General features: G+C 51.6%; 1 protein-coding gene and 2 long non-coding RNA genes across 3 annotated transcripts; 2 read left to right on the top strand and 1 right to left on the bottom strand.

Moving 5' to 3' along the window:
* Positions 1-10,738: 10,738 nt before the first annotated feature.
* Positions 10,739-12,641, bottom strand: LOC116407019. The gene is made up of 3 exons (XR_004219993.1): positions 12,558-12,641; positions 11,920-12,003; positions 10,739-10,926 (listed from the first exon to the last, which is right to left on the bottom strand). It is a non-coding gene; the product is annotated as an uncharacterized LOC116407019 (long non-coding RNA).
* On the top strand, positions 11,332-12,011 carry LOC116407042. The gene is made up of 2 exons (XR_004220016.1): positions 11,332-11,799; positions 11,929-12,011. It is a non-coding gene; the product is annotated as an uncharacterized LOC116407042 (long non-coding RNA).
* An 8,770-nt stretch (positions 12,642-21,411) lies between the features above and the next one.
* On the top strand, positions 21,412-53,009 carry LOC101730860 (coiled-coil domain-containing protein 77; the record flags this gene model as incomplete). Its single annotated transcript, XM_031891084.1, is given in 11 exon segments — positions 21,412-21,441; positions 26,055-26,118; positions 26,722-26,938; positions 47,945-48,017; positions 48,183-48,271; positions 48,538-48,686; positions 48,803-49,052; positions 49,133-49,258; positions 51,356-51,508; positions 52,903-52,972; positions 52,975-53,009. Coding segments are annotated over 10 exon segments (1,200 nt in total), but the record flags the coding sequence as incomplete, so codon positions are not given.
* Between the last annotated feature and the right edge of the window lie 18,174 nt (positions 53,010-71,183).

Raw genomic sequence — 71,183 nt, 5'->3', positions numbered from 1 at the left:
ACAGACAGTCACTATTTATTGGGCTGGGGGGGCTGTTTGTGCCTCTGGGTACTGGGAATGCCAGGGGGGCTGTAAGGTGCCACAGACAGTCACTATTTATTGGGCTGGGGGGGGCTGTTTGTGCCTCTGGGTACTGGGAATGCCAGGGGGGCTGTAAGGTGCCACAGACAGTCACTATTTATTGGGCTGGGGGGGCTGTTTGTGCCTCTGGGTACTGGGAATGCCAGGGGGGCTGTAAGGTGCCACAGACAGTCACTATTTATTGGGCTGGGGGGGCTGTTTGTGCCTCTGGGTACTGGGAATGCCAGGGGGGCTGTAAGGTGCCACAGACAGTCACTATTTATTGGGCTGGGGGGGCTGTTTGTGCCTCTGGGTACTGGGAATGCCAGGGGGGCTGTAAGGTGCCACAGACAGTCACTATTTATTGGGCTGGGGGGGCTGTTTGTGCCTCTGGGTACTGGGAATGCCAGGGGGGCTGTAAGGTGCCACAGACAGTCACTATTTATTGGGCTGGGGGGGCTGTTTGTGCCTCTGGGTACTGGGAATGCCAGGGGGGCTGTAAGGTGCCACAGACAGTCACTATTTATTGGGCTGGGGGGGCTGTTTTTGCCTCTGGGTACTGGGAATGCCAGGGGGGCTGTAAGGTGCCACAGACAGTCACTATTTATTGGGCTGGGGGGGCTGTTTGTGCCTCTGGGTACTGGGAATGCAGGGGGGCTGTAAGATGCCACAGACAGTCACTATTTATGGGCTGGGGGGGCTGTTTGTGCTCTGGGTACTGGGAATGCCAGGGGGGCTGTAAGGTGCCACAGACAGTCACTATTTATTGGGCTGGGGGGGCTGTTTGTGCCTCTGGGTACTGGGAATGCCAGGGGGGGCTGTAAGGTGCCACAGACAGTCACTATTATTGGGCTGGGGGGCTGTTTGGTGCCTCTGAGTACTGGGAATGCCAGGGGGGCTGTAAGGTGCCTACAGACAGTTACTAGTTATTGGGCTGGGGGGCTGTTTGTGCCTCTGGGTACTGGGAATGCCAGGGGGGCTGTAAGGAGAAGAGAAAAAGACAGACAAACATAGTGACAGTTACACATAACTATAAACCCAGTGAGAATGAGGAATGAAATGGATATTCCGGGAGTTTTATCAGGAGTCAGAACCAGCAGTGCAGATAGAAAAAATGAATATTTTGTGCCTATTCTCATACACCTTATAGTAGTGCTTGTAGAACTATTTTTATCTGTATTAAAAAAAGATAAAGATGAGAACGGAAGACAAAGAGTTCAGGATGAGAGATGAGATGGATGTGCTTTTTTCCTCTACCTAAGAGGCTTTTTTGGGTACAGGGACCCCCTTATCTCATAATAATGAACCCCCTACTGTTAACGATAAGGATATTAGCAGTCACTGAGGGGTTCTGTGCCCATATAAAGGCACAAGGCTGCAGGCTGAGTTATACAGGGAACTCTGAGTATCACTCATGTATTATAAGGGATAATGTACCCCCTACTGTAAATGATAAGGATATTAGCAGTCACTGAGGGGTTCTGTGACCATATAAAGGCACAAGGCTGCAGGCTGAGTTATACAGGGAACTCTGAGTATCACTCATGTATTATAAGGGATAATGTACCCCCTACTGTAAATGATAAGGATATTAGCAGTCACTGAGGGGTTCTGTGCCATATAAAGGCACAAGGCTGCAGGCTGAGTTATACAGGGAACTCTGAGTATCACTCATGTATTATAAGGGATAATGTACCCCCTACTTTAAATGATAAGGATATTAGCAGTCACTGAGGGGTTCTGTGCCATATAAAGGCACAAGGCTGCAGGCTGAGTTATACAGGGAACTCTGAGTATCACTCATGTATTATAAGGATAATGTACCCCCTACTGTAAATGATAAGGATATTAGAAGTCACTGAGGGTTCTGTGCCCATATAAAGGCACAAGGCTGCAGGCTGAGTTATACAGGGAACTCTGAGTATCACTCATGTATTATAAGGGATAATGTACCCCCTACTGTAAATGATAAGGATATTAGCAGTCACTGAGGGGTTCTGTGCCCATATAAAGGCACAAGGCTGCAGGCTGAGTTATACAGGGAACTCTGAGTATCACTCATGTATTATAAGGGATAATGTACCCCCTACTGTAAATGATAAGGATATTAGAAGTTACTGAGGGGTTCTGTGCCCATATAAAGGCACAAGGCTGCAGGCTGATTAATACAGGGAACTCTGAGTATCACTCATGTATTATAAGGATAATGTACCCCCTACTGTAAATGATAAGGATATTAGAGTTACTGAGGGGTTCTGTGCCCATATAAAGGCACAAGGCTGCAGGCTGAGTTATACAGGGAACTCTGAGTATCACTCATGTATTATAAGGGATAATGTACCCCCTACTGTAAATGATAAGGATATTAGCAGTCACTGAGGGGTTCTGTGCCCATGTAAAGGCACAAGGCTGCAGGCTGAGTTATACAGGGAACTCTGAGTATCACTCATGTATTATAAGGGATAATGTACCCCCTACTGTAAATGATAAGGATATTAGCAGACACTGAGGGGTTCTGTGCCCATGTAAAGGCACAAGGCTGCAGGCTGAGTTATACAGGGTGTGGTTTTAAAAGGGGGAATGGTCAAAACTGGCTTCCATTATCGGCCCTCCACCATGTATGTATATCTTTATTTATAAAGCGCTACTTATGTACGCAGCGCTGTACAGTAGAATACATTAATACAAACAGGTTGTTTATAAGATAATAGATAAATACAAAGTATAATAATACATACAGATAAATACAGCAGAAATAAGTTAAGAGTCGAGGACACAAGAGGAAGGAGGTCCCTGACCCGTAGAGCTTACAATCTATATAGGCCAGAAAAATTCCAGTCCTCGGTACCACAGAAGTTGGACAGCACTGAGTTACTGAGAGCTGTGCAGGTAATACAAAATAAGAATACACAGGAAGTGCAACCCCATCCCTCCCATCTTTGCTTCACCACTAACAGCAGTGAGGATTGGATACACTGGGAGCTGAAGTCTGAACTTCCTCCCGGTCCATCCAATCCCCACACGGCTTGTCCGGGACTTAAACTTTGATGAAAAACCCAGCAGGACAGAGAGCTGTGCAGGGGAAAGAAGATGCAGGGATTCCTGTCAGAGGGAACATGTATGTAAGGGGGGAAGGGAGGGGGGAGTGAGGGGCACAGAGAAGGGAAAACAGGAGAGACTGGCACCTTTAGTGGGTACATGGAGGGGCATATGCCATATGTCCCCCCCCCCACCAAGTAAAAACACCTGCTCCTGCCTTTGTGGCTCCCCAAGTCACCCTGGGGGCAATAGACTGACACAGGCCTGTGAGGGGCAATGCAGCCGCCACGCTGCCAGGCTCTTACTAACGGGGAGGCCATGTTGGGGCTAGTTGCTGGGGGGCAGATAAAGCCCCTCTCCTACTGCTGTTACTGCCAGGGCTCTTACGGAACTCACTGATGCACCAACGCAGGGAACCTATGTGCCCCCCTAACCCTGCCTGTGATCTGCATCCTGTGCCCTCACTACTACTCAGTATGGGGGGGCTTAATGTTATCTCCCCCCCCAACCCCCATCTGCCATTTTACCCATACCCGCACATACTCATACCCCACATACCCCCCAAGGCATGGAGTTACATTGGCTTTAAATTTAGAATGAGATTAAAAAAATAGCAAATAATTCCCCTTTGCCATTTAACATTTTATTCTTGAACCAACAAAAAAGCACCAATAAGGCCTAATAGGAGCTAAGCAGGGTTTCTCCTACTTGGGTGCTATTCTCCTGCCTACCACAAGGTGGGGCTACTGAGAACATTGGGCAGCACGAAAGATTTCTGAGCCCTTTCTGAACTCTATCATGCTGAGATCTTCAGGCAAACCTTAAGGCAGCCTTCAGGAGACCTGATTTTTTGAAGGGTAATAGGATCTGGGGTTTCAAAGATCATTTTCTTTCATTGTATTTAATTAATTTGGCGATAAGGTTCTCGCTGCTTCTCACAGTGTGTATTTAATGTATTTTGTGAGAAGTTAATGAAGTTCTTATTGCCCATTTTCCAGGGATCGTACCGGCAAGTGTGGAGTTAATGGAGCAGTACATCAGGGTAGGGGCCCATTTCTGGCCAGACTATAGGGGTGCGGGCACATACCATGAGCAGGAGAGGAGGAGGATCAGAGAGGAGCTGCAGCAGGTGAGTATGGAGAGGAATTCATCTAGATTAACCCTTAGCAGTGTGTTTGCTCCCTGCTGTGTCTCATAAGCCCCCTCTGCCTCTGTCCCCTACCAACTCCCTGGTAAGGGTTATGGCACACTAGGCATTATACATGGTGTTGGCACTGCGTATATACTGGCTGTGTTACCTGTGGGCATTATACATGGTGTTGGCACTGCGTATATACTGGCTGTGTGCCCTGTGGGCATTATACATGGTGTTGGCACTGCGTATATACTGGCTGTGTGCCCTGTGGGCATTATACATGGTTTTTACACTGCGTATATACTGGCTGTGTGCCCTGTGGGCATTATACATGGTGTTGGCACTGCGTATATACTGGCTGTGTGCCCTGTGGGCATTATACATGGTATTGGCACTGCGTATATACTGGCTGTGTGCCCTGTGGGCATTATACATGGTGTTTACACTGCGTATATACTGGCTCTGTGCCCTGTGGGCATTATACATGGTGTTGGCACTGCGTATATACTGGCTGTGTGCCCTGTGGGCATTATACATGGTGTTGGCACTGTGTATATACTGGCTGTGTGCCCTGTGGGCATTATACATGGTGTTGGCACTGCGTATATACTGGCTATGTACCCTGTGGGCATTATACATGGTGTTGGCATTAGAGTTCAGTAGGAATACTTATATAGCAGGTAGGGTGCCCTCATATCTGTATCTATGACTCCCTGTATCTTTCAGCCCCATCAGGTACATATTAACCAATTATGTCCCTCAGCAGAACCCACTCAACTCCCTGCAGAGATCTTAACCCATTTAATTTTTCAACTAAAGCTCTCTGTCAGCAACACCGCCCAGTTTTACCCCAACCTGCCATTTTTATCAGCCCCCCCAGCAGTATTAATTACCCCGTTACACAATTGGTCACCTTAAGCAGAATGAGGCATAGGAGACCCCCCAATATTCACCATAGGGATTCAAGAAAAACACAGAGACATGTTTATGGGGAAACCTGTTGGTGGGCACAGGATTTATTTAGATGTAGATAAGTGGGGGTTGGGCATTCCTAAAAGCCAGTGATCCAGAGGAAGGCAAAAAATCCCTGGCACTGGGCCAATTTGTACCGAGGGTAAAAATTCCTTCCTGACCCCTAGAAACGGCAGTCGGGTTTACTCCCTGGATCAGGGCTTTATATGTTATGGCGGGGGCTTTCGTTGAAGGGGCGGGCGGGTGGATTAAATGGAAGGGGCGGGCGGGCGGGTGGGCGGGTGGATTAAATGGAAGGGGCGGGTGGGCGGGTGGATTAAATGGAAGGGGCGGGTGGATTAAATGGAAGGGGGCGGGTGGATTAATGGAAGGGGCGGGTGGGCGGGTGGATTAAATGGAAGGGGCGGGTGGGCGGGTGGATTAAATGGAAGGGGCGGGTGGATTAAATGGAAGGGGCGGGCGGGCGGGTGGATTAAATGGAAGGGGCGGGCGGGCGGGTGGATTAAATGGAAGGGGCGGGCGGGCGGGTGGATTTAATGGAAGGGGCGGCGGGCGGGTGGATTTAATGGATTAAATGGAAGGGGCGGGCGGGCGGGTGGATTAAATGGAAGGGACTAAATCCCCCGCCCCCTTCCACTAAATCCCCGCCGCCCGGCCCTACTAAATCCCCGCCGCCCGCCCCTTCCACTAAATCCCCGCCCTCCCGCCCCTTCCACTAAATCCCCCGCCCTCCCGCCCCTTCCACTAAATCCCCCGCCCTCCGCCCCTTCCACTAAATCCCCGCCGCCCTTCCACTAAATCCCCCCACTAAATCCCCGCCACTAAATCCCCGCCTTCCACTAAATCCCCCGCCCTCCGCCCCTTCCACTAAATCCCCGCCCGCCCCTTCCACTAAATCCCCCGCCCGCCCGCCCCTTCCACTAAATCCCCCGCCGCCCGCCCCTTCCACTAAATCCCCCGCCGCCCGCCCTTCCACTAAATCCCCGCCCGCCGCCCCTTCCACTAAATCCCCCGCCCGCCCGCCCCTTCCACTAAATCCCCCGCCCGCCCGCCCCTTCCACTAAATCCCCCGCCCGCCGCCCTTCCACTAAATCCCCGCCCTTCCACTAAATCCCCCGCCCGCCCTTCCACTAAATCCCCCGCCCGCCCGCCCCTTCCACTAAATCCCCCGCCCGCCCGCCCCTTCCACTAAATCCCCCGCCCGCCCGCCCTTCCACTAAATCCCCCGCCCTCCACTAAATCCCCCGCCCGCCCGCCCCTTCCACTAAATCCCCCGCCCGCCGCCCCTTCCACTAAAATCCCCCGCCCCCGCCCTTCCACTAAATCCCGCCCGCCCTTCCACTAAATCCCCCGCCCTCCCGCCCCTTCCACTAAATCCCCGCCCTCCCGCCCCTTCCACTAAATCCCCCGCCCCCCTTCCACTAAATCCCTAAATCCCCCGCCCTCCCGCCCCTTCCACTAAATCCCCCGCCCTCCCGCCCCTTCCACTAAATCCCCCGCCCTCCCGCCCCTTCCACGAAATCCCCGCCCTCCCGCCCCTTCCACTAAATCCCCGCCCGCCCGCCCCTTCCACTAAATCCCCCGCCCGCCCGCCCCTTCCACTAAATCCCCCGATTAAATCCACCCGCCCGACTAAATCCCCCGCCCGTGGGCGGGTGGATTTAATGGAAGGGGCGGGCGGGCGGGTGGATTTAATGGGGGCGGGCGGTGGATTTAATGGAAGGGGCGGGCGGGTGGATTTAATGGAAGGGGCGGGCGGGCGGGTTTAATGGAAGGGGCGGGCGGGCGGGCGGGTGGATTTAGTGGAAGGGGCGGGAGGGCGGGTGGATTTAGTGGAAGGGGCGGGAGGGCGGGTGGATTCAGTGGAAGGGGCGGGAGGGCGGGTGGATTCAGTGGAAGGGGCGGAGGGCGGGTGGATTCAGTGGAAGGGCGGGAGGGCGGGTGGATTCAGTGGAAGGGGCGGGAGGGCGGGTGGATTCAGTGGAAGGGGCGGGAGGGCGGGTGGATTCAGTGGAAGGGGGGGAGGGCGGGTGGATTCAGTGGAAGGGGGGGAGGGCGGGTGGATTCAGTGGAAGGGGGGGAGGGCGGGTGGATTCAGTGGAAGGGGCGGGAGGGCGGGTGGATTCAGTGGAAGGGGCGGGAGGGCGGGTGGATTCAGTGGAAGGGGCGGGAGGGCGGGTGGATTCAGTGGAAGGGGCGGGAGGGCGGGTGGATTCAGTGGAAGGGGCGGGAGGGCGGGTGGATTCAGTGGAAGGGGGGGAGGGCGGGTGGATTCAGTGGAAGGGGGGGGAGGGCGGGTGGATTCAGTGGAAGGGGGGGAGGGCGGGTGGATTCAGTGGAAGGGGGGGAGGGCGGGTGGATTCAGTGGAAGGGCGGGAGGGCGGGTGGATTCAGTGGAAGGGGCGGGAGGGCGGGTGGATTCAGTGGAAGGGGCGGGAGGGCGGGTGGATTCAGTGGAAGGGGCGGGAGGGCGGGTGGATTCAGTGGAAGGGGCGGGAGGGCGGGTGGATTCAGTGGAAGGGGCGGGAGGGCGGTGGATTCAGTGGAAGGGGCGGGCGGGCGGGTGGATTCAGTGGAAGGGGCGGGCGGGCGGTGGATTCAGTGGAAGGGGCGGGCGGGCGGGTGGATTCAGTGGAAGGGGCGGGCGGGCGGGTGGATTCAGTGGAAGGGGCGGGCGGCGGGTGGATTCAGTGGAAGGGGCGGGCGGGCGGGTGGATTCAGTGGAAGGGGCGGGCGGGCGGGTGGATTCAGTGGAAGGGGCGGGCGGGCGGGGCGGATTCAGTGGAAGGGGCGGGCGGGCGGGTGGATTCAGTGGAAGGGGCGGGCGGGCGGGTGGATCAGTGGAAGGGGCGGGCGGGGTGGATTCAGTGGAAGGGGCGGGCGGGCGGCTGGATTTAGTGGAAGGGCGGGCGGGCGGGTGGATTTAGTGGAAGGGGCGGGGGATTTAGTGGAACGGGCGGGCGGGGGATTTAGTGGAAGGGGCGGCGGCGGGGGATTTAGTGGAAGGGGCGGGCGGGATTTAGGGAAGGGGCGGCGGGGATTTAGTGGAAGGGGCGGGCGGGGGATTTAGTGAAGGGGGCGGGCGGGGGATTTAGTGGAAGGGGCGGCGGCGGCGGGGGATTTAGTGGAAGGGGCGGGCGGGGATTTAGTGGAAGGGGCGGGCGGGCGGGCGGGGGGATTTAGTGGAAGGGGCGGGCCGGCGGGGATTTAGTGGAAGGGGCGGGCGGGCGGGGGATTTAGTGGAAGGGGCGGGCGGGCGGGGGATTTAGTGGAAGGGGCGGCGGGCGGGGGATTTAGTGGAAGGGGCGGGCGGGCGGGCGGGGGATTTAGTGGAAGGGGCGGGCGGGCGGCGGGGATTTAGTGGAAGGGGCGGGCGGGCGGGCGGGGGATTTAGTGGAAGGGGCGGGCGGGCGGGCGGGGGATTTAGTGGAAGGGGCGGGCGGGCGGGGGATTTAGTGGAAGGGGCGGGCGGGCGGGCGGGGATTTAGTGGAAGGGCGGCGGGCGGGCGGGGGATTTAGTGGAAGGGGCGGGCGGGCGGGCGGGGGATTTAGTGGAAGGGGGCGGGCGGGCGGGGGATTTAGTGGAAGGGGCGGGGGGCGGGGGATTTAGTGGAAGGGGCGGGCGGGCGGGGGATTTAGTGGAAGGGGCGGGCGGGCGGGGGATTTAGTGGAAGGGGCGGGCGGGCGGGGGATTTAGTGGAAGGGGCGGGCGGGCGGGGGATTTAGTGGAAGGGGCGGGGGTTAGGGCGGGCGGGGGATTTAGTGGAAGGGGCGGGCGGGCGGGGATTTAGTGGAAGGGGCGGGAGGGCGGGGGATTTAGTGGAAGGGGCGGGGGGCGGGGATTTAGTGGAAGGGGCGGGAGGGCGGGGATTTAGTGGAAGGGGCGGGAGGGCGGGGGATTTAGTGGAAGGGGCGGGAGGGCGGGGGATTTAGTGGAAGGGGCGGGAGGGCGGGGGATTTAGTGGAAGGGGCGGGAGGGCGGGGGATTTAGTGGAAGGGGCGGGAGGGCGGGGGATTTAGCGGAAGGGCGGGAGGGCGGGGGATTTAGTGGAAGGGCGGGCGGGCGGGGATTAGCGGAAGGGGCGGCGGGCGGGGGATTTAGCGGAAGGGGCGGGCGGGCGGGGGATTTAGCGGAAGGGGCGGGCGGGCGGGGGATTTAGCGGAAGGGGCGGGAGGGCGGGGGATTTAGCGGAAGGGGCGGGCGGGCGGGGATTTAGCGGAAGGGGCGGGCGGGCGGGGGATTTAGCGGAAGGGGCGGGCGGGCGGGGGATTTAGCGGAAGGGGCGGGCGGGCGGGGGATTTAGCGGAAGGGGCGGGCGGGCGGGGGATTTAGCGGAAGGGGCGGGCGGGCGGGGGATTTAGCGGAAGTGGTGGTAGAGTGGGGGATTTAGCGGAAGTGGTGGTAGAGCGGGGGCCTGGAAGTAAGGGATGGTAGGGCGGGGGCTTGGAACTAAGGGATGGTAGGGCGGGGGCTTGGAACTAAGGGGTGGGAGGGCGGGGCTTGTGTGGAAGGAAGGGGTGGGAGGGAGGGGACTGGTGTCGAGCAGGGCAACGGAAGGTAGATGTTGGCAGGATACTGCCCTGAACAGTCTTCCAGTCGAGCGCTGAAAAAATAGAGAAACATTTAGAAATTGTTTAAATAAGATAAAACTACAGACAAATACTTTAGATATAAAATGCTGGGGCTACAGAATATCCGCTACCTGTAATGGTACCTTTCATTCTTGTATTGCTTACCTGGCGCCAGTTGTTGCCCAGTGGGAAAACCCATTTGGTAAGGGGGATATGTAAGCCAGCGCTACAGCAGCCGTTTGTGCCTCACCCCCCATTGGCCACCAGGGAATCAGCAGTGATATCTGTAGGGCAGATCGTTACTAACAGGAATGTGAAATGGCCACAGAGGCCAGCACATGATACAGTTGGGCTCATTTATCAACACTGGGCAAAACTGCACCTGGGCAGTAACCCATAGCAACCATATAGCTATTACCTTTGTTCAGTCAGATACAGGTAGAACTATGAAAACAAACATCTGATTGGCCACAGTTTATTACCTACCCAGTGCAGAGTGTTGGTAGTTACAACCAAATCTCCTCCTCCTCCACCTCCACCATGAGGGTGGGGCTTAATTGGAAGAAAGGGGTGGGAGGGAGGGGGCTTGGAACAAAGCGGGGGGCGGGTGGGGGCTTGTGTGGAACGAAGGGGTGGGAGAGTGGGGGCCTGGAACTAAGGGGTGGGAGGGCGGGGCTTGATTGGAAGGAAGGGGTGGGAGGGAGGGGGCTTGGAACAAAGCGGGGGGCGGGTGGGGGCTTGTGTGGAACGAAGGGGTGGGAGAGTGGGGACCTGGAACTAAGGGGTGGGAGGGTGGGGCTTGATTGGAAGGAAGGGGTGGGAGGGAGGGGGCTTGGAACAAAGCGGGGGGCGGGTGGGGGCTTGTGTGGAACGAAGGGGTGGGAGAGTGGGGGCCTGGAACTAAGGGGTGGGAGGGCGGGGCTTGATTGGTAGGAAGGGGTGGGGAGGGAGGGGCTTGGAACAAAGCGGGGGGCGGGTGGGGGCTTGTGTGGAACGAAGTTGTGGGAGAGTGGGGGCCTGGAACTAAGTTGTGGGAGGGCGGGGCTTGAGTCGAAGGAAGGGATGGGAGGGAGGGGACTGGTGTCGAGGAGGGCAACGGAAGGTAGATGTTGGCAGGGTACTGCCCTGAACAGTCTTCCAGTCGAGCGCTGAAAAAATAGAGAAACATTTTAAAAATTATTTAAATAAGGTAAAAACTTGACAAATACTTGTTCTTTAGATATAAAATGCTGGGGCTACAGAATATCCGCTACCTGTAATGGTACCTTTCATTCTTGTATTGGTTACCTGGCGCCAGTTGTTGCCCAGTGGGAAAACCCATTTGGTAAGGGGGATATGTAAGCCAGCGCTACAGAAGCCGTTTGTGCCTCACCCCCCATTGGCCACCAGGGAATCAGCAGTGATATCTGTAGGGCAGATCGTTACTCACAGGAATGTGAAATGGCCACAGAGGCCAGCACATGATACAGTTGGGCTCATTTATCAACACTGGGCAAAACTATACCTGGGCAGTAACCCATAGCAACCATATAGCTATTACCTTTGTTCAGTCAGCTACAGGTAGAACCATGAAAGCAAAAATCTTATTGGCCACCGTGGATTACTGCCCCAGTGCAGAGTGTTGGTAGTTGGTCGGAGCGCCCACTCGCTCTCTGTTGGAGATTTCAGGCTGGCAGGTGTTAGTGCCAGATTCCTGTCATATCTCCTATTTGTTGTTATATGAACCCAACCCTCGACCTTAAAGTAGAACTGCAACACCCAAATGTATATGTTTGTGCCCATAAATAAGGGGAGACAGCAGAGCTTGGGGGCAGGGTTGATGCTTGTTATGTTTTGCAGTGTCCTTTCTTTTATACCCCTCATTGCTCTGATTGCAGGACTATGTATAGTGAAGCCTTCCTGCATCTTGGCTTTAGTCTGCATGTTCTAGAAGGGCAATGAGAGATGTGGAAGGTCTGAGAGGCTTTAACGGAGGCACAAAGTGGTGACCAACTGCCCCACTGAGCACTTGTGACATTCAGGTAAGGGTGGAATGGGGCCTACATAAGAGTTTCCATGATGTGGTGGGATTGGGGGCTGCTCGGAGGTTTAAAATGGTCTAATGATATATTGAGAGAAAAAATATTAAATTCAGCTCAAACCTCCTCAAGGTCCTCCTCCTCGCTCAGTTGCTCGTCTGAGCTCACTTCCTGGCCGGTGTCGTGGCCAGTTTGGAATGGTGACTCCTGGGAAATATAAATACAGTTTTGCAACATTAGTAAGTACAGAGCCCCAGTGGCTCCCTGCTCCCTTATTTGCACATTTGATTGGTGGATTCTCGGCCTGTGCATAAACTCAGGCTGAATATCTTCCCCCCTGTACCCCAAAAAGCTTATTGCCGTGCCTGCACCTGGAGCCATTGTGTTGGCTGGAGCTATACTCAGGAGTTTCCCACCAAAATCCACTCTGTTTGCCTGAACCCAAGGCAGCGCAATGGCTCGGGGCGCCGGCACATCAAGAAGCATTTAGGGACATGGGGTCGGATTCCCAGCCCGTGTTTATCCGCAGGCCGAGAATCTACACATGTGGCGGCAGCCTATGAGTTAAATTGTGTGAGTGGATGTAATCATAGCAACCAATCATTTTTTCATTTTCTAATTTATACGAGATAGAAGACCGCTAAGTAACAGATACTGACTGTTAGGTAAATATAATTATTATCCTTTACAGATATTATTCATGAACCCTGTAGCGCCAATAAAAACACATTGGGACCCCTGCAAACTTTTTGCCCCCGTACCTCACAGGTGGTAAAGGGAGGGTCTCCGTGTTCTTCCAAGGGTTCCTGGTTAAGAAAGAAAACCTCAGATCAGCAGAGAAGATGATAAAAATTAATATTTTTCATTCATGTGTTATTTTCTGCTTACCTGTGAGTGGCAGGGGCCGGTGCCGGGGCTCTCCTGCCCAATCACTTCTTCCTCCTGTTTAAAACCGAAAAAAAGATTGTAAAAAAAATTCTCATGGCTCAAAGTAAAGCAAAGTTTGGGAAAGTCTTATTTGATATAAATATATGAGAAATAGAAGGTGTATGTTGCTGTGTAACACAGGGCATAATAAGGAGGTGGGACAGACTCACCAACGCTGAAGTAGGCGGTGCCTAACAAATTGCCTCCCCCAAAGTGAATCTAAAATATCTTTCTTTATTGTGACCCTATTATTTTTCCTTACCTGACAGATCTCCGTGTCAGGGATTCCTGGAGTCTCCTGATTAAAAAAAGGTAAGAGAAAGATGTTCCACATTGTAATAAAGAAGCTAATATACAGTCTTGTATAAAATATAGGGTGATTTTTTTTTGCCCCTACTCTCCCCTTTATTTTGCTTACCCGGCAGTTCTCTATCGCCGGCTCCATTTGCGGCTGTGGGATCTCCTCCTAAGAGAAATAAAGTTACCCGATCAACTTACTATAACTTGTATATACTTGTAGTTTAGTATCTAAAAAAGACCTTGTACAAAACAAATTCACTAAACTTCCAAAAAGCAAACCATTTCATGTATGTTTATTTTTTACTACTTGGCAGGTGTTTTTGCCGGGGATTTCTGGTTGTTTCTGGTAAAGAGATAAAAGTCAAGAAGTGAAAATCAATGATATGTAATATTCAGGGACTGGTGTTTTATTATTGAATTATTTGCTACTCATGTGGCAAACGACGTTGCCAGATCCAAACCATGGTACCAGCTTAAACCTGGCGCACCTTTTGGCAGTCAAAAAAAGTCATATAAAGTTTTATACGTTAAAAAAAAACGAATTTTTAGAGAAAATACTCCAAATTATCTTAAATGTTTCAAGACAAAAAAAACAAACGTTAAAAAATTACAAGCATGTCTCAGAAAACCTTAGTACAGGTATTGGACCCTTATCCGGAAACCCATTATCCGTAAAGTTCCAAATTACGGAAAGCCCATCTCCCATAGACTCCATTTTAATCAAATAATTCATATTTAAAAATGATTTTCTTTTTCTCTGTAAAAATAAAACAGTACCTGTACTTGATCCCAACTAAGATATAATTACCCCTTATTGGGGGCAGAACAGCCCTATTGGGTTTATTTAATGGTTAAATGATTCCCTTTTCTCTGTAATAATAAAACAGTACCTGTACTTGATCCCAACTAAGATATAATTATTCCTTATTGGAGGCAAAACTATTCCTATTGGGTTTATTTCCTGTTTAAATAATGTTTTTAGTCGACTTTCGGTATGAGATCCGAAATTACGGAAAGACCCCTTATCCAGAAAACCCCAGGTCCCGAGCATTCTGGATAATGGGTCCCATACCTGTAAATGGGCCCCTATGTACATAGTGCAGCCTCATCAAGGTTATTGCGCATAGAAATCTATAGGCAAGGAAATAACACGGCTTTGATAACACAAGTAGGTAGGAAAATGGTGTTTAGGAAATGATGTTGCCCAGTTCTTACCATGACAGATTCCGGGGTGGAATGATCTGCCCGCTTTCGTTTCCTCTGTAATGAAGAAAAAAAGTTTTATCAGAGAAAATAAAAGCACAAATAGGAAAACTATAATGCAATAAATGGAGGAGTGAGTATTCAGTGACACATGAGGGATTTGGTGCAAACACAAGTATGACACTGTGTATCCCCTACACTAAAGCGGAATCATACAATGTGTGTGTGTCATTGTGAAACAGCACTAGTGATAGTTAGGGGCACAATTAGGCTTTCCACCTTTTGTTATGTCTAATACCGGCCAGGGTGGGGGCATGTTTGCTAGGGGGCGGCACCCAGGATACGGGGCATGATGCAAATAGGGGCGGAGTAATGATGGGTTGGCTGGGGCCCGAGGACTAATTATTATAAATGTACAAGTACAAGTACATTGCCGGTACATTTGCTGGCGAGATCCTGTAGAAGTCAATGGGTAGTGTCATAGTGAAACATTCCAACTATTCGAGCTTTGCGATCGCAGTTAGTGAGTTTAGTCGAAGTGGAAAAAAATTGCAAAAACGACACAAATATGAAATATGCCCCTTAGTCTGAGCTGCGGGCAGTCTATCAGGTCATGTGATTAGGTGTTCCCTTTCCATTTGCCCCTCCATGAAGTTTCCCACAGAATGAAATATGTCCTGTTACAGCAGAAAGAGATGAAGCCCTTACCTTGCCGAAGCAAGAGAAACAGCACTTCAGCCGCTTCAACATGTTGTTTCTGTGAAGACAAAATGAAAAACATCACTTTAGCATTTCCCAATACAGGTATAGGATCCCTTATCCGGAAACCCGTTATCCAGAAAGTTCCGAATTACGGAAAGTCCATCTCCCATAGACTTATTTATAAGCAAATAATTCTAATTTTTAAAAATGATTTCCTTTTTATCTGTACAGGTATCGGACCCCATATCTGGAAACCCATTATCCAAAAGCTCTGAATTACGGAAAGTCCTTCTCCCATAGACTCTATTTTAGTCAAATAATTCAGAATTTTAAAATTGCTTTTCTCTTTAATAATTAAACAGTACCTGTACTTGATCCCAACTAAGATATAATTACCCCTTATTGGGGGCAGAACAGCCCTATTGGGTTTATTTAATGGTTAAATGATTCCCTTTTCTCTGTAATAATAAAACAGTACCTGTACTTGATCCCAACTAAGATATAATTACCCCTTATTGTGGCAGAACAGCCCTATTGGGTTTATTTAATGGTTAAATGATTCCCTTTTCTCTGTAATAATAAAACAGTACCTGTACTTGATCCCAACTAAGATATAATTACCCCTTATTGTGGCAGAACAGCCCTATTGGGTTTATTTAATGGTTAAATGATTCCCTTTTCTCTGTAATAATAAAACAGTACCTGTACTTGATCCCAACTAAGATATAATTACCCCTTATTGGGGCAGAACAGCCCTATTGGGTTTATTTAATGGTTAAATGATTCCCTTTTCTCTGTAATAATAAAACAGTACCTGTACTTGATCCCAACTAAGATATAATTACCCCTTATTGGGGCAGAACAGCCCTATTGGGTTTATTTAATGGTTAAATGATTCCCTTTTCTCTGTAATAATAAAACAGTACCTGTACTTGATCCCATCCAATATATAATTACCCCTTATTGGAGGCAAAACAAGCCTATTGGGTTTATTCAATATTTAAATGATGTTTAGCAGACTTATGGTATGTAGATCCAAATTACAGAAGGATCCCTTATCCGGAATACCCCAGGTCCCGAGCATTCTGGATAACAGGTCCCATACCTGTACTGTGTTCTATGTACAGTTGATTTTTTGATGCGGGGGAGACTTGCTGTAGGAGAAATCATAAACTGGATTTGCTACATTACCTCTCAAAGAAGCTCCAGAGATGGGAAAAAAAAGATGGAATGGGGGGGGGGGCGGCCGGCCGGCCCGGGGCCGGAGAACCCTAAGGGGCCCCCCTCAATAGGCTCTGGCTCTCCTCAAGGCTCAACTATGGGTGGAAAAGGTGAACTGATGAGGAGAAACCAGAAAAAAAATCTCTGTCCAAAAAGCAGGATAAACGCTGAATCTCAAAGGCGCTAACTAGTCGCTCACTGCAGCAATCTGTATAGAGACGGGAATAAAAAGGGCAAGTCAGCTTGACGGATAATGCATTTACCCTTTTAAGGTGCAACATTGGGTCAGGGGCCCCATTCAAAGTGTTCCCCCCAAATCTCACGCTTACTGACACTCAGTATTCTGTAATAGGGAAACGTATTGGTATTTATTGCCTTACATTCAGTTACACATTAAGGCTGGTACATAAGGGCAGGGCAGATACCCGGGGGCAGAGGGGCAAAACTCTTAGCAGCCTGTCAGTACTGCCCAACCCTGGGTCTGTGTCTCCCAACCAGCGCTGGGAGTAAAGGCGCCTGCGAAGCCCATTTTAGGGGACAATTCTCCAAATTCACTAAAATCGTTGACAGGAGCAACATCCCCTAGTCTGGGGGGGGGAGTCACCCAACTATTGCCCCTCCTTTTTAGCTAAAATAAGGGTTTTTAGGCAAAAAATCTATCAGAGGAGATGCACGCTTACCTCTCACCGCAATGGCAACCAACGGACTGTACCAACTGTCACTTTCCTAGAGTGAAGGCAGCTCTCATCACATTGACATCACATTGACATCACATTGACATCACAATTTCTTTGCTCCACTGTGTAAATAGTGGAGCAAAGGTGATGCACGCTTACCTCTCACTACCATGGCAACCATGGACTGTACCAACTGTCACTTTCATTACAGTAATGATGCATCTTTGTTATTTGATTATGACAAGAAGCTTGAAATTTGATACTTGAACCTTTCCTAGTGGGAAGGCAGCTCTCATCCCAGTGACATCACATGACAGGCGCTGCTGTTAAAGGGGAAGTGTACCCTTTTGATGAGTGAGGTTTATATGGGCTTTGTTTGCCCTTAGATGGGCAGTACATACATAGCTTATTGTGTACCCAGAACATTGCCTTGTACGTGTGGCCCCTGCCATGTACCCTATTGCCCCCCACAGCCTAGCCTAACTGACTTGCAGGTGTATTGGGTGCATGTGCATGTCTCTTACATGTGACTGTGGCTCACGAGTAAGAAAGGTTGGGGCTCCTTTCTGATAGTTGTACACCGCTGCTATTTCCCTGAACATGTGCGATTCTTTCAGAGATAAATGAATGATCCTTTCCAGTTTTACTCCGCTTCTCCTGTGTGTATTCCCTGATCCCCTCCCTGGTCTCAGTGGGCAGTAGTATTAGGACTGGATCACTGAGGACCTGGAATTAGAGAAATATATATTTTCTGGATGGTTTTATGGCAGCGATGGATTGGACAATGTTTAATGAGTTTTAATTTGTTTTCATTTAAAATCAAAATAAAGACTATGGAAGCACCTTCCGGTATACTAGGGCACATTATAATGAAATCTGGCCCCGGCTATACAACTCTGCCTTTGGTTTACATACTAACAAATGTACATGTATCTGGCTGTACCAGGCAGAACACCTGCACCTCTGACCTTGTGTCTTATATAAGGTATGGGGTGCGGTATCTGCAGTTTTACATTAGTGTAATATAGCCAATGGCACCCAGCACATACATTTTAGAGGGTGCAGTGGGAGTCAATTGCTAGTGTGGAGCACCCATGTTTTCACCTTATCCCATGGCAGAAGTGCCCCTGTATAAGGAACAGAACCAGTGGCTAAATCAGGGGTGGGCAAACTGCGGCCCGCGGGCCACATCCGTCCCGTTGGTCTTTTTAATGTGGCCCGTTGGTCTTTTTAATCTTGCCTGCCGACTCTCGCGCGAGACTTGGACTAACGCTGGCCCAGCCCGTCTGTCACCCCCGGCCCATCTTTTGGCCCCTTAGCCAAAAAGTTTGCCCACCCCTGGTCTAAATGTTCTAGGGAGTAGAAATGCTGTGTATTTAGCAGCCAAAGCTAGCCATGTATGGGCTGACATAGGCTGTCAAATTGGCCCCTACATATAAGGTCAAGATCTACTTGGCCTCTTTATGGGGCCAAAGCAAAGGCCTGCCCAGTCAGGAATATATATTGTGGGAATCAGCAAGATATACATCCATGATGGGAAAGGTGCAAATCACTTGGTGCAAAAAAATTAAATAAAAACAAATTCAACAGTAAAGTTATTGCCATCATTCAAACATTAGCTTTGATGATTAGATAAAAAGGAAGATGAAGGAACCTGATTGGTTGCTCATTTTTTTAGTATGGAGTGATTCGGATCCTGTTAGGCTGACCCAGAAATCAAAAATATCAATTCCTGAGACCAGTCATTGCCAGAGTAGCCATTTACAGACTGTATGTAGAGGGAAAGTCTGGTAAATCTTACATCAATAATGATAATAAACAATTATAATACATATATTGCGTGAAGATAAAGTCATTATGACACAATTCGTTTTTGAATCTAACACAACCTGAGAGAATTGTAGTTTAAACACATGTGGGTAGCGCCGTCAAGCTGTAATAGAAAAAACTACAATTCCCAGAAGACACCTGGCGGGAGGGCCGGCTGACTCAAGTATCGCCCTAGCTGATTGGATGCTTCAATGGTTCTGTATTGACCTGGGTGCGTGATTAGTTAAGCTTGCGGAGGCGGGTTGTTTGGATGGTGCAGTTGAGAGGAAGGCATCTGGCGGTAGGGGACCCGCGTAGTACCTTGTACCAGAGCTCGTAAGGTGGGGTACAGGTACGTACAGTGTGACATCTGGGGGGCAGGGGTTATATACATTTATGCACAGCTATAGCGCCATTGGATAGGTCTGTATGCTAAATAATAAGCCATACCCCGCACTTGACCCCCTAACCAATCGTAGCTCTTATTTGGCACCCCCAGAGCTTTTATTGTGCTTTTTTTGTTCCCCACTTTATGTGGCTCATGGATTTAAAGGTTGGGGACCCCTGATATAGAGAGTAATATTCTGAAACAATTTTCAATTGGTCTTCAATTTTTATTAATTATTTAAGTTTCTGTTCAGCAGCTTTCCAGCTTGGAGTTTCAGAAGTTACTTGGTTGCTAGGATCCAAATTACCTTAGCAACCAGTGTGTGGTTTGAATGAAAGACTGATATGGTCAGGGGCCCATTCAAAGTGTTCCCCCCAAATCTCACGCTTACTGACACTCAGTATTCTGTAATAGGGAAACGTATTGGTATTTATTGCCTTACATTCAGTTACACATTAAGCGTGGTACAATAAGGGCAGGGCAGATACCCGGGGGCAGAGGGGCAAAACTCTTAGCAGCCTGTCAGTACTGCCCAACCCTGGGTCTGTGTCTCCCAACCAGCGCTGGGAGTAAAGGCGCCTGCAAGCCCATTTTAGGGGAAATTCTCCAAATTCACTAAAATCGTTGACAGGAGCAACATCCCCTAGTCTGGGGGGGAGTCACCCAACTATTGCCCCTCTTTTTAGCTAAAATAAGGGTTTAGGCACAAAAATCTATCAGAGGAGATGCACGCTTACCTCTCACGCGAATGGCAACCAACGGACTGTACCAAACTAGTAAGAAAAGTAAGTGAAAAATGTGCTCGTTGTAATAAAGAAGCTAATATACAGTCTTGTATAAAATATAGGGTGATTTTCATTTGCCCCAACTCTCCTCCCCTCTTACGCTTACCCGGCAGTTCTCTATCGCCGGCTTCAAGTCTGGCTCTTTTTTCTCCTCCTAAGAGAAATAAAGTTACCTGATCAGTTTACTATAACTCTGTAGTTTAGTATCTAAAAAAGACCCGGTACAATACAAATTCACTAAACTTCCAAAAACCAAACCATTTCATGTATATTTTTTACTACTTACTTGGCAGGTGTTTTTGCCAGGGATTTCTGGTTGTTCCTGGTAAAGAGATAAAAGTCAAGTTATCAAATTAACTGAGCTTTTTAGAAAGAAGTTAAAATCAGTTATATGTAATATTCAGGGACTGGTGTTTTATTATTGAATTATTTATTACTCATGTGGCAAACGGCGTTGCCAGATCCAAACCATGGTACCAGCTTAAACCTGGCGCACTTTTTGCCAGTCAAAAAAAGTCATATAAAGTTTTATACGTTTATGGTTTTTAAAAGAAAATCTCGAATTTTCAGAGAAAGTACTCTAAATTATCTTAAATTTTTCGAGACAAAATAAAAACAAAACGTAAATAATTGCAAGCTTTTCTCAGGAAACCTTAGTACAGGTATTCAACCCCTTATCCGGAAACTCATTATCCAGACATTTCCGAATTACGGAAAGGCCATCTCCCATAGACACCATTTTAATTGAATAATTCACATTTTTAAAATCATTTCCTTTTTCTCTGTAATAATACCTGTACTTGATCCCAACTAAGATATAATTACCCCTTATTGGGGCAGAACAGCCCTATTGGGTTTATTTAATGGTTAAATGATTCCCTTTTCTCTGTAATAATAAAACAGTACCTGTACTTGATCCCAACTAAGATATAATTACCCCTTATTGGGGCAGAACAGCCCTATTGGGTTTATTTAATGGTTAAATGATTCCCTTTTCTCTGTTAATAATAAAACAGTACCTGTACTTGATCCCAACTAAGATATAATTATCCCTTATTGGAGGCAAAACTATTCTATTGGGTTTATTTCCTGTTTAAATAATGTTTTAGCCGACTTTAGGTATGAGATCCGAATTACGGAAAGACCCCTTATCCAGAAAACCCTAGGTCCTGAGCATTCTGGATAATGGGGTCCCTAACCTGTAAATGGGCCCCTGTGTACATAGTGTAGCCTCATCAAGGTTATTGCTGCCATAGAAATCTATAGGCAAGGAAATAACACGGCTTGATAACACAAGTAGGTAGGAAAATGGTGTTTAGGAAATGATGTTGCCCAGTTCTTACCATGGCAGATTCTGGGGTGGATCATCTGCCCGCTTTCGTTTCCTCTGTAATGAAGAAAAAAGTTTTATCAGAGAAAATAAAAGCACAAATAGAAAACTATAATGCAATAAATGGAGGAGTGAGTATTCAGTGACACATGAAGTTTCCCACAGAATGAAATATGTCCTGTTACAGCAGAAAGAGATGAAGCCCTTACCTGCCGAAGCAAGAGAAACAGCACTTCAGCCGCTTGAACATGTTGTTTCTATGAAGACAAAATGAAAACATCACTTTAGCATTTCCCAATACAGGTATGATTTCCTTTTTTATCTGTACAGGTATCGGACCCCATATCCGGAATCCATTATCCATAAAGTTCTGAATTACGGAAACTCTTCTCCCATAGACTCTATTTAGTCAAATAATTCAGAATTTTTAAAACTGATTTCCCTTTTCTCTGTTAATAATAAAAACAGTACTTTACTTGGTCCCAACTAAGATATAATTACCCCTTATTGGGGCAGAACAGCCCTATTGGGTTTATTTAATGGTTAAATGATTCCCTTTTCTCTGTAATAATAAACAGTACCTTTACTTGATCCCAACTAAGATATAATTACCCCTTATTGGGGCAGAACAGCCCTATTGGGTTTATTCAATATTTAAATGATTTTTAGCAGACTTATGGTATGGAGATCCAAATTACAGAAGGATCCCTTATCCGGACTACCCCATGTCCCGAGCATTCTGGATAACAGGTCCTATACCTGTACTGTGTTCTATTTACAGTTCATTTTTGATGGGGGGGAGACTTGCTGTAGGAGAAATCATAAACTGGATTTGCTACATTACCTCTCATATGATGCTCCAGAGATGGTAAAAAACAGATGGAACGGGGGGGGCCGGCCGGCCGGCCCAGGGCCGGGGAACCCTAAGGGGCCCCCTCAATAGGTTCTGGCTCTCCTCTAGGCTCGTTCACTAAGGTGGAAAATGTGAATTGAGGAGAAGCCAGAAAAAAAAAACTATCCAAAAAAACTGGATAAGCACCGAGCGCAAGTCGCCAAGAGTCGCTCACTGCAGCAATCTGTATAGAGACGGGAATAAAAGGGCAAGTCAGCTTCACGGATAATGCATTTACCCTTTTAAGGTGCAACATTGGGTCAGGGGCCCCATTCAAAGTGTTCCCCCCAAATCTCACGCTTACTGACACTCAGTATTCTGTAATAGGGAAACGTATTGGTATTTATTGCCTTACATTCAGTTACACATTAAGGCTGGTACATAAGGGCAGGGCAGATACCCGGGGGCAGAGGGGCAAAACTCTTAGCAGCCTGTCAGTACTGCCCAACCCTGGGTCTGTGTCTCCCAACCAGCGCTGGGAGTAAAGGCGCCTGCAAAGCCCATTTTAGGGGAAAATTCTCCAAATTCACTAAAATCGTTGACAGGAGCAACATCCCCTAGTCTGGGGGGGGGAGTCACCCAACTATTGCCCCTCCTTTTTAGCTAAAATAAGGGTTTTTAGGCAAAAAATCTATCAGAGGAGATGCACGCTTACCTCTCACCGCAATGGCAACCAACGGACTGTACCAACTGTCACTTTCCTAGAGTGAAGGCAGCTCCCATCACATTGACATCACATTGACATCACATTGACATCACAATTTCTTTGCTCCACTGTGTAAATAGTGGAGCAAAGGTGATGCACGCTTACCTCTCACTACCATGGCAACCATGGACTGTACCAACTGTCACTTTCATTACAGTAATGATGCATCTTTGTTATTTGATTATGACAAGAAGCTTGAAATTTGATACTTGAACCTTTCCTAGTGGGAAGGCAGCTCTCATCCCAGTGACATCACATGACAGGCGCTGCTGTTAAAGGGGAAGTGTACCCTTTTGACGAGTGAGGTTTATATGGGCTTTGTTTGCCCTTAGATGGGCAGTACATACATAGCTTATTGTGTACCCAGAGCATTGCCTTGTACGTGTGGCCCCTGCCATGTACCCTATTGCCCCCCACAGCCTAGCCTAACTGACTTGCAGGTGTATTGGGTGCATGTGCATGTCTCTTTACATGTGACTGTGGCTCACGAGTAAGAAAGGTTGGGGCTCCTTTCTGATAGTTGTACACCGCTGCTATTTCCTGAACATGTGCGATTCTTTCAGAGATAAATGAATGATCCTTTCCAGTTTTACTCCGCTTCTCCTGTGTGTATTCCCTGATCCCCTCCCTGGTCTCAGTGGGCAGTAGTATTAGGACTGGATCACTGAGGACCTGGAATTAGAGAAATATATATTTTCTGGATGGTTTTATGGCAGCGATGGATTGGACAATGTTTAATGAGTTTTAATTTGTTTTCATTTAAAATCAAATAAAGACTATGGAAGCACCTTCCCAGTATACTAGGGGCACATTATAATGAAATCTGGCCCTGGCTATACAAATCTGCCTTTGGTTTACATACTAACAAATGTACATGTATCTGGCTGTACCAGGCAGAACACCTGCACCTCTGACCTTGTGCCTTATATAAGGTATGGGGTGCGTATCTGCATTTTACATTAGTGTAATATAGCCAATGGCACCCCAGCACATACATTTTAGAGGGTGCAGTGGGAGTCAAATTGCTAGTTTGGAGCACCCAATGTTTTCACCTTATCCCATGGCAGAAGTGCCCCTGTATAAGGAACAGAACCAGTGGCTAAATCAGGGGTGGGCAAACTGCGGCCCGCGGGCCACATCCGTCCCGTTGGTCTTTTTAATGTGGCCCGTTGGTCTTTTTAATCTTGCCTGCCGACTCTCGCGCGAGACTTGGACTAACGCTGGCCCAGCCCGTCTGTCAACCCCCCGGCCCATCTTTTGGCCCCTTAGCCAAAAAGTTTGCCCACCCCTGGTCTAAATGTTCTAGGGAGTAGAAATGCTGTGTATTTAGCAGCCAAAGCTAGCCATGTATGGGCTGACATAGGCTGTCAAATTGGCCCCTACATATAAGGTCAAGATCTACTTGGCCTCTTTATGGGGCCAAAGCAAAGGCCTGCCCAGTCAGGAATATATATTGTGGGAATCAGCAAGATATACATCCATGATGGGAAAGGTGCAAATCACTTGGTGCAAAAAAATTAAATAAAAACAAATTCAACAGTAAAGTTATTGCCATCATTCAAACATTAGCTTTGATGATTAGATAAAAAGGAAGATGAAGGAACCTGATTGGTTGCTCATTTTTTTAGTATGGAGTGATTCGGATCCTGTTAGGCTGACCCAGAAATCAAAAATATCAATTCCTGAGACCAGTCATTGCCAGAGTAGCCATTTACAGACTGTATGTAGAGGGAAAGTCTGGTAAATCTTACATCAATAATGATAATAAACAATTATAATACATATATTGCGTGAAGATAAAGTCATTATGACACAATTCGTTTTTGAATCTAACACAACCTGAGAGAATTGTAGTTTAAACACATGTGGGTAGCGCCGTCAAGCTGTAATAGAAAAAACTACAATTCCCAGAAGACACCTGGCGGGAGGGCCGGCTGACTCAAGTATCGCCCTAGCTGATTGGATGCTTCAATGGTTCTGTATTGACCTGGGTGCGTGATTAGTTAAGCTTGCGGAGGCGGGTTGTTTGGATGGTGCAGTTGAGAGGAAGGCATCTGGCGGTAGGGGACCCGCGTAGTACCTTGTACCAGAGCTCGTAAGGTGGGGTACAGGTACGTACAGTGTGACATCTGGGGGGCAGGGGTTATATACATTTATGCACAGCTATAGCGCCATTGGATAGGTCTGTATGCTAAATAATAAGCCATACCCCGCACTTGACCCCCTAACCAATCGTAGCTCTTATTTGGCACCCCCAGAGCTTTTATTGTGCTTTTTTTGTTCCCCACTTTATGTGGCTCATGGATTTAAAGGTTGGGGACCCCTGATATAGAGAGTAATATTCTGAAACAATTTTCAATTGGTCTTCAATTTTTATTAATTATTTAAGTTTCTGTTCAGCAGCTTTCCAGCTTGGAGTTTCAGAAGTTACTTGGTTGCTAGGATCCAAATTACCTTAGCAACCAGTGTGTGGTTTGAATGAAAGACTGATATATGAATAGGAGAGGGGCTGAATGGAAAGATACGTAATATAAAGTATAAATAACAAATAAACTGTAGCCTCACAGAGCAATAGTTACAGCTGTTGAGAGGCCATTACAAATTATCAAGCAGAAAATGAGGCTGGCCTGTCCTATAAACTGATGCTACAGGTCTGATTATTACATTCTGTTTCTAATTGCACTGGTTTCAGAACTGCAATGTTATGTGAATCCGAATGAATTACTAATCAGCTTTATACTGTTGCATTTATATTCTATATATACAGTATATTGTCCGTTGGTCCCTAAGCTCCGTAACTGAGAGCGGCACAGAGCAAGTGCAGGGAATCGGCAGAAAAGAAAATGGGGGGCAGCTGGGGGCATCTTTGAAGGCCACAAAAGGGCTGTGGTTGCCTTGGGCCGGTACAGAAGCCCAAAACATAACCCAAAATATTTCTAGCCTATTGCTTTAGTTAAGCTTTAGTTCTCCTTGAGCATCCCATAAGCCATGATAGGTCCCTTATATGTATCCATGGCAAATAAAAAATCCTATATAGACACCCCCTGAAGCTGCTGCCCTCAGCACTGGCCCCCGGGGGGTTATACAGAAAATACCCTTTGTATTCACTGATTTCCCAGCAAGAGAGTTAGGCTACCCACCTATTGTCCAGCTTTAACCCTATAGCTGCCCATACCAGTCTACAGTATGTTTGGTTAGGGAATGTTAGGCCAATTTTGACCATGCTGGCCAACCATCTGTACGTTTATAGCAATTCACTTACCACCTTTATCTTGTTCCTATCAATGAATCTCTGTGTGTCTTCACTTTTTTCTGTAGCTGTGAATTGAAAAAGGCTGGAAAATATGGACTTTTCACCCCACCGTGGCATGCATGAAGGAAGGTAAGTCAAAATCCAATTTATTTCAGAAGAAACAAATATATATATATAACACTGTAAGGTCCGCACTCCCATGAACAGTCCACATTCACAATTCACAAACGGGTGCTGCACTTAGTTTTATCCAATATCCATTCCCAATGATTTTGCGCACTCATAATCATTGGGAATGTAATATATATATATATATATGTCATGGGTAACATATTTTTGACAGAGAAATTAGTACCCTGGATCGTTTGTACGGGTATAGGATCAATTATCCAGAAATTTGTTATCCAGAAAGCTCCGAATTATAGGAAGGCCGTCTCGCATAGACCCCTCTGTAGTAATAAAAACAGTAACTTGTAATTGGTTCTTACTAAGATATAATAAATCCTATATAAACAATCCTTTTAGGTTTATGTAATGTTTAAATTATTTTTTAATAGATTTGTAGTATAGAGAACCAAGTTACAGAAAGACCCCTAATCTGGAAAACCCCAGGTCCAGAGCATTCTGGATAACAGGTCCCATACCTGTAATAGGCTGCTCTCAATGCAAAATTGTGATCCTAAAGTTGGAGCTGCTTGTATGATTTTATCTATATGGTTTTGTTATTTACAGGTCTCCTTCCCTTCAAGATACCACCATGAGCTCCAGCCACACCCAGAAGAACCGAGGGGACTCCACTCCGCTGCCTCCAATCAACGAGCGCCTGGCTTTCCTGCGGCCGCCCAGAGAGCTGTTAGAGTATTACCGCAAGAAGATCGCTGAGTTTGATGAGGAACACGAGGATCTGGTAAAGCAACTGGAGCAATACAAAGCTACCTTTGAGGAGCAGGTCAGTATGCGCCCTTGCTAAGAGCAATACTGCTGATAACTATTATTATCCTTTATATAGCGCTGGTGTATTCGACTACACTGTACAGAGATCACTAAGTACATTGTTTCATCAGTCCCAGTGGAGCTTACAATTCACATTCACTGTGGTCACTTTTACCAGGAGTTTACAGAACCCTGTATGTTTTTGCAGTGTGGGAGGAACCTGGGGTTCCTAGAGGATACCCACGCAAGCATATAGTGCCCTGGCTGGAATTGAACCTAGGAGCTCAGTTCTGCAAGGCAGCATTGTATGTTTTCCTGCAAATGGTTTGTGTCATTCTCCAGTTTCTTTAAGCCATATGCCTGCTAACTAGGTACCGAGGTACCTAATTTTACCTAAGAAAACTGGAAAAAATGTATTGACTCGAGTATAAGCCGGGGGTTACTTTTTGAGCACATTTTGGGGGCTGAAAAACTCTGCTTATACTCGAGTATATACGGTAACTATAAACCCAGTGAGATTGAGGAATGAATGGATATTGGGGAGTTGTATCACTAGTCAGAACCAGCAGTGCAGAGAAGGGAAAGGGACAGACAGACACTGTGACAGTTACACATAACTATAAACCCAGTGAGAATGAGGAATGAATGGATATTGGGGAGTTGTATCAGGAGTCAGAACCAGCAGTGCAGAGAAGGGAAAGGGACAGACATAGTGACAGTTACACATAACTATAAACCCAGTGAGAATGAGGAATGAATGGATATTGGGGAGTTGTATCACTAGTCAGAACCAGCAGTGCAGGGAAGGGAAAGGGACAGACAGACACTGTGACAGTTACACATAACTATAAACCCAGTGAGAATGAGGAATGAATGGATATTGGGGAGTTGTATCAGGAGTCAGAACCAGCATTGCAGAGAAGAGAAAGTGAGAGACAGAACACAGTGACAGTTACACATTACTATAAACACAGATAGAAAGAGGAATGAATGGATATTGGGGAGTTGTATCAGGAGACGGAACCAGCAGTGCAGTGAAGGGAAAGGGACAGACACAGTGACAGTTACACATAACTATAAACCCAGTGAGAATGAGGAATGAATGGATATTGGGAAGTTGTATCAGGAGTCAGAACCAGCAGTGAAGAGAAAGGGACAGACAGTCACCGTGAAAGTTACACATAACTATAAACCCAGTGAGAATTAGAAATGAATGGATATTGGGAAGTTGTATCAGGAGTCAGAACCAGCAGTGCAGAGAAGGGAAAGGGACAGACAGACACAGTGACAGTTACACATAACTATAAACCCAGTTAAAATGAGGAATGAATAACAGCCTATATTGGGGAAAAAACCCCCCTTCCAAATCTTTTGACACCTAAGGTCTGCCTACTAGGGGTAATTGACGACCTTACCCCGACAGCCCACATGAGAATCCTTTACCGTAGTCTACTGTTTTATGCCAGGAAATGCATACTCCTGCACTGGATGGCCCAGTCCCCCCCCACAATAGATAGATGGCTAAATCTAGTTAGAACCCTGCTACCACTATGCCAAATTACATATACTGCACGGGGTTGTCCCCAAAAATATGAAAAAATCTGGAGAAGCTGGATAGATGCTACCTCCTGAACTGCCCTCACTCCCCATGCCTTAGCGGCCAGCCCCGCCACAAAGCCCCAAACCAGAATAGACCAAGTGGGAACAATGCTAGAAATACGACTGAATAAATAAAACCAAGGCAATATGATGTAAAACCACATGATGTTTATTAGTTTTATATGTATGTAAATGTCTATGTTTTTTTTTGTTGTTTCTTGAAAATGCAAAATAAAAACCTTTTAAAAAAAAAATGAGGAATGAATGGATATTGGGGAGTTGTATCAGGAGTCAGAACCAGCAGTGAAGAGAATGGGACAGACAAACACAGTGACAGTTACACATAACTATAAACCCAGTGAGAATGAGAAATGAATGGATATTGGGAAGTTGTATCAGGAGTCAGAACCAGCAGTGCAGAGAAGTGAAAGGGACAGACAGACACAGTGACAGTTACACGAAACTATAAACCCAGTGAGAATGAGGAATGAATGGATATTGGGAAGTTGTATCAGGAGTCAGAACCAGCAGTGCAGAGAAGGGAAAGGGACAGACACAGACAGTGACAGTTACACATAACTATAAACCCAGTCAGAATGGGTACTGGGAATGCAAGGGGGGCTGTAAGGTGCCAGAGACAGTCACTATTTATTGCGCTGGGGGGGCTGTTTCTGCCTCTGGGTACTGGGAATGCCAGGGGGGCTGTAAGGTGCCACAGACACTCACTATTTATTGGGCTGGGGGGGCTGTTTGTTCCTCTGGGTACTGGGAATGCCAGGGGGACTGTAAGGTGCCACAGACAGTCACTATTTATTGGGCTGGGGTGGGGGGGCTGTTTGTGCCTCTGGGTACTGGGATTGCCAGGGGGGCTGTAAGGTGCCACAGACAGTCACTATTTATTGGGCTGGGGGGCTGTTTGTGCCTCTGGGTACTGGGAATGCCAGGGGGGCTGTAAGGTGCCACAGACAGTCACTATTTATTGGGCTGGGGGGGGCTGTTTGTGCCTCTGGGTACTGGAATGCCAGGGGGGCTGTAAGGTGCCACAGACAGTCACTATTTATTGGGCTGGGGGGGCTGTTTGTGCCTCTGGGTACTGGGAATGCCAGGGGGGCTGTAAGGTGCCACAGACAGTCACTATTTATTGGGCTGGGGGGGCTGTTTGTGCCTCTGGGTACTGGGAATGCCAGGGGGGCTGTAAGGTGCCACAGACAGTCACTATTTATTGGGCTGGGGGGGCTGTTTGTGCCTCTGGGTACTGGGAATGCCAGGGGGCTGTAAGGTGCCACAGACAGTCACTATTTATTGGGCTGGGGGGGCTGTTTGTGCCTCTGGGTACTGGGAATGCCAGGGGGGCTGTAAGGTGCCACAGACAGTCACTATTTATTGGGCTGGGGGGGGGCTGTTTGTTCCTCTGGGTACTGGGAATGCCAGGGGGCTGTAAGGTGCCACAGACAGTCACTATTTATTGGGCTGGGGGGGCTGTTTGTTCCTCTGGGTACTGGGAATGCCAGGGGGGCTGTAAGGTGCCACAGACAGTCACTATTTATTGGCTGGGGGGGCTGTTTGTCCTCTGGGTACTGGGAATGCCAGGGGGCTGTAAGGTGCCACAGACAGTCACTATTTATTGGGCTGGGGGGGGCTGTTTGTTCCTCTGGGTACTGGAATGCCAGGGGGGCTGTAAGGTGCCACAGACAGTCACTATTTATTGGGCTTGGGGGGGCTGTTTGTGCCTCTGGGTACTGGGAATGCCAGGGGGGCTGTAAGGTGCCACAGACAGTCACTATTTATTGGGCTGGGGGGGGCTGTTTGTGCCTCTGGGTACTGGAATGCCAGGGGGGCTGTAAGGTGCCACAGACAGTCACTATTTATTGGGCTGGCGGGGGGGGCTGTTTTGTTCCTCTGGGTACTGGGAATGCCAGGGGGCTGTAAGGTGCCACAGACAGTCACTATTTATTGGCTGGGGGGGGCTGTTTGTTCCTTGGTACTGGGAATGCCAGGGGGGCTGTAAGGTGCCACAGACAGTCACTATTTATTGGGCTGGGGGGGGGCTGTTTGTTCCTCTGGGTACTGGAATGCCAGGGGGGGCTGTAAGGTGCCACAGACAGTCACTATTTATTGGGCTGGGGGGGCTGTTTCTGCCTCTGGGTACTGGGAATGCCAGGGGGGCTGTAAGGTGCCAGAGACAGTCACTATTTATTGGGCTGGGGGGGGCTGGTTTCTGCTCTGGGTACTGGGAATGCCAGGGGGGGCTGTAAGTGCCACAGACAGTCACTATTTATTGGGCTGGGGGGGCTGTTTGTGCCTCTGGGTACTGGGAATGCCAGGGGGGCTGTAAGGTGCCACAGACAGTCACTATTTATTGGGCTGGGGGGGGGCTGTTTGTTCCTCTGGGTACTGGGAATGCCAGGGGGGCTGTAAGGTGCCACAGACAGTCACTATTTATTGGGCTGGGGGGGGTGTTTGTTCCTCTGGGTACTGGGAATGCCAGGGGGGCTGTAAGGTGCCACAGACAGTCACTATTTATTGGGCTGGGGGGGGGTGTTGTTCCTCTGGGTACTGGGAATGCCAGGGGGGCTGTAAGGTGCCACAGACAGTCACTATTTATTGGGCTGGGGGGGCTGTTTGTGCCTCTGGGTACTGGGAATGCCAGGGGGGCTGTAAGGTGCCACAGACAGTCACTATTTATTGGGCTGGGGGGGCTGTTTGTTCCTCTGGGTACTGGGAATGCCAGGGGGGCTGTAAGGTGCCACAGACAGTCACTATTTATTGGGCTGGGGGGGCTGTTTGTGCCTCTGGGTACTGGGAATGCCAGGGGGGCTGTAAGGTGCCACAGACAGTCACTATTTATTGGGCTGGGGGGGCTGTTTGTGCCTCTGGGTACTGGGAATGCCAGGGGGCTGTAAGGTGCCACAGACAGTCACTATTTATTGGGCTGGGGGGGCTGTTTGTGCCTCTGGGTACTGGGAATGCCAGGGGGGCTGTAAGGTGCCACAGACAGTCACTATTTATTGGGCTGGGGGGGCTGTTTGTGCCTCTGGGTACTGGGAATGCCAGGGGGGCTGTAAGGTGCCACAGACAGTCACTATTTATTGGGCTGGGGGGGCTGTTTGTTCCTCTGGGTACTGGGAATGCCAGGGGGGCTGTAAGGTGCCACAGACAGTCACTATTTATTGGGCTGGGGGGGCTGTTTGTTCCTCTGGGTACTGGGAATGCCAGGGGGGCTGTAAAGGTGCCACAGACAGTCACTATTTATTGGGCTGGGGGGGCTGTTTGTGCCTCTGGGTACTGGGAATGCCAGGGGGGCTGTAAGGTGCCACAGACAGTCACTATTTATTGGGCTGGGGGGCTGTTTGTGCCTCTGGGTACTGGGAATGCCAGGGGGGCTGTAAGGTGCCACAGACAGTCACTATTTATTGGGCTGGGGGGGGCTGTTTGTGCCTCTGGGTACTGGGAATGCCAGGGGGGCTGTAAGGTGCCACAGACAGTCACTATTTATTGGGCTGGGGGGGGCTGTTTGTGCCTCTGGGTACTGGGAATTGCCAGGGGGGCTGTAAGGTGCCACAGACAGTCACTATTTATTGGGCTGGGGGGGCTGTTTGTGCCTCTGGGTACTGGGAATGCCAGGGGGCTGTAAGGTGCCACAGACAGTCACTATTTATTGGGCTGGGGGGGCTGTTTGTGCCTCTGGGTACTGGGAATGCCAGGGGGGCTGTAAGGTGCCACAGACAGTCACTATTTATTGGGCTGGGGGGGCTGTTTTGTGCCTCTGGGTACTGGGAATGCCAGGGGGGCTGTAAGGTGCCACAGACAGTCACTATTTATTGGGCTGGGGGGGCTGTTTGTGCCTCTGGGTACTGGGAATGCCAGGGGGGCTGTAAGGTGCCACAGACAGTCACTATTTATTGGGCTGGGGGGGCTGTTTGTGCCTCTGGGTACTGGGAATGCCAGGGGGGCTGTAAGGTGCCACAGACAGTCACTATTTATTGGGGCTGGGGGGCTGTTTGTGCCTCTGGGTACTGGGAATGCCAGGGGGGCTGTAAGGTGCCACAGACAGTCACTATTTATTGGGCTGGGGGGGCTGTTTGTGCCTCTGGGTACTGGGAATGCCAGGGGGGCTGTAAGGTGCCACAGACAGTCACTATTTATTGGGCTGGGGGGGGCTGTTTGTGCCTCTGGGTACTGGGAATGCCAGGGGGGCTGTAAGGTGCCACAGACAGTCACTATTTATTGGGCTGGGGGGCTGTTTGTGCCTCTGGGTACTGGGAATGCCAGGGGTGCTTGTAAGGTGGCCACAGATCAGTCCCCACTATTTTTTGGGCTCTGGGGGGCTGTTTGGTGTCTCTGGTACTTGGAATGCAGGGGGGCTGTAAAGGTGCCAACAGACAGTCACTATTTTTTGGGCTGGGGGGGGGGCTGTTTTGTGCCTCTGGGTACTGGAATGCCGAGGGGGGCTGGTAACGGCTGCCACAGACAGTCACTATTTATTGGGCTGGGGGGGCTGTTTGTGCCTCTGGGTACTGGAATGCCAGGGGGGCTGTAAGGTGCCACAGACAGTCACTATTTATTGGCTGGGGGGGCTGTTTGTGCCTCTGGGTACTGGGAATGCCAGGGGGCTGAAGGTGCCACAGACAGTCACTATTTATTGGGCTGGGGGGGGCTGTTTGTTCCTCTGGGTACTGGGAATGCCAGGGGGGCTGTAAGGTGCCACAGACAGTCACTATTTATTGGGCTGGGGGGGGCTGTTTGTGCCTCTGGGTACTGGGAATGCCAGGGGGGCTGTAAGGTGCCACAGACAGTCACTATTTATTGGGCTGGGGGGGCTGTTTGTGCCTCTGGGTACTGGGAATGCCAGGGGGGCTGTAAGGTGCCACAGACAGTCACTATTTATTGGGCTGGGGGGGGCTGTTTGTGCCTCTGGGTACTGGGAATGCCAGGGGGGCTGTAAGGTGCCACAGACAGTCACTATTTATTGGGCTGGGGGGGCTGTTTGTGCCTCTGGGTACTGGGAATGCCAGGGGGCTGTAAGGTGCCACAGACAGTCACTATTTATTGGGCTGGGGGGGCTGTTTGTGCCTCTGGGTACTGGGAATGCCAGGGGGGCTGTAAGGTGCCACAGACAGTCACTATTTATTGGGCTGGGGGGGCTGTTTGTGCCTCTGGGTACTGGGAATGCCAGGGGGGCTGTAAGGTGCCACAGACAGTCACTATTTATTGGGCTGGGGGGGCTGTTTGTGCCTCTGGGTACTGGGAATGCCAGGGGGGCTGTAAGGTGCCACAGACAGTCACTATTTATTGGGCTGGGGGGGGCTGTTTGTGCCTCTGGGTACTGGGAATGCCAGGGGGGCTGTAAGGTGCCACAGACAGTCACTATTTATTGGGCTGGGGGGGGCTGTTTGTGCCTCTGGGTACTGGGAATGCCAGGGGGGCTGTAAGGTGCCACAGACAGTCACTATTTATTGGGCTGGGGGGGGCTGTTTGTGCCTCTGGGTACTGGGAATGCCAGGGGGGCTGTAAGGTGCCACAGACAGTCACTATTTATTGGGCTGGGGGGGGCTGTTTGTGCCTCTGGGTACTGGGAATGCCAGGGGGGCTGTAAGGTGCCACAGACAGTCACTATTTATTGGGCTGGGGGGGCTGTTTGTGCCTCTGGGTACTGGGAATGCCAGGGGGCTGTAAGGTGCCACAGACAGTCACTATTTATTGGGCTGAGGGGGGCTGTTTGTGCCTCTGGGTACTGGGAATGCCAGGGGGGCTGTAAGGTGCCACAGACAGTCACTATTTATTGGGCTGGGGGGCTGTTTGTGCCTCTGGGTACTGGGAATGCCAGGGGGCTGTAAGGTGCCACAGACAGTCACTATTTATTGGGCTGGGGGGGCTGTTTGTGCCTCTGGGTACTGGGAATGCCAGGGGGCTGTAAGGTGCCACAGGACAGTCACTATTTTTTGGGCTGGGGGGGGGCTGTTGTGTCCTCTGGGGTACTGGGAATGCCAGGGGGGCTGTAAGGTGCCACAGACAGTCACTATTTATTGGGCTGGGGGGGGGCTTTTTGTGCTCTGGGTACTGGGAATGCCAGGGGGGCTGTAAGGTGCCACAGACAGTCACTATTTATTGGGCTGGGGGGCTGTTTGTGCCTCTGGGTACTGGGAATGCCAGGGGGCTGTAAGGTGCCACAGACAGTCACTATTTATTGGGCTGGGGGGGCTGTTTGTGCCTCTGGGTACTGGGAATGCCAGGGGGGCTGTAAGGTGCCACAGACAGTCACTATTTATTGGGCTGGGGGGGCTGTTTGTTCCTCTGGGTACTGGGAATGCCAGGGGGCTGTAAGGTGCCACAGACAGTCACTATTTATTGGGCTGGGGGGGCTGTTTGTGCCTCTGGGTACTGGGAATGCCAGGGGGGCTGTAAGGTGCCACAGACAGTCACTATTTATTGGGCTGGGGGGGCTGTTTGTTCCTCTGGGTACTGGGAATGCCAGGGGGGCTGTAAGGTGCCACAGACAGTCACTATTTATTGGGCTGGGGGGGGCTGTTTGTGCCTCTGGGTACTGGAATGCCAGGGGGGCTGTAAGGTGCCACAGACAGTCACTATTTATTGGGCTGGGGGGGGCTGTTTGTGCCTCTGGGTACTGGGAATGCCAGGGGGGCTGTAAGGTGCCACAGACAGTCACTATTTATTGGGCTGGGGGGGCTGTTTGTGCCTCTGGGTACTGGGAATGCCAGGGGGGCTGTAAGGTGCCACAGACAGTCACTATTTATTGGGCTGGGGGGGGCTGTTTGTGCCTCTGGGTACTGGGAATGCCAGGGGGGCTGTAAGGTGCCACAGACAGTCACTATTTATTGGGCTGGGGGGGCTGTTTGTGCCTCTGGGTACTGGGAATGCCAGGGGGCTGTAAGGTGCCACAGACAGTCACTATTTATTGGGCTGGGGGGGCTGTTTGTGCCTCTGGGTACTGGGAATGCCAGGGGGGCTGTAAGGTGCCACAGACAGTCACTATTTATTGGGCTGGGGGGGGCTGTTTGTGCCTCTGGGTACTGGGAATGCCAGGGGGGCTGTAAGGTGCCACAGACAGTCACTATTTATTGGGCTGGGGGGGCTGTTTGTGCCTCTGGGTACTGGGAATGCCAGGGGGCTGTAAGGTGCCACAGACAGTCACTATTTATTGGGCTGGGGGGGCTGTTTGTGCCTCTGGGTACTGGGAATGCCAGGGGGGCTGTAAGGTGCCACAGACAGTCACTATTTATTGGGCTGGGGGGGCTGTTTGTGCCTCTGGGTACTGGGAATGCCAGGGGGGCTGTAAGGTGCCACAGACAGTCACTATTTATTGGGCTGGGGGGGCTGTTTGTGCCTCTGGGTACTGGGAATGCCAGGGGGGCTGTAAGGTGCCACAGACAGTCACTATTTATTGGGCTGGGGGGGGCTGTTTGTGCCTCTGGGTACTGGGAATGCCAGGGGGGCTGTAAGGTGCCACAGACAGTCACTATTTATTGGGCTGGGGGGGCTGTTTGTCCTCTGGGTACTGGGAATGCCAGGGGGGCTGTAAGGTGCCACAGACAGTCACTATTTATTGGGCTGGGGGGGCTGTTTGTGCCTCTGGGTACTGGGAATGCCAGGGGGGCTGTAAGGTGCCACAGACAGTCACTATTTATTGGGCTGGGGGGGCTGTTTGTGCCTCTGGGTACTGGGAATGCCAGGGGGGCTGTAAGGTGCCACAGACAGTCACTATTTATTGGGCTGGGGGGGCTGTTTGTGCCTCTGGGTACTGGGAATGCCAGGGGGGCTGTAAGGTGCCACAGACAGTCACTATTTATTGGGCTGGGGGGGGGCTGTTTGTGCCTCTGGGTACTGGGAATGCCAGGGGGGCTGTAAGGTGCCACAGACAGTCACTATTTATTGGGCTGGGGGGGGCTGTTTGTGCCTCTGGGTACTGGGAATGCCAGGGGGGCTGTAAGGTGCCACAGACAGTCACTATTTATTGGGCTGGGGGGGCTGTTTGTGCCTCTGGGTACTGGGAATGCCAGGGGGGCTGTAAGGTGCCACAGACAGTCACTATTTATTGGGCTGGGGGGGGCTGTTTGTGCCTCTGGGTACTGGGAATGCCAGGGGGGCTGTAAGGTGCCACAGACAGTCACTATTTATTGGGCTGGGGGGCTGTTTGTGCCTCTGGGTACTGGGAATGCCAGGGGGGCTGTAAGGTGCCACAGACAGTCACTATTTATTGGGCTGGGGGGGCTGTTTGTGCCTCTGGGTACTGGGAATGCCAGGGGGGCTGTAAGGTGCCACAGACAGTCACTATTTATTGGGCTGGGGGGGCTGTTTGTGCCTCTGGGTACTGGGAATGCCAGGGGGGCTGTAAGGTGCCACAGACAGTCACTATTTATTGGGCTGGGGGGGCTGTTTGTGCCTCTGGGTACTGGGAATGCCAGGGGGGCTGTAAGGTGCCACAGACAGTCACTATTTATTGGGCTGGGGGGGGCTGTTTGTGCCTCTGGGTACTGGGAATGCCAGGGGGGCTGTAAGGTGCCACAGACAGTCACTATTTATTGGGCTGGGGGGGCTGTTTGTGCCTCTGGGTACTGGGAATGCCAGGGGGGCTGTAAGGTGCCACAGACAGTCACTATTTATTGGGCTGGGGGGGCTGTTTGTGCCTCTGGGTACTGGGAATGCCAGGGGGGCTGTAAGGTGCCACAGACAGTCACTATTTATTGGGCTGGGGGGGGCTGTTTGTGCCTCTGGGTACTGGGAATGCCAGGGGGGCTGTAAGGTGCCACAGACAGTCACTATTTATTGGGCTGGGGGGGCTGTTTGTGCCTCTGGGTACTGGGAATGCCAGGGGGGCTGTAAGGTGCCACAGACAGTCACTATTTATTGGGCTGGGGGGGCTGTTTGTGCCTCTGGGTACTGGGAATGCCAGGGGGGCTGTAAGGTGCCACAGACAGTCACTATTTATTGGGCTGGGGGGGCTGTTTGTGCCTCTGGGTACTGGGAATGCCAGGGGGGCTGTAAGGTGCCACAGACAGTCACTATTTATTGGGCTGGGGGGGCTGTTTGTGCCTCTGGGTACTGGGAATGCCAGGGGGGCTGTAAGGTGCCACAGACAGTCACTATTTATTGGGCTGGGGGGGCTGTTTGTGCCTCTGGGTACTGGAATGCCAGGGGGGCTGTAAGGTGCCACAGACAGTCACTATTTATTGGGCTGGGGGGGGCTGTTTGTGCCTCTGGGTACTGGGAATGCCAGGGGGGCTGTAAGGTGCCACAGACAGTCACTATTTATTGGGCTGGGGGGGGCTGTTTGTGCCTCTGGGTACTGGGAATGCCAGGGGGGCTGTAAGGTGCCACAGACAGTCACTATTTATTGGGCTGGGGGGGGCTGTTTGTGCCTCTGGGTACTGGGAATGCCAGGGGGGCTGTAAGGTGCCACAGACAGTCACTATTTATTGGGCTGGGGGGGCTGTTTGTGCCTCTGGGTACTGGGAATGCCAGGGGGGCTGTAAGGTGCCACAGACAGTCACTATTTATTGGGCTGGGGGGGCTGTTTGTGCCTCTGGGTACTGGGAATGCCAGGGGGGCTGTAAGGTGCCACAGACAGTCACTATTTATTGGGCTGGGGGGGCTGTTTGTGCCTCTGGGTACTGGGAATGCCAGGGGGGCTGTAAGGTGCCACAGACAGTCACTATTTATTGGGCTGGGGGGGCTGTTTGTGCCTCTGGGTACTGGGAATGCCAGGGGGGCTGTAAGGTGCCACAGACAGTCACTATTTATTGGGCTGGGGGGGGCTGTTTGTGCCTCTGGGTACTGGGAATGCCAGGGGGGCTGTAAGGTGCCACAGACAGTCACTATTTATTGGGCTGGGGGGGGCTGTTTGTGCCTCTGGGTACTGGGAATGCCAGGGGGGCTGTAAGGTGCCACAGACAGTCACTATTTATTGGGCTGGGGGGGGCTGTTTGTGCCTCTGGGTACTGGGAATGCCAGGGGGCTGTAAGGTGCCACAGACAGTCACTATTTATTGGGCTGGGGGGGCTGTTTGTGCCTCTGGGTACTGGGAATGCCAGGGGGGCTGTAAGGTGCCACAGACAGTCACTATTTATTGGGCTGGGGGGGCTGTTTGTGCCTCTGGGTACTGGGAATGCCAGGGGGGCTGTAAGGTGCCACAGACAGTCACTATTTATTGGGCTGGGGGGGCTGTTTGTGCCTCTGGGTACTGGGAATGCCAGGGGGGCTGTAAGGTGCCACAGACAGTCACTATTTATTGGGCTGGGGGGGCTGTTTGTGCCTCTGGGTACTGGGAATGCCAGGGGGGCTGTAAGGTGCCACAGACAGTCACTATTTATTGGGCTGGGGGGGCTGTTTGTGCCTCTGGGTACTGGGAATGCCAGGGGGGCTGTAAGGTGCCACAGACAGTCACTATTTATTGGGCTGGGGGGGGCTGTTTGTGCCTCTGGGTACTGGGAATGCCAGGGGGGCTGTAAGGTGCCACAGACAGTCACTATTTATTGGGCTGGGGGGGGCTGTTTGTGCCTCTGGGTACTGGGAATGCCAGGGGGGCTGTAAGGTGCCACAGACAGTCACTATTTATTGGGCTGGGGGGGGCTGTTTGTGCCTCTGGGTACTGGGAATGCCAGGGGGGCTGTAAGGTGCCACAGACAGTCACTATTTATTGGGCTGGGGGGGGCTGTTTGTGCCTCTGGGTACTGGGAATGCCAGGGGGGCTGTAAGGTGCCACAGACAGTCACTATTTATTGGGCTGGGGGGGCTGTTTGTGCCTCTGGGTACTGGGAATGCCAGGGGGCTGTAAGGTGCCACAGACAGTCACTATTTATTGGGCTGGGGGGGCTGTTTGTGCCTCTGGGTACTGGGAATGCCAGGGGGCTGTAAGGTGCCACAGACAGTCACTATTTATTGGGCTGGGGGGGCTGTTTGTGCCTCTGGGTACTGGGAATGCCAGGGGGGCTGTAAGGTGCCACAGACAGTCACTATTTATTGGGCTGGGGGGGCTGTTTGTGCCTCTGGGTACTGGGAATGCCAGGGGGGCTGTAAGGTGCCACAGACAGTCACTATTTATTGGGCTGGGGGGGCTGTTTGTGCCTCTGGGTACTGGGAATGCCAGGGGGCTGTAAGGTGCCACAGACAGTCACTATTTATTGGGCTGGGGGGGCTGTTTGTGCCTCTGGGTACTGGGAATGCCAGGGGGGCTGTAAGGTGCCACAGACAGTCACTATTTATTGGGCTGGGGGGGCTGTTTGTGCCTCTGGGTACTGGGAATGCCAGGGGGGCTGTAAGGTGCCACAGACAGTCACTATTTATTGGGCTGGGGGGGGCTGTTTGTGCCTCTGGGTACTGGGAATGCCAGGGGGGCTGTAAGGTGCCACAGACAGTCACTATTTATTGGGCTGGGGGGGGCTGTTTGTGCCTCTGGGTACTGGGAATGCCAGGGGGGCTGTAAGGTGCCACAGACAGTCACTATTTATTGGGCTGGGGGGGGCTGTTTGTGCCTCTGGGTACTGGGAATGCCAGGGGGGCTGTAAGGTGCCACAGACAGTCACTATTTATTGGGCTGGGGGGGCTGTTTGTGCCTCTGGGTACTGGGAATGCCAGGGGGGCTGTAAGGTGCCACAGACAGTCACTATTTATTGGGCTGGGGGGGCTGTTTGTGCCTCTGGGTACTGGGAATGCCAGGGGGCTGTAAGGTGCCACAGACAGTCACTATTTATTGGGCTGGGGGGGCTGTTTGTGCCTCTGGGTACTGGGAATGCCAGGGGGGCTGTAAGGTGCCACAGACAGTCACTATTTATTGGGCTGGGGGGGCTGTTTGTGCCTCTGGGTACTGGGAATGCCAGGGGGGCTGTAAGGTGCCACAGACAGTCACTATTTATTGGGCTGGGGGGCTGTTTGTGCCTCTGGGTACTGGGAATGCCAGGGGGGCTGTAAGGTGCCACAGACAGTCACTATTTATTGGGCTGGGGGGGGCTGTTTGTGCCTCTGGGTACTGGGAATGCCAGGGGGGCTGTAAGGTGCCACAGACAGTCACTATTTATTGGGCTGGGGGGGGCTGTTTGTGCCTCTGGGTACTGGGAATGCCAGGGGGGCTGTAAGGTGCCACAGACAGTCACTATTTATTGGGCTGGGGGGGCTGTTTGTGCCTCTGGGTACTGGGAATGCCAGGGGGGCTGTAAGGTGCCACAGACAGTCACTATTTATTGGGCTGGGGGGGGCTGTTTGTGCCTCTGGGTACTGGGAATGCCAGGGGGGCTGTAAGGTGCCACAGACAGTCACTATTTATTGGGCTGGGGGGGCTGTTTGTGCCTCTGGGTACTGGGAATGCCAGGGGGGCTGTAAGGTGCCACAGACAGTCACTATTTATTGGGCTGGGGGGGCTGTTTGTGCCTCTGGGTACTGGGAATGCCAGGGGGGCTGTAAGGTGCCACAGACAGTCACTATTTATTGGGCTGGGGGGGCTGTTTGTGCCTCTGGGTACTGGGAATGCCAGGGGGGCTGTAAGGTGCCACAGACAGTCACTATTTATTGGGCTGGGGGGGCTGTTTGTGCCTCTGGGTACTGGGAATGCCAGGGGGGCTGTAAGGTGCCACAGACAGTCACTATTTATTGGGCTGGGGGGGGCTGTTTGTGCCTCTGGGTACTGGGAATGCCAGGGGGGCTGTAAGGTGCCACAGACAGTCACTATTTATTGGGCTGGGGGGGCTGTTTGTGCCTCTGGGTACTGGGAATGCCAGGGGGGCTGTAAGGTGCCACAGACAGTCACTATTTATTGGGCTGGGGGGGGCTGTTTGTGCCTCTGGGTACTGGGAATGCCAGGGGGGCTGTAAGGTGCCACAGACAGTCACTATTTATTGGGCTGGGGGGGGCTGTTTGTGCCTCTGGGTACTGGGAATGCCAGGGGGGCTGTAAGGTGCCACAGACAGTCACTATTTATTGGGCTGGGGGGGGCTGTTTGTGCCTCTGGGTACTGGGAATGCCAGGGGGGCTGTAAGGTGCCACAGACAGTCACTATTTATTGGGCTGGGGGGGCTGTTTGTGCCTCTGGGTACTGGGAATGCCAGGGGGGCTGTAAGGTGCCACAGACAGTCACTATTTATTGGGCTGGGGGGGCTGTTTGTGCCTCTGGGTACTGGGAATGCCAGGGGGGCTGTAAGGTGCCACAGACAGTCACTATTTATTGGGCTGGGGGGGGCTGTTTGTGCCTCTGGGTACTGGGAATGCCAGGGGGGCTGTAAGGTGCCACAGACAGTCACTATTTATTGGGCTGGGGGGGGCTGTTTGTGCCTCTGGGTACTGGGAATGCCAGGGGGGCTGTAAGGTGCCACAGACAGTCACTATTTATTGGGCTGGGGGGGCTGTTTGTGCCTCTGGGTACTGGGAATGCCAGGGGGGCTGTAAGGTGCCACAGACAGTCACTATTTATTGGGCTGGGGGGGGCTGTTTGTGCCTCTGGGTACTGGGAATGCCAGGGGGGCTGTAAGGTGCCACAGACAGTCACTATTTATTGGGCTGGGGGGGGCTGTTTGTGCCTCTGGGTACTGGGAATGCCAGGGGGGCTGTAAGGTGCCACAGACAGTCACTATTTATTGGGCTGGGGGGGGCTGTTTGTGCCTCTGGGTACTGGGAATGCCAGGGGGGCTGTAAGGTGCCACAGACAGTCACTATTTATTGGGCTGGGGGGGGCTGTTTGTGCCTCTGGGTACTGGGAATGCCAGGGGGGCTGTAAGGTGCCACAGACAGTCACTATTTATTGGGCTGGGGGGGGCTGTTTGTGCCTCTGGGTACTGGGAATGCCAGGGGGGCTGTAAGGTGCCACAGACAGTCACTATTTATTGGGCTGGGGGGGGCTGTTTGTGCCTCTGGGTACTGGGAATGCCAGGGGGGCTGTAAGGTGCCACAGACAGTCACTATTTATTGGGCTGGGGGGGCTGTTTGTGCCTCTGGGTACTGGGAATGCCAGGGGGGCTGTAAGGTGCCACAGACAGTCACTATTTATTGGGCTGGGGGGGGCTGTTTGTGCCTCTGGGTACTGGGAATGCCAGGGGGGCTGTAAGGTGCCACAGACAGTCACTATTTATTGGGCTGGGGGGGCTGTTTGTGCCTCTGGGTACTGGGAATGCCAGGGGGGCTGTAAGGTGCCACAGACAGTCACTATTTATTGGGCTGGGGGGGGCTGTTTGTGCCTCTGGGTACTGGGAATGCCAGGGGGGCTGTAAGGTGCCACAGACAGTCACTATTTATTGGGCTGGGGGGGGCTGTTTGTGCCTCTGGGTACTGGGAATGCCAGGGGGGCTGTAAGGTGCCACAGACAGTCACTATTTATTGGGCTGGGGGGGCTGTTTGTGCCTCTGGGTACTGGGAATGCCAGGGGGCTGTAAGGTGCCACAGACAGTCACTATTTATTGGGCTGGGGGGGCTGTTTGTGCCTCTGGGTACTGGGAATGCCAGGGGGGCTGTAAGGTGCCACAGACAGTCACTATTTATTGGGCTGGGGGGGGCTGTTTGTGCCTCTGGGTACTGGGAATGCCAGGGGGGCTGTAAGGTGCCACAGACAGTCACTATTTATTGGGCTGGGGGGGCTGTTTGTGCCTCTGGGTACTGGGAATGCCAGGGGGGCTGTAAGGTGCCACAGACAGTCACTATTTATTGGGCTGGGGGGGGCTGTTTGTGCCTCTGGGTACTGGGAATGCCAGGGGGGCTGTAAGGTGCCACAGACAGTCACTATTTATTGGGCTGGGGGGGGCTGTTTGTGCCTCTGGGTACTGGGAATGCCAGGGGGGCTGTAAGGTGCCACAGACAGTCACTATTTATTGGGCTGGGGGGGGCTGTTTGTGCCTCTGGGTACTGGGAATGCCAGGGGGGCTGTAAGGTGCCACAGACAGTCACTATTTATTGGGCTGGGGGGGCTGTTTGTGCCTCTGGGTACTGGGAATGCCAGGGGGGCTGTAAGGTGCCACAGACAGTCACTATTTATTGGGCTGGGGGGGGCTGTTTGTGCCTCTGGGTACTGGGAATGCCAGGGGGGCTGTAAGGTGCCACAGACAGTCACTATTTATTGGGCTGGGGGGGCTGTTTGTGCCTCTGGGTACTGGGAATGCCAGGGGGGCTGTAAGGTGCCACAGACAGTCACTATTTATTGGGCTGGGGGGGGCTGTTTGTGCCTCTGGGTACTGGGAATGCCAGGGGGGCTGTAAGGTGCCACAGACAGTCACTATTTATTGGGCTGGGGGGGCTGTTTGTGCCTCTGGGTACTGGGAATGCCAGGGGGGCTGTAAGGTGCCACAGACAGTCACTATTTATTGGGCTGGGGGGGCTGTTTGTGCCTCTGGGTACTGGGAATGCCAGGGGGGCTGTAAGGTGCCACAGACAGTCACTATTTATTGGGCTGGGGGGGCTGTTTGTGCCTCTGGGTACTGGGAATGCCAGGGGGGCTGTAAGGTGCCACAGACAGTCACTATTTATTGGGCTGGGGGGGCTGTTTGTGCCTCTGGGTACTGGGAATGCCAGGGGGGCTGTAAGGTGCCACAGACAGTCACTATTTATTGGGCTGGGGGGGGCTGTTTGTGCCTCTGGGTACTGGGAATGCCAGGGGGGCTGTAAGGTGCCACAGACAGTCACTATTTATTGGGCTGGGGGGGGCTGTTTGTGCCTCTGGGTACTGGAATGCCAGGGGGGCTGTAAGGTGCCACAGACAGTCACTATTTATTGGGCTGGGGGGGCTGTTTGTGCCTCTGGGTACTGGGAATGCCAGGGGGGCTGTAAGGTGCCACAGACAGTCACTATTTATTGGGCTGGGGGGGCTGTTTGTGCCTCTGGGTACTGGGAATGCCAGGGGGGCTGTAAGGTGCCACAGACAGTCACTATTTATTGGGCTGGGGGGGGCTGTTTGTGCCTCTGGGTACTGGGAATGCCAGGGGGCTGTAAGGTGCCACAGACAGTCACTATTTATTGGGCTGGGGGGGGCTGTTTGTGCCTCTGGGTACTGGGAATGCCAGGGGGGCTGTAAGGTGCCACAGACAGTCACTATTTATTGGGCTGGGGGGGGCTGTTTGTGCCTCTGGGTACTGGGAATGCCAGGGGGGCTGTAAGGTGCCACAGACAGTCACTATTTATTGGGCTGGGGGGGCTGTTTGTGCCTCTGGGTACTGGGAATGCCAGGGGGGCTGTAAGGTGCCACAGACAGTCACTATTTATTGGGCTGGGGGGGGCTGTTTGTGCCTCTGGGTACTGGGAATGCCAGGGGGGCTGTAAGGTGCCACAGACAGTCACTATTTATTGGGCTGGGGGGGGGCTGTTTGTGCCTCTGGGTACTGGGAATGCCAGGGGGGCTGTAAGGTGCCACAGACAGTCACTATTTATTGGGCTGGGGGGGGCTGTTTGTGCCTCTGGGTACTGGGAATGCCAGGGGGGCTGTAAGGTGCCACAGACAGTCACTATTTATTGGGCTGGGGGGGGCTGTTTGTGCCTCTGGGTACTGGGAATGCCAGGGGGGCTGTAAGGTGCCACAGACAGTCACTATTTATTGGGCTGGGGGGGGCTGTTTGTGCCTCTGGGTACTGGGAATGCCAGGGGGGCTGTAAGGTGCCACAGACAGTCACTATTTATTGGGCTGGGGGGGGCTGTTTGTGCCTCTGGGTACTGGGAATGCCAGGGGGGCTGTAAGGTGCCACAGACAGTCACTATTTATTGGGCTGGGGGGGCTGTTTGTGCCTCTGGGTACTGGGAATGCCAGGGGGGCTGTAAGGTGCCACAGACAGTCACTATTTATTGGGCTGGGGGGGGCTGTTTGTGCCTCTGGGTACTGGGAATGCCAGGGGGGCTGTAAGGTGCCACAGACAGTCACTATTTATTGGGCTGGGGGGGCTGTTTGTGCCTCTGGGTACTGGAATGCCAGGGGGGCTGTAAGGTGCCACAGACAGTCACTATTTATTGGGCTGGGGGGGGCTGTTTGTGCCTCTGGGTACTGGGAATGCCAGGGGGGCTGTAAGGTGCCACAGACAGTCACTATTTATTGGGCTGGGGGGGGCTGTTTGTGCCTCTGGGTACTGGGAATGCCAGGGGGGCTGTAAGGTGCCACAGACAGTCACTATTTATTGGGCTGGGGGGGCTGTTTGTGCCTCTGGGTACTGGGAATGCCAGGGGGGCTGTAAGGTGCCACAGACAGTCACTATTTATTGGGCTGGGGGGGCTGTTTGTGCCTCTGGGTACTGGGAATGCCAGGGGGGCTGTAAGGTGCCACAGACAGTCACTATTTTTTGGGCTGGGGGGGGCTGTTTGTGCCTCTGGGTACTGGGAATGCCAGGGGGGCTGTAAGGTGCCACAGACAGTCACTATTTATTGGGCTGGGGGGGGGCTGTTTGTGCCTCTGGGTACTGGGAATGCCAGGGGGGCTGTAAGGTGCCACAGACAGTCACTATTTATTGGGCTGGGGGGGGCTGTTTGTGCCTCTGGGTACTGGGAATGCCAGGGGGGCTGTAAGGTGCCACAGACAGTCACTATTTATTGGGCTGGGGGGGGCTGTTTGTGCCTCTGGGTACTGGGAATGCCAGGGGGGCTGTAAGGTGCCACAGACAGTCACTATTTATTGGGCTGGGGGGGGGCTGTTTGTGCCTCTGGGTACTGGGAATGCCAGGGGGGCTGTAAGGTGCCACAGACAGTCACTATTTATTGGGCTGGGGGGGCTGTTTGTGCCTCTGGGTACTGGGAATGCCAGGGGGGCTGTAAGGTGCTACAGACAGTCACTATTTATTGGGCTGGGGGGCTGATCTGCAAACTTAGGAAAGCTTTACAGCTTGGTACTTTGGAGCAAAAAGAAATGTTTACCCATTATAGATTCGGGGGGATTTGTACTTTCCAAAAATATATGGCTTTCTGGGGTGAGTGTACTTTTTTTGTAGCATTATCCGACATATAATGATGTAAATGTGTTGATTTGGCAGAAGCTGAAATGACAGAAATGACAGTACATATGGGGGTATGTTCCCATTGGGGCCCCTACATGCCACATACTTAGCTAAACCTATACATATTGGGCATCAAACTGTTCAGGGGACCCCTGGGGTTCATATTTAGGGTGTTTTATTTGGTTACTTTATGACCTGTAGGAGATACGATACTATAGACTGGAAGCTTTAAAGCAATTTTTTTTTTAAAATCACAAATTTTGATAAAAACCAATAAATTTAGGAAAGCATAGCGACTTGATAGTTTGGAGTAGACAGACAGTTGTGCCTATTCTGGATTCCCCAGAATCTGTTCTTTCCAAAAATGCCCAATTTTCTGGGATAAACCTTCTGTTAGTGGAAATTTTGTCCTTTAAATCTAAAATATGCAGCTTTCTGGAGCAGTGCTTTGGGAATTTGGTAATTTACTGCTGGGAGTTTGTGACCTATACAAGTGAGAAATCCCCATAAAACTATATATATTTGGTATTGGCACGTTCAGGAGACATGGGACTTTCCAAATCAGTTGTATATTCGGGCATAAAATAATTTTTGTTTCTAGTATGTGTGTTTATATTATGGAAAATGTGATTTTTTTTTATTTTTACACATTTAGACGCCTATATCTTGTTACAGAATTGGAATTACACAAAAATTCTACCATATTTTGAAAGCTTAGATTGTTCTGAAAAAATCGATATATTGTTTTCCTGGGTAAACTAAAAGTCCCCCCAAGGAAAGGCCCCTAAAGTGAAACAGTGCAAAATGTTCAAAAACTGTCTGGCAATACACGTTCCGCTTTGACCAAAACAGCTGGCAGTAAAAGGGTTAATGCTATTCAGGAGAATTCAGTTCATGATCAAATGCAGACATTGATAAAGAAATGGCAGACACCGGACAAAAATGTCCCCACGGTCCCTGTGTCCCCCTAGACATGGGAGAAAAGGAGATTTATGTGTTACTGTTAAATCCTTTTCTCTCCAGTCGTAAGGGGGACACAGGGCTTCCCTCCCCCAACTCTTGTTCAAAATTGCCCTTAGTCTTGTTGAGAGTTGTTAGTAGGTTTATGTTCTAGAGCTTATTTCTCTTTATTACAAGCTGGCTCCCTTCCGGAATGGTGGGATAAAGGGAGAGGAGGAGGGTCCTCACCTGTCATCAGTGTCCTGTCTCCTGATGTCCTCTTTGTTTAGGAACCCATTGGTGCTTAATTAACAACACTGGGCTGATTTGCCCCTGGGCAGTAACCCATAACAGTAACCCATTTTTCAGCCGCATAACAAGAATATCCATGTGAGCTTCTCGGTTTTGTCTTAGATCTGCCTGGCCATGTAACAAGCAATAGGGAGAATCTGAGCTTCCTAACGACATAAGTATTGGGGGGGCACTGATGGGTTTCCAAATTCCAGGGGAGGTTGCTAATAAAAATAAAAAATCAGCCCAGGTTTTATCTTAAATTAACTTTCCCTTTAATTCATCTATGATTGCAGGTCACCATTCCCCAACGTGCTGTTCAGTCTGGGGATCCATACGCCCGGAAACTGCAACGTTCAGGCCAGGCAGGTTAGTGACTTGTGTGCTTTCAAATCTTATTTCCTAAAATGTGTTTAAACTTGGCTTTTGTTTTAATATCTGTTTCTTTTATATAAAGGAGCCATGGCTGTAAGTTTCCCTAAGTTTGACTCTTTCATATATGTCAGTAGGTGACCCGCTGCTTTCCACTTACAGGTACCAAACAAGCACCTCTGAAAGCACCGGGGAAGCAAGACAGAAGCAAAGAGGGCAAGAAAGAAGATCCCCAGATTCTTTTGCTTCAGGTGAAGCTGCGTTTGAATATTTAATTATTCCTTGGGTCATTCTGTTCATGTAATGTGTGAAACAGATATTGGGGTCAGAGCCGGGTTAAGCGACCGGGCGCCCTAGACAACCCAGTCGGCCACCTGCCCCCCCCAATCCTTGCACCCTAGGCAGCTGCCTCTGCTTCCTACCCATAGTTCTGACCCTGATTGGGGTTCCTACTTTTGGATTACAAGCCTTCTTGAAAGGCAACTGAATTCAAGTTGTTACCTTTTCTTCTGACCAGGTGGAGGCGCTGCAGGCCCAGCTGGAAGAGCAGACACGACTATCCAAAGAGCAGATAGAGACTCTGTTAGAGGACAGGAAGGTCCGCGTGGAAGAAACCCAGGTGCAGCACCAAAGAGACCAGGACAAAATGAAATCTATGACAGATAAGTGAGTGTGTGAGAAAAGTAGAGAAATCCATAGGCCTCCTACACCTAGGGTTGGGGAAATCAGCCCCCTGTTGTACATCACTGGCTTCTGGAACCATCACTTTCAATCTTTCCCAGGCTGAATAAGACCCAGAAATTGCTGTACGAGAGCACCAGGGATTTCCTGCAACTGAAATAATTTGAGTGCCGAGCCAATGAGAAATCTTGGATGGCCGAGAAAGATCGGCTGCTCCGAGAGCTAGACCGGTGCCGAGAGCAGTTGGCTTTAAGTAGTGACACAGAGCAAGAGCGGGAACACGAGCGAGAGATCCTGCGTTTGTCATTGGTCGAGAAAGCAAGTCGGCACTCGCACAGTGAGGAAGTGAAGGGTAATTCCCATGAATGTGTGAATAAAGGATATTATGGTATTAGCGCTGCTTGCTGGTTCTTATGCCTCTTCTTATACAGTCTCTTACAGAGCAGCTGGCACAAGCACATCGCCTCGCTGAAATGTACCGGGAGCAGTGTGTGACACTGGAGGATGAGCTGGGAAAGATACGAGAGGAGGGAGACGTGGGCAGGGAAATCTTCAAGGTGAGTTCTTAATACCTTGTAAAGGGGGGTTCACATTTGAGTTACCATTTACTACAGGGGTCCTGAAACTTTTTAGACATGGGGCCAGTTCATGGTCCCTCAGACTGCTGGGGGGCCGGACTGTAGTCCTCAAACTAGGCCCCCGCATCCTCAAACTATGGCCCACTGTCTGTTCCCCTGCTCCCCGCTGCATCCTCTTGCTCCCTGCTTTGTCCTCCGACTCCCTGCTCCCCCGCTCAATCCTCCGGCTCCCTGCTCCCCTGCTTTGTCCTTCGACTCCCTGCTCCCCCGCTCCATCCTCCGTCTCCCTGCTCCCCTGCTTCGTCCTCCGACTCCCTGCTCCCCCACTCCCAGCTGTGTCCTCCGGCTCCCTGCTCCCCCGCTGCATCCCCCGGCTTCCCCACTCCCAGCTGTGTCTTCTGGCTCCCTGCTTCCCCACTCCCTGCTTCGTCCTCTTGCTCCCTGCTCCCCTGTCTTGTCCTCCAGCTCCCCTGCTTCGTCCTCCAACTCCCTGCTCCCCCACTCCCAGCTGTGTCCTCTGGCTCCCTACTCCCCCGCTGCATCCCCCGGCTCCCCCACTTCCTGCTGCGTCCTCCAGCTCCCTTCTCCCCCGCTCCGTCCTCCGCCTTCCTGCTCCCCTGCTTCATTCTCCGACTCCCTGCTCCCCCACTCCCTGCTGCATCCTCTAGCTCCCTGCTCCCCCATTCCCTGCTGCGTCTGCAGGTCTACAGGTAGTAGCCAGGGGTGAGGAGGCAGCCGGGGCCAGGTTAATTACCTTGGGGGGCTAAATCCGGCCTTTGGGCCATGGTTTGAAGATCCCTGATTTAGTATGATGTAGAAAGTAATATTCTAATACAGTTTGCAATTGGTCTTTATTTTTTTGTGTTTGTTAAATGTATTTTACTTTTTGTTCAGCCACTCCCGAGTCATCTGGTTGCTAGGGTTTACATTACCCTATTAGCAACCAGGAAGTGGTTTGAGTGAGAGACTGGTATATGAATAGGAGAGGGCCTGAATAGAGAAATAACAATAACAACTAGAAATGGAAGGTTGAGAACAAACTTTATGTTGGGTTAAAAAACGTGAAGTCACTAAAGGAAATTTGATCTGTTGGCTCCGCCCACTTTCTCTAACCTTGGACCACAGTTCTATAGTAAAAACCACTGTGCAAAGTTTGGGGACCCTGGTTTTAATACTGTCTGAATGGCAGCAATTTAAATTTCCCCACTGAAAGTCAACAAGAGACATCTGATTGGCGGTTGGTGGCTCCGCCCACTTTTTCTAACCTGGAATTGTACTTACCCAGTGACTAACTCTGCAAACTTTGCATTAACTCTGCAAAGTTTGGGGACCCCGGTGTTATTACTGTGAGAATGGCAGCAGGTAAAATCTGATTGGCTGTTCACAGTTCCGCCCACTTTTGGGCATCCAACAATCATCATATTTTCATTCAGGCTGACCCCATGACTATGTGATTCAAGTTTGGGGACTGTAGCCTCAGAGCTGTAAGATTGGCAGCAGTTTAAATTTTCCCATTAAAGTCAATGGGTTATATTTGATTGGCTGTTGTTGGCCCCTCCCCCTTTGGGATCCAGCAATTGTCGCTGTTTCATTCTTCATTTCATTCTTCCCTGTCAAAGTCAATGGAAAATTGGGGTGTTCGGAGCAGCGCCACAAAAAGACGGGGGGAATCGCTTAGAAAAGCACAAGCAACCTGCTCCGCTATAGGGCGAAGAAGTGTGGGGAGTCTGGGTGTTGTACCCCTAAATCTGTAGGTGGAGTAGCGTTTAGAAAATGGGGGGCGCTAAAAATAAGAAGAAAAAGCGGAAGAATAAGCTGAAGTCGAAGAACAGTATGATGGGTTTTTCAAATCAACACAATTAAAAGTAGCCTCGCGGAGCAATAGTTTCTTGGCTGCCGGGGTCAGTGACCCCCATTTGACTGTGGAAAGAGTCAGAAGAAGAAAGCAAATAATTAAAAACCGCTTTGTTCGCTTTTATAAAAATGTGACTGGTTATCTCCCCTAGTCCTCCTGTAGTGTTACAGTTACCCAACATCTGTTTGTGAGATTAATATCCAATGTTATTCTTATACCAGGAACGTTCAGATAAGGTGGCCAAGCGGCTGCAATTGATGGCGCAGAGATACGAGGCTCTGGAGAAAAGGCGCAACATGGAGGTAGAGGGCTATAAGACTGACATCAAGCTGCTGAGACAGCGGTTAAAGGATGTAGAGAAGCAACTATTCAAGGTGAGTCTGGGATAGACCGACGGCAAGATTTTCTGTTGCACGCATCTCATTGCCTTATACGAAAGCATATCTATATACAGAAACAAGATGGCAGAGAATAAATATTAAGTGTCACCTTAACCAAACAGGGGAAAACACACAGGCTGGTATTTTCTAGTACAATCTAGTAGAAGAGATGGCTATTCTGAGACAATTTGCAATTGGTCTTTTTTTTTTTTATTTGTGGATTTTACTTAGCTTTTGTTCAGTAGCTTTCCAATTCGAAATTTCAGCAGCTGTCTGGTTGCTTGGGTTCAAATTAGTCTAGCAACCAGTCAGCGCTTTGAATAAGAGACTTGAACATGAGTAGGAGAGCACCTGAATAGAACGATAAGTAATAAAAAAGGACAATAAAACTGTAGCCTCACAGAGCAGTAGTTTATGGGCTGCCGGGGTCAGTGACCCCCATTTAGAGCCAGACGAAGAATGCAAATGATTAAAAAAAAAAAACTATAAAAAAATGAAGACAAATTAAAAATTGACCATTCTATAACATACTTGAAGGTAAAAACCCATTATCCAGAATGCTCGGAACCAAGGGTATTCTGGGTATGGGGTCTTTCCGTAATTTGGACCTCCATACCTTAACTCTACTAAAAAATCATTTAACCATTAAATAAACCCAATAGGGCTGTTCTGCCCCCAATAAGGGGTAATTATATCTTAGTTGGGATCAAGTACAGGTACTGTTTTATTATTACAATGAAAAGGGAATCATTTAACCATTAAATAAACCCAATAGGGCTGTTCTGCCCCCAATAAGGGGTAATTATATCTTAGTTGGGATCAAGTACAGGTCCTGTTTTATTATTACAGAGAAAAGGGAATCATTTAACCATTAAATAAACCCAATAGGGCTGTTCTGCCCCCAATAAGGGGTAATTATATCTTAGTTGGGATCAAGTACAGGTCCTGTTTTATTATTACAGAGAAAAGGGAATCATTTAACCATTAAATAAACCCAATAGGGCTGTTCTGCCCCCAATAAGGGGTAATTATATCTTAGTTGGGATCAATTACAAGGTACTGTTTTATTATTACAGATAAAAAGAAAATCAGGTTTAAAATGGAGTCTATGGGAGACGGCATTCTGTAATTCAGAGCTTTCTGGATAACGGGTTTCCGGATAAGTGATCCCATACCTGTACTATGATATTTGGAGCAGCAGTTACATTTTCTAGCCAGTAGGGGGAGCTTAAACTTCATAACACTGCTATTGCTGTACTAGAGGATTAAACACACGCAGTGAGACGGCTCATAACCAAACTAAGAAGGAACCCCTATGGGTAAGGGCCCTGTGGGGGTGAGAGGAGATGTGAATTAATCTTGCTCTCCTCTTTTTGCTCTCCTCTCAGGTGACGCTGAACATCGGGCCAGACCAAGATCTTGCTATTCTGGATGCAGTGCGGCAGGGCAACAAAAAGACACAAAAATTCAAGGGGAACTGCGCAACTTAAAGGCCAAATCTGTGGCCTGGGAATGAACTGAGAATCGGATAGAGCACAAGGGAGACTGACGGAGCTGCCACACTAAACAAGGAGCCACAGGTAAAGGTCTACCCTGGCTCTACCTCTGGGATTATATAGTGTGTTCGGCCCAGGAAGGAAGAATATTGGCGGCCATACACGTTGCCAAGCGAGCTGATCTTCTCCCGGTATCCCCACCTACGGGTGGGTTATATCGGGCGAATTCAGGCTTATTAGAACAAGGGATATTAGAACAACGGATCAAGTACAGTACCTGTACTTGATCCCAACTAAGATATAATTACCCCTTATTGGGGGCAGAACAGCCCTATTGGGTTTATTTAATGGTTAAATGATTCCCTTTTCTCTGTAATAATAAAACAGTACCTGTACTTCATCCCAACTAAGATATAATTACCCCTTATTGGGGCAGAACAGCCCTATTGGGTTTATTTAATGGTTAAATGATTCCCTTTTCTCTGTAATAATAAAACAGTACCTGTACTTGATCCCAACTAAGATATAATTACCCCTTATTGGGGGCAGAACAGCCCTATTGGGTTTAAATGATGTTTAAATAATTTTTTTAGTAAATTTAATGTATGGAGATCCGAATTACGGAAAGATCCCTTTTCCGAAAAAAGCCCCAGGTCCTGAGCATTCTGGATAACAGGTCCTATACCTGTGCTTAGCTTTTTGTACAGCAGCTCTCCAGTTTGGAACCTTAGCTATCTTGTTGCCAGGGCCTTTTTACCTTAGCAACTAGGCAGTGATTTAAATGAGAAACAGGAATATGAATAGGAGAGGGTCTGAATAGAAGGATAAAAAATAAAGTTCACAGAGCAATAGTTTTTTGTTTTGTTTTTTTATCTACTGGGTCAGTGACCCCCATTTAAAAGCTTGAAAGAATCAGAAGAGGAAGGCAAATAATTCAAAAACTAAACTCTGGCTGGAAATGCTGTATTTTATGTACTGAACTCCCTGTACCAGCCCAGAGAGTCAGCAGCCCTATAAACTAATGATCCTGGCCTTTAACTTTGTCCACAGCAGGTCTGTGTGTCAGTGGCACTGCACATGCTCAGTGGGCTCTAGGCTGCTGTTGTGCAGATATTTACCTTTATATTGTGAGTTGGTCCCTAAGGTAAGTGTAGTGGAGATCACACAAAACTGTTCCTGTGAGACCGAGCTAGTTAATGATAGGGGTTTAAATTGCTTAATGCTGAATTTACACAATTTTGTTTTCAATCATGAAGGCCTGTGAATGTGTTACTTCAATTGTTATGATTATCCTCATTATCTTGTCTTTGTCCAAGTTGCTCTTGGCCTTGATTATCTCAGCTAATATTCAAGGCTAAGAGATCATAATAAAGCTTCAGCAGCTAATTAAATAATTTCTGTATTTCTACTAATAATTGCAATGTACCCACCCATGATACGTAAGCATAATGGGATGTGTTTTTCTATCTACTATATAAGTAATATCAAAACAAAATAAAGTCGTACTTGTTTGCAATACACATACTGGTTGTATCGTTTGTACAAGTTCCCTGATCAGCGCACATGCGCAGACGATATCAGATGTTTCGCCGACGCACAGATTAAATCGAACCGGTTCGTGACTGCTTAGATATAGTGCAGAGAAGCACAGACGGGGCAAGACAGTCACTAATTTATTGCCGTATGTGTCTCTGGGTACTGGGAATGCCAGGGGGCGTATGCCACAGAGAATGCCAGGGGCTTAAGGTGCCACAGACAGTCACGTATTTATTGGGCTGGGGGGCGCTGTTTTGTTCGCTCTGGGTACTGGGGAATTCCAGGGGGGCTGTTAAGGTGCACAGACAGTCACTATTTATTGGGCTGGGGGGCTGTTTGTTCCTCTGGGTACTGGAATGCCAGGGGGTGCTGTAAGGTGCCACAGACAACTCACTAATTTTTGGGCTGGGGGGGGGCTCTGTGCCCTCTGGGTACTGGGGAATGCCAGGGGGGCTGTAGGGTGCCACAGACAGTCACTATTTATTGGGCTGGGGGGGGCTGTTTGTGCCTCTGGGTACTGGGAATGCCAGGGGGGCTGTAAGGTGCCACAGACAGTCACTATTTATTGGGCTGGGGGGGGCTGTTTGTGCCTCTGGGTACTGGGAATGCCAGGGGGGCTGTAAGGTGCCACAGACAGTCACTATTTATTGGGCTGGGGGGGCTGTTTGTGCCTCTGGGTACTGGGAATGCCAGGGGGGCTGTAAGGTGCCACAGACAGTCACTATTTATTGGGCTGGGGGGGGCTGTTTGTGCCTCTGGGTACTGGGAATGCCAGGGGGGCTGTAAGGTGCCACAGACAGTCACTATTTATTGGGCTGGGGGGGGCTGTTTGTGCCTCTGGGTACTGGGAATGCCAGGGGGGCTGTAAGGTGCCACAGACAGTCACTATTTATTGGGCTGGGGGGGGCTGTTTGTTGCCTCTGGGTACTGGGAATGCCAGGGGGGCTGTAAGGTGCCACAGACAGTCACTATTTATTGGGCTGGGGGGGCTGTTTGTGCCTCTGGGTACTGGGAATGCCAGGGGGGCTGTAAGGTGCCACAGACAGTCACTATTTATTGGGCTGGGGGGGCTGTTTGTGCCTCTGGGTACTGGGAATGCCAGGGGGGCTGTAAGGTGCCACAGACAGTCACTATTTATTGGGCTGGGGGGGCTGTTTGTGCCTCTGGGTACTGGGAATGCCAGGGGGGCTGTAAGGTGCCACAGACAGTCACTATTTATTGGGCTGGGGGGGCTGTTTGTGCCTCTGGGTACTGGGAATGCCAGGGGGGCTGTAAGGTGCCACAGACAGTCACTATTTATTGGGCTGGGGGGGCTGTTTGTGCCTCTGGGTACTGGGAATGCCAGGGGGGCTGTAAGGTGCCACAGACAGTCACTATTTATTGGGCTGGGGGGGGCTGTTTGTGCCTCTGGGTACTGGGAATGCCAGGGGGGCTGTAAGGTGCCACAGACAGTCACTATTTATTGGGCTGGGGGGGGCTGTTTGTGCCTCTGGGTACTGGGAATGCCAGGGGGGCTGTAAGGTGCCACAGACAGTCACTATTTATTGGGCTGGGGGGGGCTGTTTGTTCCTCTGGGTACTGGGAATGCCAGGGGGGCTGTAAGGTGCCACAGACAGTCACTATTTATTGGGCTGGGGGGGGCTGTTTGTGCCTCTGGGTACTGGGAATGCCAGGGGGGCTGTAAGGTGCCACAGACAGTCACTATTTATTGGGCTGGGGGGGGCTGTTTGTGCCTCTGGGTACTGGGAATGCCAGGGGGGCTGTAAGGTGCCACAGACAGTCACTATTTATTGGGCTGGGGGGGCTGTTTGTTCCTCTGGGTACTGGGAATGCCAGGGGGGCTGTAAGGTGCCACAGACAGTCACTATTTATTGGGCTGGGGGGGCTGTTTGTGCCTCTGGGTACTGGGAATGCCAGGGGGGCTGTAAGGTGCCACAGACAGTCACTATTTATTGGGCTGGGGGGGGCTGTTTGTGCCTCTGGGTACTGGGAATGCCAGGGGGGCTGTAAGGTGCCACAGACAGTCACTATTTATTGGGCTGGGGGGGGCTGTTTGTGCCTCTGGGTACTGGGAATGCCAGGGGGGCTGTAAGGTGCCACAGACAGTCACTATTTATTGGGCTGGGGGGGGCTGTTTGTGCCTCTGGGTACTGGGAATGCCAGGGGGGCTGTAAGGTGCCACAGACAGTCACTATTTATTGGGCTGGGGGGGCTGTTTGTGCCTCTGGGTACTGGGAATGCCAGGGGGGCTGTAAGGTGCCACAGACAGTCACTATTTATTGGGCTGGGGGGGGCTGTTTGTTGCCTCTGGGTACTGGGAATGCCAGGGGGGCTGTAAGGTGCCACAGACAGTCACTATTTATTGGGCTGGGGGGGGCTGTTTGTGCCTCTGGGTACTGGGAATGCCAGGGGGGCTGTAAGGTGCCACAGACAGTCACTATTTATTGGGCTGGGGGGGGCTGTTTGTGCCTCTGGGTACTGGGAATGCCAGGGGGGCTGTAAGGTGCCACAGACAGTCACTATTTATTGGGCTGGGGGGGCTGTTTGTGCCTCTGGGTACTGGGAATGCCAGGGGGGCTGTAAGGTGCCACAGACAGTCACTATTTATTGGGCTGGGGGGGCTGTTTGTGCCTCTGGGTACTGGGAATGCCAGGGGGGCTGTAAGGTGCCACAGACAGTCACTATTTATTGGGCTGGGGGGGCTGTTTGTGCCTCTGGGTACTGGGAATGCCAGGGGGGCTGTAAGGTGCCACAGACAGTCACTATTTATTGGGCTGGGGGGGCTGTTTGTGCCTCTGGGTACTGGGAATGCCAGGGGGGCTGTAAGGTGCCACAGACAGTCACTATTTATTGGGCTGGGGGGGGCTGTTTGTGCCTCTGGGTACTGGGAATGCCAGGGGGGCTGTAAGGTGCCACAGACAGTCACTATTTATTGGGCTGGGGGGGGCTGTTTGTGCCTCTGGGTACTGGGAATGCCAGGGGGGCTGTAAGGTGCCACAGACAGTCACTATTTATTGGGCTGGGGGGGGCTGTTTGTGCCTCTGGGTACTGGGAATGCCAGGGGGGCTGTAAGGTGCCACAGACAGTCACTATTTATTGGGCTGGGGGGGCTGTTTGTGCCTCTGGGTACTGGGAATGCCAGGGGGGCTGTAAGGTGCCACAGACAGTCACTATTTATTGGGCTGGGGGGGCTGTTTGTGCCTCTGGGTACTGGGAATGCCAGGGGGGCTGTAAGGTGCCACAGACAGTCACTATTTATTGGGCTGGGGGGGGCTGTTTGTGCCTCTGGGTACTGGGAATGCCAGGGGGGCTGTAAGGTGCCACAGACAGTCACTATTTATTGGGCTGGGGGGGCTGTTTGTGCCTCTGGGTACTGGGAATGCCAGGGGGGCTGTAAGGTGCCACAGACAGTCACTATTTATTGGGCTGGGGGGGCTGTTTGTGCCTCTGGGTACTGGGAATGCCAGGGGGGCTGTAAGGTGCCACAGACAGTCACTATTTATTGGGCTGGGGGGGGCTGTTTGTGCCTCTGGGTACTGGGAATGCCAGGGGGGCTGTAAGGTGCCACAGACAGTCACTATTTATTGGGCTGGGGGGGGCTGTTTGTGCCTCTGGGTACTGGGAATGCCAGGGGGGCTGTAAGGTGCCACAGACAGTCACTATTTATTGGGCTGGGGGGGCTGTTTGTGCCTCTGGGTACTGGGAATGCCAGGGGGGCTGTAAGGTGCCACAGACAGTCACTATTTATTGGGCTGGGGGGGCTGTTTGTGCCTCTGGGTACTGGGAATGCCAGGGGGGCTGTAAGGTGCCACAGACAGTCACTATTTATTGGGCTGGGGGGGCTGTTTGTGCCTCTGGGTACTGGGAATGCCAGGGGGGCTGTAAGGTGCCACAGACAGTCACTATTTATTGGGCTGGGGGGGCTGTTTGTGCCTCTGGGTACTGGGAATGCCAGGGGGGCTGTAAGGTGCCACAGACAGTCACTATTTATTGGGCTGGGGGGGCTGTTTGTGCCTCTGGGTACTGGGAATGCCAGGGGGGCTGTAAGGTGCCACAGACAGTCACTATTTATTGGGCTGGGGGGGGCTGTTTGTGCCTCTGGGTACTGGGAATGCCAGGGGGGCTGTAAGGTGCCACAGACAGTCACTATTTATTGGGCTGGGGGGGCTGTTTGTGCCTCTGGGTACTGGGAATGCCAGGGGGGCTGTAAGGTGCCACAGACAGTCACTATTTATTGGGCTGGGGGGGGCTGTTTGTGCCTCTGGGTACTGGGAATGCCAGGGGGGCTGTAAGGTGCCACAGACAGTCACTATTTATTGGGCTGGGGGGGCTGTTTGTGCCTCTGGGTACTGGGAATGCCAGGGGGGCTGTAAGGTGCCACAGACAGTCACTATTTATTGGGCTGGGGGGGGCTGTTTGTGCCTCTGGGTACTGGGAATGCCAGGGGGGCTGTAAGGTGCCACAGACAGTCACTATTTATTGGGCTGGGGGGGGCTGTTTGTGCCTCTGGGTACTGGGAATGCCAGGGGGGCTGTAAGGTGCCACAGACAGTCACTATTTATTGGGCTGGGGGGGGCTGTTTGTGCCTCTGGGTACTGGGAATGCCAGGGGGGCTGTAAGGTGCCACAGACAGTCACTATTTATTGGGCTGGGGGGGCTGTTTGTGCCTCTGGGTACTGGGAATGCCAGGGGGGCTGTAAGGTGCCACAGACAGTCACTATTTATTGGGCTGGGGGGGCTGTTTGTGCCTCTGGGTACTGGGAATGCCAGGGGGGCTGTAAGGTGCCACAGACAGTCACTATTTATTGGGCTGGGGGGGGCTGTTTGTGCCTCTGGGTACTGGGAATGCCAGGGGGGCTGTAAGGTGCCACAGACAGTCACTATTTATTGGGCTGGGGGGGGCTGTTTGTGCCTCTGGGTACTGGGAATGCCAGGGGGGCTGTAAGGTGCCACAGACAGTCACTATTTATTGGGCTGGGGGGGCTGTTTGTGCCTCTGGGTACTGGGAATGCCAGGGGGGCTGTAAGGTGCCACAGACAGTCACTATTTATTGGGCTGGGGGGGCTGTTTGTGCCTCTGGGTACTGGGAATGCCAGGGGGGCTGTAAGGTGCCACAGACAGTCACTATTTATTGGGCTGGGGGGGCTGTTTGTGCCTCTGGGTACTGGGAATGCCAGGGGGGCTGTAAGGTGCCACAGACAGTCACTATTTATTGGGCTGGGGGGGGCTGTTTGTGCCTCTGGGTACTGGGAATGCCAGGGGGGCTGTAAGGTGCCACAGACAGTCACTATTTATTGGGCTGGGGGGGGCTGTTTGTGCCTCTGGGTACTGGGAATGCCAGGGGGGCTGTAAGGTGCCACAGACAGTCACTATTTATTGGGCTGGGGGGGCTGTTTGTGCCTCTGGGTACTGGGAATGCCAGGGGGGCTGTAAGGTGCCACAGACAGTCACTATTTATTGGGCTGGGGGGGGCTGTTTGTGCCTCTGGGTACTGGGAATGCCAGGGGGGCTGTAAGGTGCCACAGACAGTCACTATTTATTGGGCTGGGGGGGGCTGTTTGTGCCTCTGGGTACTGGGAATGCCAGGGGGGCTGTAAGGTGCCACAGACAGTCACTATTTATTGGGCTGGGGGGGCTGTTTGTGCCTCTGGGTACTGGGAATGCCAGGGGGGCTGTAAGGTGCCACAGACAGTCACTATTTATTGGGCTGGGGGGGCTGTTTGTGCCTCTGGGTACTGGGAATGCCAGGGGGGCTGTAAGGTGCCACAGACAGTCACTATTTATTGGGCTGGGGGGGGCTGTTTGTGCCTCTGGGTACTGGGAATGCCAGGGGGGCTGTAAGGTGCCACAGACAGTCACTATTTATTGGGCTGGGGGGGCTGTTTGTGCCTCTGGGTACTGGGAATGCCAGGGGGGCTGTAAGGTGCCACAGACAGTCACTATTTATTGGGCTGGGGGGGCTGTTTGTGCCTCTGGGTACTGGGAATGCCAGGGGGGCTGTAAGGTGCCACAGACAGTCACTATTTATTGGGCTGGGGGGGGCTGTTTGTGCCTCTGGGTACTGGGAATGCCAGGGGGGCTGTAAGGTGCCACAGACAGTCACTATTTATTGGGCTGGGGGGGGCTGTTTGTGCCTCTGGGTACTGGGAATGCCAGGGGGGCTGTAAGGTGCCACAGACAGTCACTATTTATTGGGCTGGGGGGGCTGTTTGTGCCTCTGGGTACTGGGAATGCCAGGGGGGCTGTAAGGTGCCACAGACAGTCACTATTTATTGGGCTGGGGGGGGCTGTTTGTGCCTCTGGGTACTGGGAATGCCAGGGGGGCTGTAAGGTGCCACAGACAGTCACTATTTATTGGGCTGGGGGGGCTGTTTGTGCCTCTGGGTACTGGGAATGCCAGGGGGGCTGTAAGGTGCCACAGACAGTCACTATTTATTGGGCTGGGGGGGCTGTTTGTGCCTCTGGGTACTGGGAATGCCAGGGGGGCTGTAAGGTGCCACAGACAGTCACTATTTATTGGGCTGGGGGGGCTGTTTGTGCCTCTGGGTACTGGGAATGCCAGGGGGGCTGTAAGGTGCCACAGACAGTCACTATTTATTGGGCTGGGGGGGCTGTTTGTGCCTCTGGGTACTGGGAATGCCAGGGGGGCTGTAAGGTGCCACAGACAGTCACTATTTATTGGGCTGGGGGGGCTGTTTGTGCCTCTGGGTACTGGGAATGCCAGGGGGGCTGTAAGGTGCCACAGACAGTCACTATTTATTGGGCTGGGGGGGCTGTTTGTGCCTCTGGGTACTGGGAATGCCAGGGGGGCTGTAAGGTGCCACAGACAGTCACTATTTATTGGGCTGGGGGGGCTGTTTGTGCCTCTGGGTACTGGGAATGCCAGGGGGGCTGTAAGGTGCCACAGACAGTCACTATTTATTGGGCTGGGGGGGCTGTTTGTGCCTCTGGGTACTGGGAATGCCAGGGGGGCTGTAAGGTGCCACAGACAGTCACTATTTATTGGGCTGGGGGGGCTGTTTGTGCCTCTGGGTACTGGGAATGCCAGGGGGGCTGTAAGGTGCCACAGACAGTCACTATTTATTGGGCTGGGGGGGCTGTTTGTGCCTCTGGGTACTGGGAATGCCAGGGGGGCTGTAAGGTGCCACAGACAGTCACTATTTATTGGGCTGGGGGGGCTGTTTGTGCCTCTGGGTACTGGGAATGCCAGGGGGGCTGTAAGGTGCCACAGACAGTCACTATTTATTGGGCTGGGGGGGCTGTTTGTGCCTCTGGGTACTGGGAATGCCAGGGGGGCTGTAAGGTGCCACAGACAGTCACTATTTATTGGGCTGGGGGGGCTGTTTGTGCCTCTGGGTACTGGGAATGCCAGGGGGGCTGTAAGGTGCCACAGACAGTCACTATTTATTGGGCTGGGGGGGCTGTTTGTGCCTCTGGGTACTGGGAATGCCAGGGGGGCTGTAAGGTGCCACAGACAGTCACTATTTATTGGGCTGGGGGGGCTGTTTGTGCCTCTGGGTACTGGGAATGCCAGGGGGGCTGTAAGGTGCCACAGACAGTCACTATTTATTGGGCTGGGGGGCTGTTTGTGTCTCTGGGTACTGGGAATGCCAGGGGGGCTGTAAGGTGCCACAGACAGTCACTATTTATTGGGCTGGGGGGGCTGTTTGTGCCTCTGGGTACTGGGAATGCCAGGGGGGCTGTAAGGTGCCACAGACAGTCACTATTTATTGGGCTGGGGGGGCTTTTGTGCCTCTGGGTACTGGGAATGCCAGGGGGGCTGTAAGGTGCCACAGACAGTCACTATTTATTGGGCTGGGGGGGCTGTTTGTGCCTCTGGGTACTGGGAATGCCAGGGGGGCTGTAAGGTGCCACAGACAGTCACTATTTATTGGGCTGGGGGGCTGTTTGTGCCTCTGGGTACTGGGAATGCCAGGGGGCTGTAAGGTGCCACAGACAGTCACTATTTATTGGGCTGGGGGGGCTGTTTGTGCCTCTGGGTACTGGGAATGCCAGGGGGGCTGTAAGGTGCCACAGACAGTCACTATTTATTGGGCTGGGGGGCTGTTTGTGCCTCTGAGTACTGGGAATGCCAGGGGGGCTGTAAGGTGCTACAGACAGTTACTAGTTATTGGGCTGGGGGGGCTGTTTGTGCCTCTGGGTACTGGGAATGCCAGGGGGGCTGTAAGGAGAAGAGAAAAAGACAGACAAACATAGTGACAGTTACACATAACTATAAACCCAGTGAGAATGAGGAATGAATGGATATTCGGGAGTTTTATCAGGAGTCAGAACCAGCAGTGCAGATAGAAAAAATGAATATTTTGTGCCTATTCTCATACACCTTATAGTAGTGCTTGTAGAACTATTTTTATCTGTATTAAAAAAAGATAAAGATGAGAACGGAAGACAAAGAGTTCAGGATGAGAGATGAGATGGATGTGCTTTTTTCCTCTACCTAAGAGGCTTTTTTGGGTACAGGGACCCCCTTATCTCATAATAATGAACCCCCTACTGTTAACGATAAGGATATTAGCAGTCACTGAGGGGTTCTGTGCCCATATAAAGGCACAAGGCTGCAGGCTGAGTTATACAGGGAACTCTGAGTATCACTCATGTATTATAAGGGATAATGTACCCCCTACTGTAAATGATAAGGATATTAGCAGTCACTGAGGGGTTCTGTGCCCATATAAAGGCACAAGGCTGCAGGCTGAGTTATACAGGGAACTCTGAGTATCACTCATTTATTATAAGGGATAATGTACCCCGACTGTAAATGATAAGGATATTAGCAGACACTGAGGGGTTCTGTGCCATATAAAGGCACAAGGCTGCAGGCTGAGTTATACAGGGAACTCTGAGTATCACTCATGGTATTATAAAGGATAATGTACCCCCTACTGTAAATGATAAGGATATTAGCAGTCACTGAGGGGTTCTGTGCCCATATAAAGGCACAAGGCTGGCAGCCAAGCAGGCTGAGTTATACAGGGAACTCTGAGTATCACTCATGTATTATAAGGATATTGTACCCCTACTGTAAATGATAAGGATATTAGCAGTCACTGAGGGGTTCTGTGCCCATATAAAGGCACAAGGCTGCAGGCTGAGTTATACAGGGAACTCTGAGTATCACTCATGTATTATAAGGGATAATGTACCCCCTACTGTAAATGATAAGGATATTAGCAGTCACTGAGGGGTTCTGTGCCCATATAAAGGCACAAGGCTGCAGGCTGAGTTATACAGGGAACTCTGAGTATCACTCATGTATTATAAGGGATAATGTACCCCCTACTGTAAATGATAAGGATATTAGAAGTTACTGAGGGGTTCTATGACCATATAAAGGCACAAGGCTGCAGGCTGAGTTATACAGGGAACACTGAGTATCACTCATGTATTATAAGGGATAATGTACCCCCTACTGTAAATGATAAGGATATTAGCAGTCACTGAGGGGTTCTGTGCCCATATAAAGGCACAAGGCTGCAGGCTGAGTTATACAGGGAACTCTGAGTATCACTCATGTATTATAAGGGATAATGTACCCCCTACTGTAAATGATAAGGATATTAGAAGTTACTGAGGGGTTCTGTGCCCATATAAAGGCACAAGGCTGCAGGCTGAGTTATACAGGGAACTCTGAGTATCACTCATGTATTATAAGGGATAATGTACCCCCTACTGTAAATGATAAGGATATTAGAAGTTACTGAGGGGTTCTGTGCCCATATAAAGGCACAAGGCTGCAGGCTGAGTTATACAGGGAACTCTGAGTATCACTCATGTATTATAAGGGATAATGTACCCCCTACTGTAAATGATAAGGATATTAGCAGTCACTGAGGGGTTCTGTGCCCATATAAAGGCACAAGGCTGCAGGCTGAGTTATACAGGGAACTCTGAGTATCACTCATGTATTATAAGGGATAATGTACCCCCTACTGTAAATGATAAGGATATTAGCAGACACTGAGGGGTTCTGTGCCCATATAAAGGCACAAGGCTGCAGGCTGAGTTATACAGGGAACTCTGAGTATCACTCATGTATTATAAGGGATAATGTACCCCCTACTGTAAATGATAAGGATATTAGCAGACACTGAGGGGTTCTGTGCCCATGTAAAGGCACAAGGCTGCAGGCTGAGTTATACAGGGTGTGGTTTTAAAAGGGGGAATGGTCAAAACTGGCTTCCATTATCGGCCCTCCACCATGTATGTATATCTTTATTTATAAAGCGCTACTTATGTACGCAGCGCTGTACAGTAGAATACATTAATACAAACAGGTTGTTTATAAGATAATAGATAAATACAAAGTATAATAATACATACAGATAAATACAGCAGAAATAAGTTAAGAGTCGAGGACACAAGAGGAAGGAGGTCCCTGACCCGTAGAGCTTACAATCTATATAGGCCAGAAAAATTCCAGTCCTCGGTACCACAGAAGTTGGACAGCACTGAGTTACTGAGAGCTGTGCAGGTAATACAAAATAAGAATACACAGGAAGTGCAACCCCATCCCTCCCATCTTTGCTTCACCACTAACAGCAGTGAGGATTGGATACACTGGGAGCTGAAGTCTGAACTTCCTCCCGGTCCATCCAATCCCCACACGGCTTGTCCGGGACTTAAACTTTGATGAAAAACCCAGCAGGACAGAGAGCTGTGCAGGGGAAAGAAGATGCAGGGATTCCTGTCAGAGGGAACATGTATGTAAGGGGGGAAGGGAGGGGGGAGTGAGGGGCACAGAGAAGGGAAAACAGGAGAGACTGGCACCTTTAGTGGGTACATGGAGGGGCATATGCCATATGTCCCCCCCCCCACCAAGTAAAAACACCTGCTCCTGCCTTTGTGGCTCCCCAAGTCACCCTGGGGGCAATAGACTGACACAAGCCTGTGAGGGGCAATGCAGCCGCCACGCTGCCAGGCTCTTACTAACGGGGAGGCCATGTTGGGGCTAGTTGCTGGGGGGCAGATAAAGCCCCTCTCCTACTGCTGTTACTGCCAGGGCTCTTACGGAACTCACTGATGCACCAACGCAGGGAACCTATGTGCCCCCCTAACCCTGCCTGTGATCTGCATCCTGTGCCCTCACTACTACTCAGTATGGGGGGGCTTAATGTTATCTCCCCCCCCAACCCCCATCTGCCATTTTACCCATACCCGCACATACTCATACCCCACATACCCCCCAAGGCATGGAGTTACATTGGCTTTAAATTTGGAATGAGATTAAAAAAATAGCAAATAATTCCCCTTTGCCATTTAACATTTTATTCTTGAACCAACAAAAAAGCACCAATAAGGCCTAATAGGAGCTAAGCAGGGTTTCTCCTACTTGGGTGCTATTCTCCTGCCTACCACAAGGTGGGGCTACTGAGAACATTGGGCAGCACGAAAGATTTCTGAGCCCTTTCTGAACTCTATCATGCTGAGATCTTCAGGCAAACCTTAAGGCAGCCTTCAGGAGACCTGATTTTTTGAAGGGTAATAGGATCTGGGGTTTCAAAGATCATTTTCTTTCATTGTATTTAATTAATTTGGCGATAAGGTTCTCGCTGCTTCTCACCGTGTGTATTTAATGTATTTTGTGAGAAGTTAATGAAGTTCTTATTGCCCATTTTCCAGGGATCGTACCGGCAAGTGTGGAGTTAATGGAGCAGTACATCAGGGTAGGGGCCCATTTCTGGCCAGACTATAGGGGTGCGGGCACATACCATGAGCAGGAGAGGAGGAGGATCAGAGAGGAGCTGCAGCAGGTGAGTATGGAGAGGAATTCATCTATATTAACCCTTAGCAGTGTGTTTGCTCCCTGCTGTGTCTCATAAGCCCCCTCTGCCTCTGTCCCCTACCAACTCCCTGGTAAGGGTTATGGCACACTAGGCATTATACATGGTGTTGGCACTGCGTATATACTGGCTGTGTTACCTGTGGGCATTATACATGGTGTTGGCACTGCGTATATACTGGCTGTGTGCCCTGTGGGCATTATACATGGTGTTGGCACTGCGTATATACTGGCTGTGTGCCCTGTGGGCATTATACATGGTTTTTACACTGCGTATATACTGGCTGTGTGCCCTGTGGGCATTATACATGGTGTTGGCACTGCGTATATACTGGCTGTGTGCCCTGTGGGCATTATACATGGTATTGGCACTGCGTATATACTGGCTGTGTGCCCTGTGGGCATTATACATGGTGTTTACACTGCGTATATACTGGCTGTGTGCCCTGTGGGCATTATACATGGTGTTGGCACTGCGTATATACTGGCTGTGTGCCCTGTGGGCATTATACATGGTGTTGGCACTGTGTATATACTGGCTGTGTGCCCTGTGGGCATTATACATGGTGTTGGCACCGCGTATATACTGGCTATGTACCCTGTGGGCATTATACATGGTGTTGGCATTAGAGTTCAGTAGGAATACTTATATAGCAGGTAGGGTGCCCTCATATCTGTATCTATGGCTCCCTGTATCTTTCAGCCCCATCAGGTACATATTAACCAATTATGTCCCTCAGCAGAACCCACTCAACTCCCTGCAGAGATCTTAACCCATTTAATTTTTCAACTAAAGCTCTCTGTCAGCAACACCGCCCAGTTTTACCCCAACCTGCCATTTTTATCAGCCCCCCCAGCAGTATTAATTACCCCGTTACACAATTGGTCACCATAAGCAGAATGAGGCATAGGAGACCCCCCAATATTCACCATAGGGATTCAAGAAAAACACAGAGACATGTTTATGGGGAAACCTGTTGGTGGGCACAGGATTTATTTAGATGTAGATAAGTGGGGGTTGGGCATTCCTAAAAGCCAGTGATCCAGAGGAAGGCAAAAAATCCCTGGCACTGGGCCAATTTGTACCGAGGGTAAAAATTCCTTCCTGACCCCTAGAAACGGCAGTCGGGTTTACTCCCTGGATCAGGGCTTTATATGTTATGGCGGGGGCTTTCGTTGAAGGGGCGGGCGGGTGGATTAAATGGAAGGGGCGGGCGGGCGGTGGGCGGGTGGATTAAATGGAAGGGGCGGGTGGCGGTGGATTAAATGGAAGGGCGGTGCGGGCGGGTGGATTAAATGGAAGGGGCGGGCGGGCGGGTGGATTAAATGGAAGGGGCGGGCGGGCGGGTGGATTAAATGGAAGGGGCGGCGGGCGGGTGGATTAAATGGAAGGGGCGGGCGGGCGGGTGGATTAAATGGAAGGGGCGGGGCGGGCGGGTGGATTAATGGAAGGGGCGGGCGCGGGCGGGTGGATTAATGGAAGGGGCGGGCGGGGTGGATTAAATGGAAGGGGCGGGCGGGTGGATTTAAATGGAAGGGGCGGGCGGGCGGGTGGATTTAATGGAAGGGGCGGGCGGGCGGGTGGATTTAATGGAAGGGGCGGGCGGTGGTGGATTTAATGGAATGGATTAAATGGAAGGGGCGGCGGGTGGATTGGAAGGGCGGCGGGCGGGTGGATTTAATGGAAGGGCGGGCGGGTGGATTAAATGGAAGGGCGGGCGGGCGGGTGGATTAAATGGAAGGGGGGCGGGCGGGTGGATTAAATCCACTAAATCCCCCGCCCGCCCCTTCCACTAAATCCCCCGCCCTCCCGCCCCTTCCACTAAATCCCCCGCCCTCCCGCCCCTTCCACTAAATCCCCGCCTCCCGCCCCTTCCACTAAATCCCCCGCCCTCCCGCCCCTTCCACTAAATCCCCCGCCCTCCCGCCCCTTCCACTAAATCCCCCGCCCTCCCGCCCCTTCCACTAAATCCCCCGCCCTCCCGCCCCTTCCACTAAATCCCCCCCCCCCCTCCCCCGCCCCCTTCCACTAATCCCCCGCCCTCCCGCCCCTTCCACTAAATCCCCCGCCCTCCCGCCCCTTCCACTAAATCCCCCGCCCTCCCGCCCCTTCCACTAAATCCCCCGCCCTCCCGCCCCTTCCACTAAATCCCCCGCCCTCCCGCCCCTTCCACTAAATCCCCCGCCCTCCCGCCCCTTCCACTAAATCCCCCGCCCTCCCGCCCCTTCCACTAAATCCCCCGCCCTCCCGCCCCTTCCACTAAATCCCCCGCCCTCCCGCCCCTTCCACTAAATCCCCCGCCCTCCCGCCCCTTCCACTAAATCCCCCGCCCTCCCGCCCCTTCCACTAAATCCCCCGCCCTCCCGCCCCTTCCACTAAATCCCCCGCCCGCCCGCCCCTTCCACTAAATCCCCCGCCCGCCCGCCCCTTCCACTAAATCCCCCGCCCGCCCGCCCCTTCCACTAAATCCCCCGCCCGCCCGCCCCTTCCACTAAATCCCCCGCCCGCCCGCCCCTTCCACTAAATCCCCCGCCCGTGGGCGGGTGGATTTAATGGAAGGGGCGGGCGGGCGGGTGGATTTAATGGAAGGGGCGGGCGGGCGGGTGGATTTAATGGAAGGGGCGGGCGGGCGGGTGGATTTAATGGAAGGGGCGGGCGGGCGGGTGGATTTAATGGAAGGGGCGGGCGGGCGGGTGGATTTAATGGAAGGGGCGGGCGGGCGGGTGGATTTAGTGGAAGGGGCGGGGGCGGGTGGATTTAGTGGAAGGGGCGGGAGGGCGGGTGGATTTAGTGGAAGGGGCGGGAGGGCGGTGGATTTAGTGGAAGGGGCGGGAGGGCGGGTGGATTTAGTGGAAGGGGCGGGAGGGCGGGTGGATTCAGTGGAAGGGGCGGGAGGGCGGGTGGATTCAGTGGAAGGGGCGGGAGGGCGGGTGGATTCAGTGGAAGGGGCGGGAGGGCGGGTGGATTCAGTGGAAGGGGCGGGAGGGCGGGTGGATTCAGTGGAAGGGGCGGGAGGGCGGGTGGATTCAGTGGAAGGGGCGGGCGGGCGGGTGGATTCAGTGGAAGGGGCGGGAGGGCGGGTGGATTCAGTGGAAGGGGCGGGCGGGCGGGTGGATTCAGTGGAAGGGGCGGGCGGGCGGGTGGATTCAGTGGAAGGGGCGGGCGGGCGGGTGGATTCAGTGGAAGGGGCGGGCGGGCGGGTGGATTCAGTGGAAGGGGCGGGCGGGCGGGTGGATTCAGTGGAAGGGGCGGGCGGGCGGTGGATTCAGTGGAAGGGGCGGGCGGGCGGGTGGATTCAGTGGAAGGGGCGGGCGGGCGGGTGGATTTCAGTGGAAGGGGCGGGCGGGGCGGGTGGATTCAGTGGAAGGGGCGGGCGGGCGGGTGGATTCAGTGGAAGGGGGCGGGCGGGCGGGTGGATTCAGCGTGTGAAAGGGGCGGGCGGGCGGGTGGATTCAGTGGAAGGGGCGGGCGGGCGGGTGGATTTCAGTGGAAGGGGCGGGCGGGCGGGTGGATTCAGTGGAAGGGGCGGGCGGGCGGGTGGATTCAGTGGAAGGGGGGGCGGCGGGTGGATTCAGTGGAAGGGGCGGGCGGCGGGTGGATTCAGTGGAAGGGGCCGGCGGCGGTGGATTCAGTGGAAGGGGCGGGCGGCGGGCGGATTCAGTGGAAGGGGCGGGCGGGCGGGTGGATTCAGTGGAAGGGGCGGGCGGGCGGTGGATTCAGTGGAAGGGGGGGCGGGCGGGTGGATTCAGTGGAAGGGGGCGGGCGGTGGATTCAGTGGAAGGGGCGGGCGGGCGGGGGATTTAGTGGAAGGGGCGGGGCGGCGCGGGGGATTTAGTGAAGGGGGGCGGGCGGGCGGGGATTTAGTGGAAGGGGCGGGCGGGGGATTTAGTGGAAGGGCGGGCGGCGGGGGATTTAGTGGAAGGGGCGGGCGGGCGGGGGTTTAGTGGAAGGGGCGGGCGGCGGGGATTTAGTGGAAGGGCGGGCGGGCGGGGGATTAGTGGAAGGGGCGGGCGGGGGATTTAGTGGAAGGGGCGGGCGGGGGATTTAGTGGAAGGGGCGGGCGGGCGGGGGATTTAGTGGAAGGGGCGGGCGGGGGATTTAGCGGAAGTGGTGGTAGAGTGGGGGCCTGGAAGTAAGGGATGGTAGGGCGGGGGCTTTGAAGGAAGGGGTGGGAGGGCATGGGCTTGGAACTAAGGGGTTGCAGGGCGGGGCTTGTGTGGAAGGAAGGGGTGGGAGGGAGGGGACTGGTGTCGAGGAGGGCAACGGAAGGTAGATGTTGGCAGGATACTGCCCTGAACAGTCTTCCAGTCGAGCGCTGAAAAAATAGAGAAACATTTTAGAAATTGTTTAAATATGATAAAAACTACAGACAAATACTTTAGATATAAAATGCTGGGGCTACAGAATATCCGCTACCTGTAATACCTTTCATTCTTGTATTGCTTACCTGGCGCCAGTTGTTGCCCAGTGGGAAAACCCATTTGGTAAGGGGGATATGTAAGCCAGCGCTACAGCAGCCGTTTGTGCCTCACCCCCCATTGGCCACCAGGGAATCAGCAGTGATATCTGTAGGGCAGATCGTTACTAACAGGAATGTGAAATGGCCACAGAGGCCAGCACATGATACAGTTGGGCTCATTTATCAACACTGGGCAAAACTGCACCTGAGCAGTAACCCATAGCAACCATATAGCTATTACCTTTGTTCAGTCAGATACAGGTAGAACTATGAAAACAAACATCTGATTGGCCACAGTTTATTACCTACCCAGTGCAGAGTGTTGGTAGTTACAACCAAATCTCCTCCTCTTCCACCTCCTCCATGAGGGTGGGGCT

The sequence above is a fragment of the Xenopus tropicalis genome, chromosome 8 (assembly GCF_000004195.4).
Source record: "Xenopus tropicalis strain Nigerian chromosome 8, UCB_Xtro_10.0, whole genome shotgun sequence".
Taxonomy (NCBI): domain Eukaryota; kingdom Metazoa; phylum Chordata; class Amphibia; order Anura; family Pipidae; genus Xenopus; species Xenopus tropicalis.
Note: the sequence above shows the minus strand (reverse complement) of the source record. Positions and strands in the feature narration are given on the sequence as shown.